At 55.1% G+C, this 70,633-nt stretch overlaps 1 protein-coding gene and 1 pseudogene across 1 annotated transcript; both read right to left on the reverse strand.

Moving 5' to 3' along the window:
- Nucleotides 1-30,976: 30,976 nt before the first annotated feature.
- On the reverse strand, nt 30,977-39,416 carry LOC149522224 (uncharacterized; annotated as a pseudogene).
- A 303-nt stretch (nt 39,417-39,719) lies between these two features.
- Nucleotides 39,720-41,810, reverse strand: LOC149522225 (uncharacterized). Its single transcript, XM_089771510.1, has one exon. The coding sequence runs from the start codon at nt 41,808-41,810 to the stop codon at nt 39,720-39,722; it is 2,091 nt and encodes a 696-aa protein (XP_089627636.1).
- Between the last annotated feature and the right edge of the window lie 28,823 nt (nt 41,811-70,633).

Consider the following 70,633-nt stretch of genomic DNA (forward strand, 5'->3'; position numbering starts at 1 on the left):
GCAAGGTACTGACACTGGCCATTGGGCCACACTGGTTTGACTAAAGGGGAAAGAAACTGACCTTGGCCATTGGGCCAAACTTCCCATAGAAAAGGGGAAATGTACTGACTCTGGCCATTGGGCCACACTGCCCTTAGAAAAGGGGCAATGTACTGACTCTGGCCATTGGGCCACACTGCCCTGAGAAAAGGGGCAATGTACTGACTCTGGCCATTGGGCCACACTGCCCTGAGAAAAGGGGCAATGTACTGACTCTGTCCATTGGGCCACACTGCCCTGAGAAAAGGGGAAATGTACTGACTCTGGCCATTGGGCCACACTGCCCTGAGAAAAGGGGAAATGTACTGACACTGGCCATTGGGCCACACTGCCCTTAGAAAAGGGGCAATTACTGACTCTGGCCATTGGGCCAAACTGCCCTGAGAAAGGGGCCAGTACAGACTCTACCCACTATGCCGCTCTGCCCTAAGGCAAGCTCTGCCAGAGGGAAGCTGGGAGCCTGCAGGCTTTGTGGCGGGAGAAGCTGCCGTCCCCTTGGAACCAGGTGCAGGCTGCACCCAGCAACCCGATGGAGACGATTCCAGCCCAGAGACGGGGAGTGTCACGGCGCAGACTGAAGACTGAACAACCCGCCCAGTAACCAGGACCAGGCGAGGTCACAGACGGGACCAGGGCAGCGGAGGAGGAAACCGGCCGGCCAGGGCAGAGAGGGACCTGCTGAACCTCGGGGATCTGCTGAAGCTGTAACAGACGGAGGGGCCTCCCGTCGCGCCGCTTCCCCGAGACCCGAGCTCGGGCTGCCGGTGCCCTTCAGCCAGGACGCCGGGCACAGAAGCCCCAGCAACCGCGGCGCCTCGCAGCCCTGCCCTGGGCGTCGAAGGCCTGGCCAGGCCCTTCCCAGGGAGACTCCCATCCAGTGCAGATCCCTACAGCGGGGGTGGGGAACCTCAGGCGCGGGGGCCGGATGCAGCCCCGGTTGGCGGGGATCCGGCCCCTGAAGGTCGGGGCTCCCCCCTGCATTGGGGGCCCACGCTGGGGAGGGGAGGGGGGCTGTTTCTCACTTGTGTGCAGCCCCCCATAGATTTTTCTGTGGGTCAGTGGCCCCGACCCAGCAAAGGTTCCCCACCCCTGCTCTGTGGGGGGTAAAGGTCCCTGGGAACCTGACTAGGGCCCCACCCATTTCACAGCCAGGAGACGTGCAACGGGGGGAGAGGAGGGGATGGGGGAATGGTGAGGGGAGTCTGAGCTCCCCACGTGGTGAGGGACCTGGGGTGTCAGCTGCTCCCTGACCTGGCTGGGATGGGACAGGACTTGTCCTGCCCTAACACGGGCACTCGTGGAGGGGGCAGATCAGAGCCACCCTGAGGGGCAGGGAGAAGTGAGGGTGGAACGGCTCTAGCTCTGCCCCACAGGCTGCTGGGAAGTGAAATTGGCACTCTTGGGATGCCCCCACCCCCAATGCACACAATCCTAGTTTGGGCCAGGACCCAGCCGGTCAGAGAGCCGGGAAATTTCCCACGGAAGCCCCCGGGAGTGTGCCAGGGAGCAGTGTGGACACGGTCTGGCTGTGAAATGGGCGAGGTTGCAGGGGGACGCGATGGGGCCCTAGTTCCGGCGTATTCCCTGGAAGTTGTGGGAAAGGGTCTGCCAGAAACTCCTGGCCCTGTTGGTCTCCAGGGTCATTGGGGAATCCCCTAGTGCAGCCTTTCTCCAGCTGGGGCTCCCCACCCAAAAGGGGGTCCCAGGGCCAGGGGAGGGGGCTCGCGAGCAGGGTCACTGGCCGCCTGGGTTTTCCCAGCCATGACCTCGTCTTCAGGCCGCAAATCTTCCTCTGGGCAGATGTTTGGAAATATTAAAAACTGTCGGATTTCTCCCGGCTTTCCCAGCTGAGTGGCTGGAGAGCAGCGGCTACTGTCTGGCCATCCGGTTTGGGGGCAGCCCCATTGACAGCAGCAGCACAGGAGGAAGGGAGGCCTGGTCCGGTGTTGCCACCCTTTCTTCTGCACTGCTGCTGGCGGGGGGGCTGCCTTTCCATCTGGGTGGCTGCAGAGCAGCGGCCCCTGGCAGGTCACCCAGCTCAAAAGTCAGCGCCACCACCAGCTGCAGCGCAGAGGGAAGGGGGCAGTGCTGCAGGGTGTGGGGCTGCCTTCTGACCCGGGTGGCTGGAGAGCAGTGGCTGTTGGCCAGGGGCCCAGCTTAGACGACGGCGTCCCTGCCAGCAGCAGCACAGAAGCAGGGTGGTTCCGTGTGGTGTCACTCCTACTTCTGCACCACTGCTGGCGGTGGCCCTGTCTTCCGAGCTGGGCGCCCCAGGAGCAGCCACGACTCTCTGGTCACCCGCTCGGCCGTCAGTGCTGCCCCAAGAGCGGTGCAGCAGGAAGTGCAGGAGGGGCGGGATTGCAGCACTTCCTTCAGCACTGTGGCGGGTGTCAGCCCTGCCTCCCAAACCGGGTGACCAGAGAGTGGGTGCCACTGGCCAGGGGCTACCTCAGAGGGCAGCGCCGATACCAGCAGCAGCACAAACTAGGGGTGTCAACGTGTGTAGCTGGCTACACGATTAACCGATACGTCTGGGCTTATTGGTTAATCCTGTCGCCTCCACACACCCCTCCCCCGGCTGCCTCAGGAACAGAAGCAGCAAGAGGGGGGGAAGGTGGGAGCTGGTGTCTGCGGGGATCCAGCTATTAAGCTGCCTCCCCATGAGCACCAGATCCCATGGAGCTGCCTGGCCCGCACCATGGGCTGCTGCCTCTCATAGAGATGCAGCAACACGGAGGGTGAGTGAGTCAGGCAGGAGCTGGTGCACACGGGAAGCAGCTTTTACGACAGCTCCCCATGTGTATCAGCTCCTGTGGAACCACGTCTCACCCATCCCCCTCCACTGCTGCCTCCCTATCAGCGTGGGGGCAGGGCAGACATGAGATGAGATGTTCGGGGAACTATCTTCTAAGCCGGCTCTCCACACAGGCCAGCTCCATGGAGCCCCCTTTCCTCCCTCGCTGTCTCACACAGAGGCGAGGGGGATGGGGGGTTGCTCGAGGGGAGCTGACTTAAAATCTAGTTCTCCGTGAGCACCAGTTCTGCGGAGCTGCCTGCTCCTGCCTCTCACACTCCAGAGGAGGCTGCTGCACAACAGCCTCTGTCCGGGGCGGGCACAAGCTCTCGTCGCACAGAGGCTGCTGTGTGGGATGCCGGTGCAGCCTCTGTCTGCTGTGTGGGATGCCGGTGCAGCCCCTCATTGCTGACTCAGGCCCCAGGGACTATCGAATAATCGTGGAATTGCTACAGTTTGATGCAGTGACATGATTGTTCAGTGACTCCCTGTCTGACATCCCTAGCAAACAGGGAGGGGGGCCCTGGACGGTGCTCCCCTCGTCCTTCTCTGCCATCGCTGGCAACAGCGCCGCCACTCCCGCCGGGCAGCTGGACAGTCCGTGCTGTCTCCAGTAACAGTGCAGAAGGCAGGTGGGCTGCTGCAGCTTTGCCTCCCTGCCTTCCGCGCCGCTGCTGCTGGGTAAGGATGTTAAATAACGATTCATGGACAAGTTGAGGAGTCGATGGAATTTCCATTGGCTACTCGACTAGTCGATGGGCACTTTCTGCACTTTGAACTGGACAAGGGCCCCAGCAGGGCCTCCTGTGCACTTCAAAACGGGAACTCCGTGTGCAGCCCGGGGCCAGCAGGAAGTTCCACTGACTCGGCTTTACGAGGGGCCTTCCGCTTTGAAAGACTCAGGGTCCTGGAGGCTCTTGTACATTTCTGAGTGGAAGCACCTGCATGGAGCCTGGAGTCAGTGGGGGACTCAGACCACTGGGAACCCCGAGGTCCATGCGGCGCTGCTCCTTTGGAGAACCCCCTTTTCACACCTTTTCCCATGAGCAGGCAGCGCCAGCAGCACCAGCAGCGCAGAAGGGAGGGCGGCCTGGTGTGGCGGTGCCTCCCTTCCCTCTGCACTGCTGCGGGTCGAGGCTCTGCCTACTAATGGGGAGGCTGAGGAAGTTACAAGGGGCCAGGTGCCCAACCTGGATGGCAACCCCACCGCCAGCAGCAACGCAGGAGGGAGGGGAGCTGGTCTGATATCGCCACCCTCCCTGCTGTGCCGCTGCTGGCCGTGCCTCTCATTGCTCAGCTGGGCAGCTAGAGAGCGCAGGCACCATGTGCACAAGGCCGCCTGCCCCCAGCCAACGCACATAAGGTCTGCGGCTGCTGCCCTCCCTTTTGTGCCACTGCTGGGGGCAGCCCTGCCTGCCACACTGAGGGTACGTCTAGACTACAGGCTTCTGTCCTCATCCCACGAGGAATAATGGGGCTGCCGACAAAGGGCTTTGATGTCGGCAGGGGAGCGTCCAGACTAGCGCGCTGAGCCGACAAACAGCTGATCAGTTGTTTGTCAGCTCAGCGCGGTAGCCATGTAAATTTAAATGAAGCCGCGATTATTTAAATCACGGCTTCATTTCCCTTTGCCGATCTGTCTGATCTACATGCTTCCATCGACGGAGGCATGTAGTCTAGACACAGCCATACTGTCGAGAAAGCTTCTGTTGACAAAGAGTGTCTAGACTAAATCTAGTTCTGTCGACAGAGCAAGCCGCTTTGTTAACATGACAGTGTAGACGCAAAGGACAGTGGAGATGCAATAGCGCCTTCTGGTGACAGAACTCTCTCGACAAAAGGCGTTATTCCTCGTAGATGAAGTTTACAGCCCTCGACAAAACTGCTGAGTTCTGTCGACGTTGTTTCGACAGAATTCAGCGGCAGTGTAGATGAAGTCCACTTTTGTTGACAAAACCCTGTAGTCTAGACACACCGGCTACGTCTACATTGGCACCCTTTTCCGGAAATGCTTAAAACGGAACAGTTTTCCATTATAAGTATTTCCGGAAAAAGAGCGTCTACATTGGCAGGATGCTTTTCCGGAAAAGCCCTTTTTCCGGAAAAGTGTCCGTGGCCAATGTAGATGCGCTTTTCCGGAAAAAAAGCCCTGATCGTCATTTTTTCGATCAGGGCTTTTTTGCGGAAAAGACTACTGTGCTGTCTACTCTGGCCCTTTTCCGGAACAGTTTTTCCAGAAAAAGGACTTTTGCCCGAGTGGGAGCAGCATAGTTTTTCCGGAAACACAATGACGATTTCACATTAGATCGTCATTGCTTTTCCGGAAAAGTAAGCGGCCAGTGTAGACAGCTCGCAGCTTATTCCGGAAAAGCGGCTGCTTTTCCGGAATAAGTGGCCCAGTGTAGACACAGCCACCCTGAGTGACCTGCGAGTGGGCCACGCTGGCAGGACACCCAGCTGCAAAGTCACCGCCAGCAGCAGCACAGGAGGAGGGGAGGCCTGGTCTGGTATCTCAGCCCTTCCTTCTGTGCCGCTGCAGGCGGTGGCGCTGCCTTTGGACCTGGGCGGCAGCAGAGCAGCGGCTGCTGTTGTGGGGCCCAGATCGGAGGGGGCCCCACTGAGCAGCGAGTGAGGGGTGGTCACTGACGGGTCCCCCAGCTCAGAAGTCAACGCCGCCCCAGCAGCAGCGCAGAGGCAGGGTGGCCTGGCATGTTGTTGGCCCCGTTCCTTCCGCACTGCTGCTGGCAGGGCTGCCTTCTCCGCTGGGGACCACAGAGCAGGGGCCACAGGGGAGGTGCCCAGCTCGGAGGGCAGCTCCGCTCCCAGCAGCAGCGCAGAAGGAAGGGTGTGTGGCCTGCCATTGCATCCTTCCCTCTGCCCCCTGCTGGGGGCATCGCTCCCTTCCAAGCTGGGTGCCCAGAGCGAGCGGGATCCCAGCTGTGGGGTCAGTGCCAGCAGCAGCAGCAGCGCAGGAGAAGTGGAGGCAGCGATGCCGTTGCCACCCTTCCGTCTGCGCCGCTGCTGGCCAGGTTGGGGGCAGAGAGCAGCTGCCCCTCCAGCCGTCCAGCTGGGGAGGCCAGGAGAGATCAGGGACATTTCTTCTTATTTCCAAACTCCGCCGGGATGGGGACCTGGGGACTGAACACGAGGCCACGGCTGGGAAAGCCCAAACGTCCGGTGCCCCCGTGAGCGACCCTCCTGCCCTCGCCTTGCCGCCCCCTTCTGGGCAGGGACCCCCAGGGGGAGAAACGCTGCACTAGGGGATTCCTCTACGACCCCGAGGGCCACCACGGCCAGGAGTTCCCGGCAGCTCCTTTCCCACCACTTCCACGGAGGAGGCGGCAGGTTCTCAGGGGAGGTTTCCCCAACTCGGAGATCTGCCTGGATGGAGAGTGGAGGAGCAAAGGGAGGGCCTGGCCAGGAACGCCCAGGGCCAGGGCAGGGCTCACACGGCAGCACCCACGGCAGGGAGTGGCCAGAGACTCCTGGGAACCGACGGGTGTGAAAAGAAACCTGCTGCTCAGCCAGGCCCAAAACTCTGTGTCTGCCGGCCACTGGGGCCAGCCCAGATGTATCCAGCCTCCCGCTGACTCTGGAGTCCCTGCTGCCTTCTCCTGCATTGCCGGGAAGAGGAGAAGTGATTCGTGGTGTCCGAGAGATGCTCCCTCGATGCCAAAATCTCCACCCACCTCAGGAGCCAAGTAAAAGAATGTGAGACTGGTTTAAAATAAAGAGATTGAAGAGAAATAACCCGATCATTGATTGTACGAGCTTCGCTTTCTTGCCCTTAAGCACATGCTCGGGTTGGTCTCAGCCATTCTCTGCAAACCAGAGGACTTGAAAAACTTTTCTTGTGACAGCTGAGGGGGAGGCTACACCCCAGGGCCTGTGGGGACAGAGCGGTGCATGCAGCCTACAGGCACAGAAGGGGAGTTTCTGTTGCCATGACAACAGTCTCTCCCCAGGAAAAGCCCTTCCAGACTCCTGGCTGGAGCAGTCATGCCTAGCAGGCAGATCAGGGGCTGTGGGTCAGAGCTGGGGTCAGGAGTCCCAGAGCAGCCCAGAGGCCGGTCTGATGGGCTCAGATTTGAAGGGCCAAAGGAATCATCATGCTCATCTGATCTGAGCTCCTGCACCTTGCAGACCCCAGAACCTTCCCCACCCCTCCGGTCCCAGCCCCACTTGCCCTGGCTGTTACTGACGCCCTCACGTCTCGGCTCAGCAATGGCAAGGGATGGAGAATCCCCCATTGCACGACTTGGTCTCTGCAGAGGGGGGCAGCCGCATCCACCCAACCCCCACAGGCTCTGCCCGTCTGACCCCTTGACAAGCCCTTCCCCCCCCAACACGGGGTCAGTCAGAGCAGGTGTGTTCTGGCCAGAGCCCCCAGCCACACGGCGGGGAAAGAATTGTCTGGAGCAGCTCAGCACTGGGGAGCCCCCGTTTCCCTCTGCGGAGCGCGGGGCAGCCGGTCCAATTCCTCCCACCCATGTCAGTCCAAGGGCCGCCGATGGGAGCTGGCAGCACAAACGCTCCCATTCCCGCCCCGTCGCCTGAGCCCCCGTGTCCCTGGGCCCAAGCCCTGGGCCCTGCTGGCCGAGGAGCAGGGACTCCGACAGCCACACGCTGAGCCCCCAGGAGCAATCCCCGCCCTGGGCCCCTTCCTACCAGCCCTGGCGTCTCTCCCCTCACGCGGCCTGTGGGCACGGCCCGTCCGAGGGCCTCCCTGGCCGTGGCTGCTGCTGGAGGCTCCTGCCCCCTCGGCTCCCTTGGGCCCGGAGCTCCCTGCGCATCCTCCTCCTCCTGCAGTCGGCCCGGCCTGAGCGGCTCCAGAGGCTTTTCTACTCCGCTCCCTCGGGGGGCAGTCCCAGCAGGACTGGGGGGCTGATTCGCAGGGCAGGGTTGATGCACCCCCCAGCCCCCGGTCATCTGAAGCAGGGGGCTGTGCCCGCCAAAGCTCATGATCCCAGCGACATGTTTTATTGGTCTGTAAAGTGCTCCCAGGGGATTTGTTGTGTGACCAGAGCGAGGGCTGAGGAGGAAGGTCCGGCCTGGGGCTCACAGCCGGTTGTGCTGGGGGTGTGTGAGGCAGAGGATACAGGCCAGGCAGAGGCCTAAGAGGGTCTGTCCATGGCCAGAGAGGGGATCCCAAGGAGCGACTGTCTCGAGTTGCAGCTGGGGAGATCTGGGGTGGGAATTAGGGGAAACGATTTCACTGAGGCTGGTGAAACGCTGGAGCGGGAGGCCTGGAGGCTAGAAGAGGGATGTGAGGGGTGCACTGGGCACTGGAACTAGGACGTGGTTTCTCCTGGGCGTATGTGTTGCTTTTGCTCACACTCAGCTGAACGGCAACATTTCCTCCATCATCATCGTCATCATCAGACTAGTGAACACAACAGCCCCGACCTGCTCCCGGGGGGATGCTCAAAGGAAGCACCAGAAACCAGCCATGGTCAGTCTTCTCACACCTGTTGTGTCTCCCCTGCTCTGGCCCAACCCAGTCCAGGACCGGCCCTGCTGTGGCTGGGGAGGGAGGCCTGTCCTGGGGCCCATGAGCAGGGGAGCCCCAGACACTGACCCAGCCCTTGTGGCTGCCGACTCTGCCTGGGAGCAGGGCCCAAAGGGGACACCGGCCGTCGTGCCCGGGGCCGTGCACCCGTCAGACAGTGGCCGGCTGGGGCAGGGCTCTGGAGGCTGCTGGTCCCCAAACACGGGAAAGGCTCCCCTGCCAGTGCTGGGCCTGGGTGGCCCATTGCCCCTGTTCCGGTCCCCTCCCCCACAGGAGCCCAAATCCCCCCTCTCCTCCATTGCTCCCCTCAGAGGCAGGTTTGTAGCCGGGTTGCTCCCGAGGGAGGTGCAGGAGCGAGGACCAAGCCGAGGGGCTGCCGGGGCCTTTTCCATTCTGTGGCAGAGGCTGGTACTTCCTGTGTCCCAAACAAGCTTCACCGCACAGGCCCTGCCTGGTTTGCTGGCCCAGCGCTGCCATCCCTGGTCTGTCCCTGGGGCTGGGGCACAGCTCATGTCCCTGGCTGGAGCCCCGAGCAGGGAGGCCGGGCTGATGCCGCTCTGTGTGGGGTGTGACCCTGCTGCACAGTGCCAGGGTGACATTCAGAGACACCCGCAGCCCCACAGCTCCCAGTGCAAAGGGGGCACAAACCTACAGACACGACACTTGCAAACCAGCCCGTGTGCAGACACCTCGCACGGCCGCTCGGGTCTGGAAGGGGAGGGGGTGGGAGCCAAAGTGACCAGACCCAGCCTGTCTGACCCCTCCCCCGGTTCCAGTGCCACTGGCCTCCCCGTGTCCCCTCTGCGAGCAGCCTGGGATTTACCCAGCCCGGCGGCTCCACCCTGCAGCATGAGGCCCCTTCCCCCGGGGCAGGCAAAGCCCCCTCACTCCAGTCCATGCTGCAGGGGGGGGGGTGGTTTGGGGCCATCTCACCTCCAGCGCCCGTGTGACACTGCTCTGTCCCCGTGAGCAGGGCTGCCGAGAGGGGCTTTACCGGGGGGGCTGGGCTGCGTTTCCCACCCACTCTCCAGGGTCTCCCTCCTCTCTGGCTCCGCAGAAACAGCTGCGGCCCCTCCCTCCGCAGGCCCCGCCCAGAGGCAGAAACCAGACCTGCAGCCTTTTGCCAGGGGAGCAGCTGCAGAGAGGAATGTAAAGTCCTGGGGCAGAAGGGGGGACATTTACCTGGGCGAGCCATGGGAGTGGCTGAGCTGGACCTGAAAGACTGAACTCAGCTCTTGGGTGGAGGACACTCCCCCCGAATCCTTTGGCTAACCGGGGTCCCCGTTCCCATGGCCCTGTGCTGGGATGGAGCAGTCAGAAGGACGAGGCAAGGGGCTGCTTTACTCCATCCCACCTGTCCTCTGCCTCTCCCTCCCGCCCACAGCCCCTAGCGGAGTGACTCACTCGCCCCTTCCCACCGGCCAACGGAAAAGCCGTGCCGGCTCCGCACTGCCCAGGCTGTTCCTGAATTGGCACGTCGGGCGCAGAAGGCAGAGGCCTGCTGAGGACATGAGAACATCCTTCCCACCCCCCCGGACAAGCGTGTCCAGTTTTTTAGCGGGGTCTACCTGGCAACCCTAGCACTCAGGCCCCAGAGTCCGAACCCAGAGGCAGCCACGCAACATGCCTCTGAGGAGTTTTAAACTCCCGGGATGTGACGTCACATCACGCCGGGGCCCCGCCCACCTGCAACGCTGCGCATGGCAGCAGCAGGCGGCGAGGGGGAGCCGCGCACGTTAGGGACGGTCTGGGCCTGAGGGGGCTGCTCTGGGGGCAGGGTGGGAGAATGCGCAGGGGGGCCGGCAGGGGGGGCCGGGCCCACTCCAGGCAGAGCCAAGGGAGAGACCCAGCTCCACATATTGGTGGAGCAGGGCCCCCGGCTCTGAATAGTTACTTGCCGGCACTTCCGGGTTCAGGGGCGCAGGGCCCCCTTAGGTGCACGGGCCGAAATCAACCGAATCGGCCTAAGGCCGGCCCTGGTGCCAGGACAATGGGTATGTGGAATGTGACTGTTTCTCATCAGATGCAAAGGGATGGGTGTGATAGCAGGGACAGATCTACCCCAGAATGAATACAGGGGGGTGAGCAAATGTCCCAGCTCGGAAAAGGGCAACAAAAATGATTTGGGATTTGAAACGGGTCCCATAAGAAGAGAGATGAAAAAGACTGGGGGTATGTCTACACTAGAAAGTTAGTTCGAACTAACGTCCGTTAGTTCGAACTAACTTTCCTAGGCGCTACACTAGCGCTCCGTTAGTTCGAACTTAATTCGAACTAACGGAGCGCTTAGTTCGAACTAGGTAAACCTCATTTTACGAGGACTAACGCCTAGTTCGAACTAGCTAGTTCGAACTAAGGGCTGTGTAGCCCTTTAGTTCGAACTAGTGGGAGGCTAAGGCTTCCCAGGTTTCCCTGGTGGCCACTCTGGCCAACACCAGGGAAACTCTATTGCCCCCCTCCCGGCCCCGGAGCCCTTAAAGGGCCACGGGCTGGCTACTCACTTTGTGCCAGTTGCAAGGCTGCAAGCACCCGTGCCTGCACAGCCTGCACCTGCCACAGGATGAGCCAGCCATCCGAGGGCTCCCAGCCCTCCACTGCTCCCCACGACCAGCCTGGCGGTTCCCGGGAGCCTGCCCGGGGGCGCAAAAGGCGGGCGCCCGCCTGGTCAAGTGCGGAGATCGTGGACCTCATCGAGGTTTGGGGGGAAGCCTCAAATGTCCACGATCTCCGCACTAGCCACCGGAACGCGGCTGTCTACGGACGCATGGCTGCCAGCCTGGCCGCCAGGGGCCACCAGCGCAGCCGGGAGCAGGTGCGCTGCAAGATTAAAGACTTGCGGCAGTCCTACTCCCGGGCCTGCCTGCCAGGGGCTGACCCGGAGGCCTGCCCCCACTTCCATGCCCTGGACCGCATCCTGGGGCCTCATGCCGTCCCTGCCCCCCGGGACATGATTGACCCCAGGGCAGAGGGACCGCTCCTGGAGACGGAGGAGGAGGAGGAGGGCTCTGAGAGCCAGGAGCCTGCCGCCAGCCTGCCCAGGACCCGGGACCCCCGAGGCACCCCACAGAGCCGCTCGCCTGCATCGTCAGAGGCCGGGGAGGTGTCCACCTGTGAGTACCCTCGTGTTCCCCTTATGTGTACGGGGGGCTGGGGCGAGAGGGAGCCCCGGGACCGTGCGCCTGGGCCTTGCCCACCACGGAGCAGCAGCTGGGGATCCTGCAGGGGCCCTGGCCTTGCAGAGGGGAGCTGGGTTTCACACACCTGGGCCCCTGGGGTAATTGACCGCTGGTCTTCTTGCACCACAGCTGCAGCACCGGGGCCTGCAGGGCGCACCACACCGCCTGCAGCAGCCGCCCGCGCCCGGGCAAGCAGGACAGCCAGGAACCAGGAGGACTACCAGAGGCGGCATCTCCGGTTCCTGGACCGACAGCTCCGTCTCCAGGACCACTGGGTCCAGGAGGACCTCAGGCTGCACCAGAGGAGTCTGGAGGCCCTGGAGGAGCAGGGCCGTGCCCTGCGAGGCCACCTCCAGAGCCTGCTGGACCGCTTTCCATTTCCTCCTCCCCCCCCTGCTCCCCCCCCTGCTCCCCCTCTTGCTCCCCCTCTTGCTCCCCCTCTTTCTCCCCCTCTTGCTCCCCCTCTTTCTCCCCCTCTTGCTCCCCCTGCTCCTCCTGCTTCCGCTCCTGCTTCCTCCACACCCCCTGTCCTCTCTGCCCCCCCCCTCCACAACCATTCCCCACCGACGCCCCCGGACCCGCAGTGTGGCGAGACGGGAGAGGCAGCCGGACTCCCACCCCTGAGCTTTCCTTTCCCTTCCTCCCATCCCTCCCCTCCCCTTCCAGCTACCTCGTCCCAGGTTTCCCCCTCCCTTCTCCCACCTTCATTCCTCCCTCCCCCACCCCAGTTCTGTGAAATAAACAGACGTTTTTGTTGGAAAAACAGGTGTCTTTATTGTACAGTAGATAGGGAGGGGAAAGGGGAAGGGGGGGGTAGGGTGGAAGAAGGCCCCGGTGGGGCATGCAGGGAGAGGTCAGTCCTCCTCCTCCTCCACCTGGAAGCTCTCCCGCAGGGCTTCCCGGATCCGGATGGCCCCCCGCTGGGCTTCCCGGACCGCGGCGGTGCGGGGCTGACCGTAGTGTCCAGCCATGCGGTCAGCCTCAGCCATCCAGGCTGGCAGGAAAGCCTCCCCCTTCCGCTCACACAAATTGTGGAGCACACAACATGCCGCCACCACGGGAGGGATGTTGTGCTCGGCCAGGTCCAGACGGGTGAGGAGGCATCGAAAGCGGGCTTTCAGTCGCCCGAAGGCCCCCTCCACCACGATGCGGGCCCTGCTCAGCCTGTTATTGAAGGCCTGGCGGGAGGGATTGAGGTGCCCCGTGTAGGGCTTCATGAGCCACGGCTGCAGTGGGTAGGCGGCATCCCCCACCAGGCAGACGGGCATGTCCACGTCCCCGACCCTGATGTGGCGGTCGGGGAAGAAGGTCCCGTCCTGCAGCCGCTGGCACACGGAGGAGTTCCGGTACACCCGTGCGTCGTGTGCTTTGCCGGACCAGCCCACATTTATGTCCGTGAACTGTCCCCGGTGGTCACACACGGCCTGCAGGATGACGGAGAAGTACCCCTTGCGGTTCACGTACCGGGACGCCTGGTGTTCCGGGGCACGGATGGGGATGTGCGTCCCGTCGATGGCCCCCCCGCAGTTGGGGAAGCCGAGGGCGCCGAATCCCCGGATGACGGCATCCGGGTCGGCGAGGCGGACCACCCTGCGGAGCAGCACCCGGTTGATGGCCTTGACCACCTGCGGAGAGAGACACAGCAAAGCGTCAATCAGTGGGGCGCCCGGGTGGCTGGGAGCGTGCGTGCCCTGGCAGTGCCCCGCGCCCCACTCCCGGAAGCAACCCCCCTGGCGGCGTGTAGTACGGCCGGGACAGCCCGACCCCTCCGGTGCGGGGCGCTTTCGCCTCCTCCCGCCCCCCCCTTTGTCCCTGGGGCGGCCCATCCCCTCCTCGCAGCCCCCCTCCCCCCCGGCTCGGTGGCCGACGAGCGCCGTACCTGCATGAGCACTGCTCCGACAGTGGATCTCCCCACGCCGAACTGGTTCCCGACGGATCGGTAGCTGTCCGGCGTGGAGAGCTTCCAGAGGGCGATGGCCACCCGCTTCTGGAGGGGGATGGCGGGCCTCATGCGAGTGTCCCTTCTTTGCAGGGCAGGGGCGAGCCACTCGCAGAGCTCCAGGAAGGTGTCCCTCCTCATCCTAAAGTTCTGGGTCCACTGTCGGTCGTCCCAGCGCTCCAGGACGATGCGGTCCCACCAGTCGCTGCTGGTGTCCAGACGCCAGATGCGGCGGGGCACGCCGGTGCCGGGGCGCCGCCGCGGCTCCTCCACGGCCCCCAGGGCGGCCAGGCGGAGAGGCAGGGGGCTGACGTTCCCCAGGTGGTGCCAGGCAGCCTCGAGCCATTGCTGGCAGGCTTGCAGCAGCAAGGCCAGAAAGTGCACCAGAAGGTGCAGGGCGAGCCGTGGCTCCATGTTGCCACCTGCGGCGGTCCCCCCCGAAGGGAAGCACCGACACAGACGGGCACAGAGACCGATGCTTTGCTGTCCCTCGGCGAGGTTGGCAAGCAAGCAGGAAAAGCTGAGAACCGGCTGTCCAGGGGGGGTCCCTTTAAGCACGAGCCTCAGATAGCCTCAGACAGCAGCCACACAAAGCAACTGCTGACCTGATGCCTTGCCAGAACCGGTTTCAGCTGCCCTTAAATGCCCCCCTGCGTCCAATCAGTGTGGACGCGCTAGTTCGAACTAGCAAAACGCTAGTTCGAACTAGTTTTTAGTTCTAGATGCGCTAGTTCGAACTAGCTTAGTTCGAATTAACTAATTCGAACTAAGTTAGTTCGAACTAGCGCTGTAGTGTAGACGTACCCTGGGAGTTTTCAGAATAGAAAAGAGGAGACAAAGGAGGGGTAGGATAGAGGTCTGTAAAATCATGCCTAGTGCAGAAAAAGTGAATAAGGAAAAGTTATTTATTTATTCCCATAACCGAAGAACAAGGAGTCACCAAATTAAATTAATAGGTAGCAGGTTAAGACAAACAAAGGAAGTTTTTCTTGACACAGCGCACAGTCACCCTGTGTCTACACGGCCACTTTATTCCCAAATAACTTAGTCCACGTCTACACTGCAGGTATTTTGAAAGTGTCAAAATACTGTTACGCTGGAGGACTTCTTACTCTGACTGCTGTAACCCTCGTTGTACGAGGAATAAGGGAAGGTGGAGGAAGAGAGCTCTGTTTCAAAATAGGTGCCGTGGAGACGCTCCCAATTTTGAAATAAGATATGAAACTGATGTAGCTCATTTTGTGTAGCTTATTTTGAGATAAGTCCTGCTGTGGAGACGCATCCTAACAGGGTTCAACAAAGATCTGGATAAATTCATGGGGGTTAGATCCTTCAGTACTTATTAGCCAGGATGGTGAACCTAGACTCTGCCAGGGGCTGGGAATGGGCGACAGGGGAGGGGTCACTGGACGTTCCCTGTTCTGTTCCCTCCCTCTGGGGCACCTGGCACCAGCCACTGTGGGCCGACAGGACACGGGGCTGGATGGGCCTCTGGTCTGACCCAGTCTGGCTGCTCTGATGTTCCCTGGTGAGCGCCTCCCATAGACTAGCTCAGGCAGCTCCCTGCCAGGACTGCTGGCTTGTCCCAGACACTCCCATCCCCCGTCACTCAGGCTGGGGGCTCACAGCGTCGTGCCAGGGATTTTCTGGGCAGCTACAATTCCAGGCAGCGCCGTTCAGCGTTGCAATAGGCCAGCCCCCGCCTGGAGCTCGCTCCTTGTCTCCAGCTCTGCAGGGGAGAGCAACGTTCCCAGCAGGCAGCAGCTTCAGGAGCTGGGGCCGGCTGCTTTCCTGAGCCCACCTGGCCCCCAGAGCCCCAAGGTGGGGGAGGCGGGAGGGGACTAGTGAGGGGCAGAGCCATTGGGTTGGTCGATTTGTGTGACCTGATCTGAACTCTGCCTGTCCCCAGCCCGGCTGTTAGTTCTGTCCCTGTCCAGCCCCCAGCTCTGCCCTTCAGGGCCTGTCTGCTCCCTAGGGCTGCAGTAGGTTTCTTCTACCTCCCTTAAGTGGAGCTGCAGGGAGGGAGGGGAAGGAGCTTCCAGGGGTCATAGAGGTGAGGAGCCAGGGGCTGGGTACAGGGGAGTCCTCCAGGGTCACACAGACTGGGGTGTGTGAGGCTAGAGGGGCTGCTGTCAGGAAAACAGTCGGAGCTCGGTGTTTGTGCCCCACCCCACCCAGATCCAGGGTCGGATGCTCTGCCCAGGGAGGGAGCCCGGCGGGAAAGTGAAGATCGGGGCTTTCGCAGCAGCATCGATAAATGTCACCAGCCCCCAGTCACAGTCCAGGCAAACCCGGATCCTGCGGGGGGGGCTCAGGGGCAGGGGGGCTGCAGGGTCAGTGAGAGCCCGGAACTGACCCCACCACCACCCCACAGCCCAGATCCCCTCCTTGGGTCCCAGGCTGATCCCTCCCTTCCTGCTCACAGACTGTCTGGCCACCCCCAGAGACCAGATCCCTTCCTTGGGGGGTGGAATGATCTCTCCCTTCCTCTTCACAGACTCTCTGGCTACCCCCACAGCCCAGTATTGCCCATCCCCCACCTCCACCTCCCAGTAATGTCTCCCTGAGGTGAAGCCCTCACGGCCGAGTACACAGGACACACTGTCAAATCTCTCCCGGATGTCGGGCCGTGGCTGCCGTGTGTTTCCCAGTCTCACACGTTTCCCATCCTCCGACAGGACGAGCTGGGGATGCGCCGTGTCTGGATCCAGAGTCACGTTGGCTGGGGGAGAATCAGAGCGTGAGGGGCAGAGCTCGGCCCTGGGGGGGTCGATGGCGACAGGGACAGAATCTGCCCCAGCTGGGCAGTGACTCAGGGACTCTCCTGCCTCCAGGGGCACCCGGCTCTGAGTGGGGAGCAGCCCTGAGGTCTCGGCCCAGCCCAAGGGGCAGCTCACTCCCCGGCAGGGAGGGGCCGTGGCAGAAAAAAGGGATCAGAGGGGCCCTGACACTGGCAATCTGCCCCCCTCTCTCCGGGCCGGGGACAAGCGACTCTGGGCCGGGGACCCCAGATGGAAACTGCCTGGTCAGGGCTGGCTGAATCCAGGACCTGCCTTCTGCTGGGCCCCTCCCCATTGAAATGTCCCCGGGTCCCAGCTGCCTATGGGCAGGGTTTGTGATTCCCCCTGTGACACGTCTCCCCCTCACGGCACGTCTGGGCTCGGCTCCTTTCCCGCCGCACTGGGGCTCTGGGCCGAGCTCCGACCTGCCCTCCACCAGGCTGCTCAGCCTCCGGCCCGGCGCCCAGACCCCGCAGAGCCAGCAGGGAGGGGCAGGGACCGGCCCCAGCTGGGCTGGGCGGGAAGAGGCTGAACAAGACGAGTCCTGCCCTGGGGGTGCCCTGGCGCCGTGCGGAGGTGTGACGTAGTGGGGGTACTTGCTGGGATGTGGTGACCTCTGCTGTCTGGAGCAAGACCCAGCAGGGAAAACCTCACTAGGCAGAGGTAAGGACAAACTTGTTGAACCAGTGGCCAGACACCCCCCATGGAGAGGAACAAAGGAAGGTGAATGCGGCCCTGGCTGGGGGGCAGGGCTGGAAGTGGGTTAGTTGGTTGGTGGCTGTCTGTGAGCATGGAGGAGAGCCTAGGGAGAGGAGCTGGAGTTTTAGGGGCCCAGTCTCCCCCATCTCAAGGGGGCCTGAGGCATCCTAGCCCAGTTCCTGTAACCAGATTACATCTGTGCTGCGCTGTGCTGGAGGAGCAATAAACCACCCTCAATTCCACTGGCTGGTACAGTCTGTTTGTGCCATTTCGGGGTGCAGGAGACGGGGAACCCCCAACGTGCCGTCACAGGAGGGAACGGGGGTGTCTCTGTCCCAGCCATGGCAGGAGGCTGACTCAGGGGTGACAGAAGGAAGAGGGGCCCAGGGAGCTGAGGGGGGTCCCAGCGGGCGCTGGGCGGAGGGAGAGAGAAGCTGAGTTCACGCGGGGGGAGAGGAAAAGGGGAACAGGACCAGATCTCTGCTCTCAGCAGCTCCCCAGCTGCCTGCCATGGGCCCAGGGCTGCCCCTGTCTGTGCCCCGGGCCCTGGTGCTCTGGGGTCTGATCCATCCCTTCCCCTGGCAGAGCAGGGACCCTCCCATGGACTCTTGGGTCCTCTGCCGGGGGCAGGAGAAAGAGCAACGTCCCCGAGTGCCCCAGAGTCCAGGCTGGGCACAGCCCCTCAGTCACTGGGGGGGGGAAGGGAAACTCCCCACTTGGACCCCCCCACCTCTCCCGCGCCAGAGAACAAGGGGAGCCCAAGGCCGAGAGGAGTTTTGGATGTAGGAGGTCTCCAAGCTGGGGGGTCCAGGCTGGGGGGGGCTGAGGGTTTTGGATACCGGGGGGGGGGGTACAAGCTGAGGCAGGGAGTTCAGGTGCTGGAGGGGCTGAGGGCTCTGGGGGAGCCCTGGAGATAAAGGGCTCTGGGCTGGGGGGTTGGACTCTGGGCTGGGGCTCTGGGCTGGCTCAGGAGGAGGCGTTTGGGGGCAGGAGGAGGCCCCTGTGCCGGTGAAAGCTGGGGGAGGGGCAGTTTGTGGCTCTGTTCCCATGGCTGGGGCCTGGCCAGAGGTGCTAAACAGCCTGCCCGGTGCCTGTCCTTTGGCACCGCACTGCGCCTGGCAGCAGGCCTGGCTCTGAGGGGGGCACGAGGCCTGAGGCAGCTCACCTGGTCTATACAGGCTGAGGGGTCCCTCCAGTGCATCCGGCAGAGTGTCTGGGGGAGGAGAGGGGAGATTCAGGTTTGCACGGGGAGCACAGAGCCGGGTTGTCACGTCACAGACACACTCAGGCCTTGTTCACTTCCTGCCTTTTGTCGGTGCCTAGGCCCAGGCCCTGCAGAGACTTTGGCATCAAAGCTGCTTTTGGCACTTTGGTCCCTTGATTAGGGTTACCAGGTAGTCTAAAAAAAATACTGGACACACTTGATGGGGGTGGGGGGAAGGGACCATCCAGGAGGGGAGCAGGGCTGGCTGGGAGGAGGGGGGGGGAAGCAGAGTTGGTGGGAGGGGGGCTTCGGGTGCAGCGGGGCTGGCTGGGAAAGATCGGGGGGGGCAGCCGGCGGGAAGCAGAGCTGGCGGAGGGGGTCAGGGGCAGTGGGGTTGGCCGGGGGAGATTGGGGGATGGGCACCTGGAAGAAAGCAGAGCTGGAGGGGACGGGAAGGGTCGGGGACAGCGGGGCTGGCTGGGGGAGATCGGGGGGGGGGGGCAGCCTTGATTGAAAACTACTGCTCCTCCCACTGTGACGTAGTGGGGGTACCTGGCTGGTTTCTATGCTGCTGGCTCTGGGGTAACCCCCACTGGCTGCCGTGGGTACCACGACCCAGCAAAACAGGATGAGTCACTATGCAAACGAGTATGGCCAGCCACCCCCCATGGAGAGGAACAAAGGAAGGTGGAATGATGCTCTGGCTGGGTGGCAGGGCTGGAGGAGGGTTAGGGAGTTCCTGTCTGGAAAGCAGGGGAGAAGGAACTGGGGAGGGGGCTGGGACTCCCCTATCTCAAGGGGGCACTGAGGCCTCTTAGCCCCAGTTCCTGTAACCAGATTACATCTGTGCTGTGCTGTATCCTGGAGGAGCAATAAACCACCCTCAATTCCACTGGCTGGTGGAGTCTGTTGGTGCCATTTCGGGGTGCAGGAGATGGGGGACCCCCAACGCGCCATCACACCCACCCAGCTGGCTGCTTCAGCTGCAGTTTGAAGAGAACTGGCTCAGCTGCAGCAGCATGTAGCCAGAGGGCAGCTCCTGGACTCACCCCAGCCCGGGGCCCATCCCTTAGCACGGCACTAGGGGGCAGAGGTAACTGTCCCGCCGCCCCTCCTTCCCATACCTCTGGAGTGGGGAGGGGATGGGGGAGAAAGGGCCGTGCAGAGCCACAACTCCGGCAGCTGCTTCCAGGAGCCGCTTGCCGGGTTTCCCCCTCCTCCTTCAGCAGCCGCCATTCGGCCCTTTGGCCAACGGGGAAATTCCCGGTATCTCGCCGGGCCACTCTGTCCCGGCCCTGGGACACCCGCCCTGCAGCCCTCTGGCTGGGAGAGACGCAGGGGCCAAAACGAAGGGATTTTGCTGAATTTGGGCCAGAAGGTTGTGACCATCCATGAGTCTCCTTCTCTCCCTCGGCTTGGCTAGTAGGGGAAGTGCTGAGAACTGGGACCAGGGTCGTTGCTCTCTACACGATTGGAGACTGAACGTGGGTATTTATGCTGGACAATATACGGCCCAGGGGCCAGATCTGGCCCACCAAGCCCCCAAATCCGGTCCAGGGACCCCAATCCCTGGACTCTCAGGCACACGCAGCTGCCGTGGTTTAAAGCTCAGTCCCTGCGGCTCTGGGCTCTGCAGTGGGGGGGGGGGGGGAGGCTTCATGTGATCTCCCCACCCCCAGCACAACCCTCAGCTCCGATTGGCTGGAAACAACCGGCCAATAGGAACTGAGAGATTGGCCTGGGGGTGGGGGTAGCACAAGCCTTAGAGCAGGCATGTCCAAAGTCCGGCCCGCGGGCCAAATGCGGCCCGCGGTCGGATTTAATACGGCCCCCCGCTTCTCCTGGCTCCCCGGTGCTTTTTTTAACTGGCGCGCTCAGCGCGCCGCTTCGGGGGGCCGCCGCCGCGGTCCCAAACCCTGCCCCTGCACTCCGCTTTGGGGCTGAGAGTGCAGGGACAGCCCCCGCTTCCTCCCCCTCTCCTGGCTCCCCGGCGCTCCTCTGACTGGTGCCGCTTCCGGCCGCGCCGCCGCCGTCCATGGCGGCCGCTGCGGTCCTAAAGTCCTCCATGTAGGGCACGTCCGCAGCCCCGCTCCCCCGCTTGGCTACGGGTTCGCCCTGCCCCCGGGCCGCCGTGAGGCCAGCGTGCCCTGCGCTCTCCGCCCGCCTCTGACCCTGCAAGCCCTCTACCTTGGGGCTGAGAGTGCAGGGACGGACTCCGCAGCTGCTGAGATCAGGGACGGACTCCGCAGCTGCTCAAGCTCAGTATCTGTGATTGGCCCTGCGCACTGTCAGCTTCCTGGCGGGCTCAGGCACGTGGAGCTGCGAACATTAGAGACTTCGCCACAAACGGGCTCAGGCACGTGGAGCTCATCATTAGAGACTTCGTCACAAACAGCCACAAAGGCAAGACAATTCTTGTTGGGCAGTGTATTACTGCAGTGTATTACTTGGGCAGTGTATTAAACCTCTGGCACTGCGCTCACATGATCCCTTCCCCTTCTGGTCAATTTAAAAAAATGGCGACTGTAAATAAGAGACGGAAAGTTGACAGTGAGGGCCGCCGCTTCCAGGACAGGTGGAAAGTGGAATATTTCTTCACTGAAATAGAGAATCACTGTGTTTGTCTGATATGCCAAGAGACTGTGGCTGTTTATAAGGAATTTAATGTCAAGAGACACTACCAGTCGAGACATAGCACATACGACAAGCTTACAGGGCACGACCGCAGTGAAAAGTTGAAGCAACTTGAAGCTGTTTTAATGTCACAACAGAAATTTTTCATAAGAGCCCGTGAGTCAAATGAAAATGCCACAAGGGCAAGCTATGAGGTGGCAACATTAATTGCTAAAAATTGCAAATCTTTTGCTGAGGGTGACTTTATCAAAGAATGCGTTATGAAAATGGTTGAGAATATCTGTCCCGAGAAGAAGCAAGAGTTTGCCAACATTTGCCTGGCTCGTAACACTGTAGCACGGAGAATTGAAGAGATTTAATCAGATATTAAGAGACAGTTGACATCCAAAGGAGTGGATTTTGACTTCTTTTCAATAGCCTGTGATGAAAGCACGGACCTATCTGACACAGCTCAGTTGCTGATTTTTATGAGAGGGGTGGACGATGAAATGAATGTGACTGAAGAGCTACTTGACCTCCAGAGCCTTACGGACCAAACAAGAGGAAAATATTTATTTGTTTCTGTTAGTTCCGCCATAGATGACATGAAACTGCCTTGGAACAAAGTTACTGGGATTATTACTGATGGGGCACCTGCCATGGTTGGTGAACGAAGTGGATTATCAACCCTAATCTGTAACAAGGTGATCGAAGAAGGAGGCAAAGCTATTAAACTCCATTGTATCATTCATCAACAAGTTCTCTGTGCTAAACATCTCAAATATGATCATGTTATGAAACCGGTGCTAAAGACTATTAATTTTATTCGCTCTAAAGCCCTGTGCCACCGCCAGTTTAAACAGTTTCTACTGGACATCCAGGCTGAATACGAAGATGTTTTATATCACAACGATGTAAGATGGCTCAGTCGGGGGTCTGCACTGCAGCGTTTCTACTCTCTCAGAAAGGAAATCGGAGAATTCTTGGAAACAAAGGGACAACCAATGCGAGAACTATCTGATCCTATTTGGCTGGCTGATTTGGGGTTTCTAGTTGACATAACAAAGCATCTGAATGTACTGAACACGAGTCTTCAGGGGAAAGATGCAGCGGTGAACCAGCTTTATTCACACCTCAAAGCCTTTGGGACAAAGCTGCAACTTTTCATAAGGCAGTTGTCACAAACACAGCCCAATACCATACATTTTTCAGCGTTGCAGGAAATAATGAACAGTTTTCCACAGGACAATATCAGTGCACAAACGAGCAGGTATGCAGCAGACATTGCATCTCTGGCTGGGGAGTTTAAACAGTGCTTTCAGGACTTTGCAGCTATTGAAAAGGAGATCAGCCTTTTCTCCTCTCCATTCTCTGTTGACCCCGAGGATGCTCCAGATCAGCTGCAGCTCGAGCTCATTGAGCTGCATTGTGACAGCGAGTTACGCAGTTGTCACCAACAGCTCTCTCTTGTGAACTTTTACCGCCAACTGGATAAGAGCCGGTTTCAAGAGATTCGAACATTGGCTAAGAAAATGCTGAGCTTGTTTGGCTCAACATATATGTGTGAGAAGACATTCTCTGCTATGAACTTTAACAAGAACCGCGTGAGGACAAGACTAAGTGACTCTCACCTGCGTGACATTTTGCGCATCAAAACCACTGCCTTTGAACCAGATCTAGCCTATGTACTGCAGTCCAGATCTCAGTTTCACCCTTCACATTAGTGTAGGCAAGTTTTTTTTTCAATTGAGATGAATACATTGTAAAATCTCAGTTAATGTCAGTTGGTCTAAATCAGTTATAAATATATTTGGACACAACATGTATAGTTGGTGTTATGTCGTTTGCCGTTTGCAATAAACTTTGCATAAAATAGTTAATTTGCATTTAATTTTAATGGTTCAAAGAATGTCAGGCAAAATGGTCGGCCCTCACGCATGTTCACTTCGTCAAATCTGGCCCTCTTTGAAAAAAGTTTGGACACCCCTGGTGTAGACGTAGCCTTAGTGTTTGACATAGTATTTTATTTAAAAATGAAGCCTGGCCAACCACCCCCCATCTGCCCACAGCATCATTACACTCCACACTCCCCCTTCCTCCAGACCCCAAATTTGAACCTTTCATACACAAAAAATCCCTCCACAGCCGCCTCTCCTAGTTCATTTCCTCTCTAGCAGTCTCCTCAGGGTGCTACAGCAGCGAGGGCAGCTGAACCTGGAGACGTACTTTACCCCCACTCCCACCAGCAGCTCAGTACAATGCATCCCCATGGCCCCTTCCCTGTGGCTCTGTGGAGAGGAGCTCAAAGGCAGTGATGCGGCACAATAAGCTTTGTTCCATATCAGTGGCGTAGCAAGGGGGTAGGGTGGGCAGTTGCCTGTAGGCACCACACTAGGGGGGCACCAGGCTGGGGTGGGAACTCACATCTCCATGCGGTGAGCCTGGGGCTGGCAGGCCACTTGCTCCTTGCAGACAAGCCACTGAGGCAGGGCTGGGCAGCAGGAGCAGGCACTTCAGAGATCAGGTTACCATATGTCCAGTGCCTGTGGCTCTGGGGAAGGGGTGGGACATTGGTTTAGAGCAGTGGGTCTGGAGGTGCCTGGTTCTGGAGGAGGGCTGGGTGCATTGGGTGGTGGGGGCAGGTTGAGGGTACTTTTTTTTTAAAGAGGTATTTTATAAATAAATGTTGAGAAAACTGGCCTAGGCTAGTCACGGAGCTGATCAAGGAGCTATCTGAGCCTTTAGTTCTCCTCTCTGAAAAGTCAGGGAAGTGGGGAGAGATTCCAGAAGACTGGAGTAGGGAAAATCTAGGGCCCATCTATAAAAAGGGAAATGAGAACAACCTAGAAACTACAGACCAGTCAGTTTAACTTCTTTGCCAGGAAAAATAATGGTGTTTAATGAGGACAAATGCAAAGTGCTCCACTTAGGAAGGAACAATCAGTTTCACACATACCAGAATGGGAAGTGATTGCAGAGATTTAGTGAAGAGGGAGTGGCAGGGTGTAAGGGGGCGCAGTTGTCCTCGGGTACCATGCTAGGGGGGCGCCGGGCTGGGGTGGGACCAGAGTGCACGCTGCTCTGGACCATGTGATGCTTTTGTCACAAGAGGGCGCTGACTCACAGAACACAAGACCCACAGTGAACAAACTGTACCTTTAACAAGTTTTACTGCAAGCAATACAGGAACAAATTTTAAAGGCACTATGGCTACGTCTACACTGGCATGATTTTCCAGAAATACTTTTAATGGAAAAGTTTTCCGTTAAAAGCATTTTCGGAAAAGCGCGTCTAGATTGGCAGGATGCTTTTCCGCAAAAGCATTTTTTGCGGAAAAGCGTCCATGGCCAATCTAGACGCGCTTTTCCGCAAAAAAGCCCTGATCACCATTTTTGCGATCGGGGCTTTTTTGTGGAAAACAGATCTCTGGTGTCTACACTGCCCTTTTACGTAAAAGCTTTTTGGAAAAAGACTTTTGCCCGAACGGGATCAGCACAGTATTTCCGCAAAAGCACTGACAATCTTACATGAGATCGTCAGTGCTTTTGCAGAAATTCAAGCAGCCGGTGTAGACAACTGGCAAGTTTTTCCGCAAAAGCAGCTGATTTTGCGGAAAAACTTGCCAGTCTAGACACAGCCTATATGTATATTTAGTACTTAAATAATTAAAACAGTGAAAGTCATTAATAGGCTTGCAAGCAACAATTAAATTGAATACTTAATCTAAATCTAATTCTTAACCTAAATTGAATTAAGAATTCGGCTGCTAAATTAACACACACTCCCACTCACATACACTCTCAGCCTTTGGGGCTGGCCAGACCCAGGTAATGTTGGTTAATTTGGTTGAGGTGGAAGTCCGATGTGCACGTCATCCCAATATGCTGAATCAATGGACTCCAATTCGTGAGTCAAAATGGTGTGGTATATATCCGCTTGGCAGGGGCCAGTCCAGTGGGATGCCATCCACTGGCTGCTCACAGTCCAGGTGGGCTGATGTCCATTAGTGACACCCCCTTTTCCTTACTGGTGTGTCTACAACCGATCCAGAAACACCTAGTTTTTTTATCACCCAATTTTCTTGCCTCACCACGAGTGAGAAACAACGGTCTGTCCTTGGTTAGATTCTTCCCTTGTTACTTTCTCATATTGGGAAATGCTGCCTCAACACACACAGTCTCTTATCTTACTCGGTCCTTTTTCTAAAACTTGTAAACAAGTCCATAATCCTCCAGGGCTCTTCCCTGGACCTCAGCATGGCCTCTCTTCCTGTTGATTCACTCACGCTAACCATTCATACTACCCATGATTTGTGATATTTGAGTGGAGACCCAGGAGCTGGCCACGTGCTGCCTCCCTCTACACACTGAACCGAGGCAGCCAAGGTGGGTGGCAGAAGTGGCGACTTTAAAGGTAAGATTTCCTATCCTTACCCTGTCCCATTCCTCTGGTGCCTGGCTCTGCAAGGGATGGGAAGATTTGATTGGGGGGGGTGCTCTTGGCACTGGGGGTGCCTGGCTCTGGGATGGGGATTGTGCATTGAGATGGGGAGTGTTGGGGGGTCTGGCTCTGGGGGAGGGTGATTGTGTTGTACTGAAAAGGACTGCATAGGCTCTTTTTGGGGGGGGAGAGGAGGCAAAATGCCAGCTTTACTGTTAATACACACATATAGCAGTCAACACCATATGCATGTGATATAGCAAATACACCCTGTCTTCTTATTACCAATAGTTGCTCCCCCTACTCCGGTGCAGGAGGGTTGGAGCCGCATCAATGCTCCCATGTTGACTGCAAGATGCCTTAGATGTTGTGAAAGTAGAAAGAATTATACTGTAATGCTACGTCTACATTGGCATCCCTTTCCGGAAAAGGGATGCTAATGAGACGAGTCGGAATAAGAAATCCTCTGGAAAAGGGCTTATTTTCCGGAGAATCGCGTCTAGACTGGCGCTTTTCTCCGGCTTATCCCCAAGCCAGAAAAAAGTGGCAGCCATGTAAATGCAAATGCTGCAGGGGATATTTAAATTTAAATTTAAATTTGCAATTCTGACTCGTCTCATTAGCATCCCTTTTCCGGAAAGGGATGCCAATGTAGACGTAGCCTAAGAGAAAGATGAATTATGCTGTAATAATTGAATAAGTTGAAGGAATACTGTTTGTCTCTGAACAGGAAGAAGAAAAGTATGTTAATGCTGATTGTAGGTGTGCAGATTCCAGAGTGCTAGCCAGAGTTAATAGGAAAAGGAACATTAGGTGTTAGGGAGAAAGCAATTGAGATAACCAAGGAGATATGGACAGGAGATTGCTGTGTGCTTGATGTGGAAATGAAGATACTTGACTAGCCTCACACTAATTATGTGAAGTTTTGCCCCTCTTTTAATCCTGTTAATTTTGACTTTCTTTTGACTGTATAAATCAAGGGGTTTGAACCTTGTATGGCACTCACATTTTCTGGGTGAATTTAGCAAAGCGGCTTTGCTAATATACAGAGCGGTCTGACAAATCTGTGAGTCCTGTCTGACTTTGACACCGTCATTGCAAAATATACAGTGAGACCGAGACTTTTTGTGGGGTTCTCATGCCTCCATCCACAGTTTGGGGGTCTCTGGATGTCCCTGTCCCTGCCCCTCCCAATGTAGGATAATTTAGCCCACCCTAATATGTCATGGTGTAGGCCTGTTTACCCCACCTGCACCTCTGAGGCCTTTGTAGATTCCATGAACTATGAATGTCATGCGGGGATTGTGGGCTAACCTGAGATGGACTGGCCATGGATGGTCAGTGGACTCAGTTGTCTGTTGCTATGTGCATGGCCAAGCCATGCCCGGCTGGGGGTGAGACATAAAGGACAAACCTAGATAGTTGTAGAAGTGGGAGAAATGTATCTTGTGAGGGCCCTCAGTTCCAGAGACTTTTTCTGCTCCATGATGCTGATGATAAGCCCCTGGTATAATGGAGTGATGGACATTCTCGCTGTGCAGTATTACTGGAAAATCCATATTCTCATTGGTTTAGTAATCCACAAACATCCTGGTGTAGTTAGGAGGATTTACTGCTGTGGTGTTCTCCCAGGTCTCTGTCTCCGTTGATGATGAGAGCCAGAAAGCTGCTTGGGTGTGCGCTCAGTGATATGGCCCAATGACCACAGCAGATCCCGAGAGGGCTCCCAAAGGCCACAAACCAGATAAGGAGCAAAGGTGCCAGGTCAGATTTATTATTCAGCAAAGTATGGTCACAGCTGTCAGTAGATGCAACTGAACCACTATGCACATGTACTTGCCACAATGGAATGACTCAATCAGTGGGAAATTTCCACTCCCCCCTCCACCCCGGTCATACAAAGACTGTTCCCCCAAGACACCACTTTATACACAGGTTCAAACAAATCACACCTCACTGCTGACATGTCAGGTAGCCACCCTCTGATGCTGCTTAGATACCTCCCATCTCCTTGCACCTTGTGGTGTGATTAGATCATCTCTATCCATTATACTGTCATATTGGACCCTTTCCCGAGACTGGGCCAGTATCTGTGAGGAGTGCGTATCAAGGACTTTTTTAATGAGCTGGTGGTATCATGTGCTTTCTACTCATGACCACAACCAGTCACTGTTCTTCTCCTGGGCCTATTACTGATTCAGGGTATGTCTACACTAACCCGCTAGTTCGAACTAGCGGGGTAATGTAGGCATACCGCACTTGCAAATGAAGCCCGGGATTTGAATTTCCCGGGCTTCATTTGCATAAGCGGGCAGCCGCCATTTTTAAAACCCCGCTGCTTCGAACCCCGTGCAGCGCAGATACACGGGGCATGAACTAGGTAGTTCGAACTAGGCTTCCTAGTTCGAACTACCGTTACTCCTCGTGAAATGAGGAGTAACGGTAGTTCGAACTAGGAAGCCTAGTTCGAACTACCTAGTTCATGCCCCGTGTAGCCGCGCTGCATGGGGTTCGAACCAGCGGGGTTTTAAAAATGGCGGCTCCCCGCTTATGCAAATGAAGCCCGGGAAATTCAAATCCCGGGCTTCATTTGCAAGTGCGGTATGCCTACATTACCCTCCTAGTTCGAACTAGGAGGGTAGTGTAGACATACCCTCAGTGTTTTGCATTCTCAGCCCTGTTCATGACAAGTTCTGTAAACAGGGCCCTGCCGCTTGCTCAGACCTTAGCTTTGCTTAATTGTTATGTCTACACTGCGCTGGTTTTGCGCAAGTAATATGCAAATGAAGCTAAGAGTGTAATATTACTGAGCCTTATTTGCATACCTAATGAAACACCATTTTTGCAAAAAGGGCTTTTGTGCAAGAAGGAGCTGTCAACAATACCCATTCTTGCACCAAAAAAACCCTCTTGCACAAAGCCGTTCTTCCTGAAAATAAGCGGTGGAACGGCTTTGTGCAAAAGGAATTTTTTTTTTTGAGCAAGAAGAGGTAGTGTACACAGCTCCTTCTCATGCAAAAGACCCTTCTGCAAAAATGTCGGCTCATTAGGTATGCAAACGAGGCTCAGCAATATTCCACACTCAACCTCATTTGCATATTACTTGCGCAAAAGCAGAGCAGTGTAGACATAGCCTATGTTAGCCATGGTTTGTTCATTGTTAGCTAGACCTCAGGCCTCAGACCAGGCTTGTGCTCCATGGGCTTATGTTTCAGTCCTTCACCTTACAACACCTGGTGTACTCTCCGGCCAATTGGAACCTGGCCTATTATTAGAAGCTTGATTTAGTGTATCCTGTCACATTGCTGAATTGGAGGGAAGCAGCCAGATCGCTGCTGCACCCCTAGGTGGGGGTGTTGGCCCCAGAAATTGGTATGAAAGGGAGCCAGGTGGGGTATTGAATGGGAGCTTATTGTTTGTTAATCTTATGTACGCTATTTATGTGAGTATATAATGTCTATGTGTGTAGGTAGGAATCTGTAGTCTGTGTGGAAGCTGAATATTTCTGTGAATGTGGTTGAGCATTGCTATGGACAGGCTGAGTAGCAAAGCCCTGTGGAACAATGACTCTCAATAGGCTATGGACACACCCAAAGAATGGGATTTGTCACCTGAGGGCAGCCAGCAGGGAACATAGAGATTGGCCTCTGACCAGGTGACTTGCTACATACTAGAAGAGGCCAGGAAGGAGTATAAAGAGGCCATGTGGTCGATGCCATTTTGTTCTCAGCTCAGCACTTCATCCCAGAGGCAGCACTGCAGGGATTGAAGAGCCCGGAAGACCTGTGAACCCATCCTGATCGTAGGATGTGCAATAAGGACTTTTAACCAGCAGCTGCAACATCTCTGCTAGAGCCTGCATCGAGAACTGGGAGATTCGGTGCATGTAACGTACTGTACTTTAATAACCTTACTCTCAGGCTTTTCTTTCTTGTAATAATAAACCTTTAGATATAGATTCTAAAGGATTGGCCCAGCGTGATTTGTGGGTAAGATCCAGAGGGTAAATTGACCAGAGATCTGTGGCTGGTTTCTTGGAACCGGACAGAACTTGTTCGGGGTAGGTGGGATTGGGTGCTAGGACCCCCCACCCGTGTATAGGCCCGGGGCCATCTGGGGCACGGATATTGCTGGGGTGTCGGAGGGGTTTTGCTCGGGAGGCTTCAGGCAGGTTGCTGAAGCGCTCTGTGAGACTGGTTTTTGGCCTGTGTGGAAAGGTCGCCAGTCGGGGGCTGTAAGGAGCCCCGGATTTGAGCAATTCGCCCTGAGCGGATGCACTCAGCTGTGCCCAGACACGGCCCGGTCCGTCACATATCCGTATAAGCTAACAAGGAGTCCTGTGGCACCTTAGAAACTAGAAGATTTATAAAGTCATGCGCTTTCGTGGGGAAAATACATCTGGGCAGATGAGATGGAGTGGAAATTGCACAGGAAGTTTATGGTTAATTGTATGATCGGCGTTAAGGAGGTAGATTAGTCAGGGTGGATGTATTTCATTTGCAGCTGGAGATGAGAGTATCAAACAGGAGAAATTGCCTTTGTAGTGCGTTAATCAGTAATATCTGTGAAAAAATTGAGCACTTACTGGAGTCATAGTGACCTGGGATAGGATTTACTGGTACTTCATTATGAATGCCGTGTGTAAGCACCAGATGGAGATTTTGTGTGAATGCATTTGGATACATTCATGTTATGAATCGGGGTGGGGCCCAAATATTCTTTATGCTCAGGGCCCCCATAAATATGACTCTATATCTGCTCAGAAACAGCCACTGTATCTAACCGCTGTTGTTAGCCTGGCACAATTCTCACGCATGAGTCAGGGGGTTACTCAGGGATGGGGGTGGGAGGGCTGGAAGAGTGTCAATCAGGGGTTTCCAACCATTTTAACCACTCAATCACTTTTTTCGATTTAAGTGCAAGGTTAAGATCTACCTCAAACTCAAATACCCCGGCATGGCTTCCTTCCCGCCCTTCTCTGAGGCCTCCCCCTGCTCCACCCCTATTCCGAGGCTTCACCCTGCTCAATCCATCTTCCTTCCACTGTCAGCAGGCTGGGTTAGGGGGTTGGGTGCAGGCTCTGGTCTTGGGCCAAAGGGTTCAGAGTGTGGAAGGGGCTTCAGGCTTAGCTCAGGGTGGGGGTTAGGATCCAAGGGGGGGTTCAGAATACAAGCTGTAGGCAAGAATTTGGGTGCAGGGGACTTGTGTCTGGGGCAGGAGTTCCGAGATGGGGTTCAGGGCTGGGACGGGGTTCAGGAAGCAGACTCTGGCTGGGCACCACTGAACTGAGATGGCTTCTGGTTGGCGGAGCAGTGGGGTTAAGGCAGCTCATTCCTGCCCTGGCCCTGCACCCCTCCTGAAAGCAGCTGGCATGTGCAGCATGAGCCCCATGGTGCCGTGTGCCGCCCCTCAGCTACAGGCACTGAGCCCGCAGCTTCTACTGGCCACGGTTCCCCATCACTGATCAGAGGGAGCTGCAGGAGCCGTGTCTGCAGGCAAGGACGGCATGTGGAGACTCCCTGCTCTGCCTCTCTCAGGGGCTGCAGGGACATGCTGGCCTCTCCCAGGAGCTGCAGTTACCACGGGGGTGATGAGCCCAGCCACACCAGGTTCAGCATTTGAGAACTCGCTGCTCAATGAATTACATGTAAGTGTCAGAGAGAAATGAAAATGATGCAAAGCAACACCCGTCGAACCCCCAAATACCCCACTTTGCTAGCAGACCAATGAGCTGACTGCAGCTCAGCCACAGACTTGGCCATTTGGCCTTTGAAACGGTGGCCCTAATAGTCGATTGCTGCTGACTCGGCATTGGCCAGGGCTCTGAGGCCTTCGATGCCCAACTTCAACTTCTCAGTGACATCCTGGAGTTGCCCCAGGGCCAGGAATCTCGCGCCAGCCTCACCTCCCCGGCTCGCTAGGGGCAGCACCTGCTGGACGACCTCTCCGAGGATACCAGCGATCTCCTCGTAGATGAGCAGGTCCGTGGTGAGCCTCTTGACCACACAGACCTTCCCCGCCAGCCCCTGCACAAAGGTGGTGCATTTCCGCAGCCCGCTCTGCAGGGCGACGATCTCCTCCTGGAGCCTGGCCAGCACCTGCCTCTCCTCATTGAGCTGAGCCAGAAGCTGCTCATTGGCCGCGATCTCAGCCTCTGTTCTGTGCTCCAGCTCTTCCCACTTGTGGACTTCTGCCGAGTACCTGGACGCTTCTTCTGCGTGTTGATCGACGGCTTTCTGGGCCTCATCCGCGGCTGCCACCGCGGCGTCCATCGCCACCTGCCCGCAGCCGACCAAGGTGGCGCCTGGCGAAAGCGAATATAAACAGTCAGGCCAACTGGGGCAGGGGGAACAAAGGGGCAAGGCCCCCAGCGCCTGGGATGCAAAAGGGTGCAGAGCTCTGGCTGCTATTGCTGCTACAGTAGTGAGCCTGGGGCCCTTTAAGTTGTCATCGGAGCATTGGGCTCTGCACCGTGCTGAGGGCTAGTGAGGGGGCAGCCCCACCTCTTCCCCCTGAGGCCCTGCCCCTGCAGGAGAGAGGAGTTGGGCCCCCCCACTGCTTTGCCCATGGGCCCATGGTATCCCTAAAAGTATTCCCAGGAGTGTTATTGTGAGTATAACGCTTGTGCTTTGAGGCCTCCTCCAAGGTCAGACCCCCCGTCATGCCGGGCCCTGTACAGACCTGCCCCTCCCCAAGAGCAGGGTCCCCCTCACACTAGGGGCTGCTCAGACCCACCCCAGCAGAGACAGGGCCCAAGCACTCGTGTGCAGGGTCCCCTGGCTCAGCGGTTCCCAACCACCCAGCCACGGAGGCTCTTGGAGCTCCAGCAGCCGTGGTGGCTCTGGTGGTGGCAGGAGGAGGCCTCCCTACCCCATCCCTGCTTTGGGAGGTGGGGCACAAAGGGGGAGGGCTGCTCCCTCTGCCCACGTAGCGGTAACGGCCACACTCCCTAGAGGGGGCTGCCTCACTTTGGGGGGCAAAGATGGGGCAGGAGGCTGTTGCCCTGGGCTGGACAGGTCAGAGGTTAAAGGGTCAAAGGGCATGGAGGGGAGGGGAAGGGTGAAAGGTGGTTGGTACTGGGGGCAAGGGGCTGGGTTAGGGCTGGTAACATTTTATTTGCAACGTTTTATTTTTTGCTTACTCAACGTGCAAATATGCAAATGAAATGTTTCGGGTCCACCAAACATTGGTGAATGGGTTTGCCAAGCCCCGGCACAAAGGAAGGGAGCCACTGCCCTAGCTGGAGAGTAATTAGCCTTCCTTGTAAAGGGTACAGCTCCTCCAACAGTATTAGGGAGTCAGGCCTTCACCCAGGACTCACCCCCAGCCACTCACAAACCCAGGGCCCCTCCCCACAGCCTCAGCTGGGGGCCTGCTGCTCTCTTGGCTCTGCACAGCCTCACATGTGGCCTGGAGCTGGTGCCCCCTCCCAACACCTGTGTAGTCTCTGATCCACCCCAGAGGTGGGTTTCCAGGCAGAGCCCCGAGGGGTGCTCCTGTTTCCTCCCCCACAGGAGTGCCCCCTCCATGCCCACCCATCTCCTCCTCCATCTACCCATCAATTCCCACACCCCCCTCCATGCCTACCTATCTCCTCCTCCATCTACCCATCAATTCCCACCCCCTCATGCCTACCCACCTCCTCCTCCCACAATTACCATACACCCCCTCCATCTCCACCCAGCCCATCTATCTATCTATCTATCTATCTACATCAACCCCTTCTTTCTAGCTGCATCCACCCCCTCTATCTATCCACATCCACCCTCTCTCTTTCTCTCTCTCGCCACACACTTTGAGCCTCCTATAACCCATATCTTGGAGGCCACAGTGGGCCCCCCATGGGTACGGAATGTAGCCTGCACCCAGCTGGCTGGTGGACAGGGTCCCCTGCTACCACATGCAAACCTCTGGGCCTCAGCTGTGAAGTGAGGTGTCTCTGGAGGAGAGGGAGTTTTGGTCTCAGTGTCTGACTGTCCTTAGCAGCCCTGGGGAAACCCAGCTGAGAACCTGCCCATGTCTCTCTATAAATAGGTTTTCCCTGGCGGGTGACAGAGTGATGTGGTGCAGCGCTTCATACCCAGGGAGCGGGGGAGAGGCAGGGCTGGTATCGCATGGCCTCCAGCTGAACCTGGCGAAGCCCAACCCCCCAACGGCCAGTGGGGAGAGAGCCAGGCCTGCCGGAGCGTAGCCCAGTTCAGCCCCCTGGAGCCAGGGGTGAGATCCAGGCCAGCTGCTGCCAGGTGTCGGCCCGGCCCAACCCATGGTTGGAAAGGGGGAAGAGCTGGGGCTGCTGCAGCCTTGGCCCTGCCCAGTGACTGTGGGGAGAGCCAGGGCTGCCTCCCCCCAGAGATGGGGGGCTGGTGGGCGTAGCGAGGAGGGGCCCTGTCCCCTGGTATTTCATACAGCACGAAACATCCCGTGAGAGACTCAGAGCCCTGCGCCAAAGGGGAAAGGACATGCACTCATGGCTAATCCCTTACGGCCCCCAACCGCCATTCGTCCTCCCTGGGGCCAGAGGGAGCCAGGGCCCCCTAAAAGGGAAAGGCCCCATCTCCTTCCCAAGCCCCTTTGTGCCAGCCAGTTCCTTCTGGTTCTCCGTGCTCAGTGGAGACTGGGACAGCAGACACGGCTAGAAAGGGGACAGAGGGGCCCTGTCCTCCGGCACCAATGAACAGACGGACTTTGCCATGAGGGGCCGTGGGACTGTCGGGTACAAACTCCACCAGCCACTCACCGATAATGGTCCCTACAATAGGAATAAACATCAGGCCGATGCCAACATCTCGTTGCACTTGGTTGCGTTCTGCTTCCTCGCGTCTCTTCTGCACCTCGGCCTGCATTTCGCTGCAGTGCCTGTTGGCACTTTCCAGCATCTCTCTGGCCTCTCTTTCCAATCTGCGGCAGGACTCCAGTTTGAGTCTTAAGTGTGTGAGGGTCTCTTTCTTCTCATCTTGCTGGTCCTGCAGGCTTTTCTTCTTCCCCACTAGCTCCTCCGTTCTGGCATCGACCTTCTTCAGCTGCCTTCCCAGCTCCTCTTCCGCTGCTGACATCTCTCGGGAAGCTGCCTCAATTCGTTCCCGGATTTTCCCATGTGCATCCGGATCTGCCTCGGCTTCAAGCAGGTGCTGGGTGAAACACACCAGCTCCCTCATCCCTGCCTCTAAGCAGTCCTGGACAACCTGCTTATAGCTCTCGTCCCATCCAGAAAGAGTTGAAAGAGCCATGGGGAGAGGTCACACGATGGTATCCTGCGTGTAAGAACAAAATAACTCTGAGCAGCACAGCCAGCTGTTGGGTCCAGCTGCTAGCTGCACTGTGGGCTGCTACACCTGTGTGAGTACAGCATCACTCCACTGGGAGAGCCGGGCTGCTCTGGTTTTACACTGGGGTCACTGAGATCAGATTCCAGCTTGGCCTCCCTCCCTTGAAGCTGGGTAGCTCTGGATTCACACCCAGGTTGCTAAGGTCAGAATCTGGCCCTGTATTCGATTCCCCCCCAAATGGAAAAATTCTGTGTCCCCCTACCGGACACTCCCATCCCTTGGCTGCATTGCACGGCCGCGTCTGACCTTCCTCTGCCGATCTGAAACCCAAAGTGTGTCAGCTCCCGTAAATAGCGTCACGTCCGTCGTTTCATTGTTTTCCATGGGAAAGGGCCCCCGAGTACCCACAGAGCCACCAAGGGCCCTGACTCCCCTTCGGGTCCCTGATTTAACAAGGAGGCGACACTGGCTCCTAGATGGACCATTGGGCTGACCCAGTCTGGCCTTTCTGATGGTCTTATATAGAGCCGAAATGTACCTGCCCCTGCACTACCCACTAGACCCCACTCTCCTTCCAGACCTGGGAGCCCAGAATGGGCTCTGTCTCTCCCCACAGAGTTAGGATATTACAATTTTAAGGCTAACCAGTGTCCCTTAAGTCAGTGGTTCCCAACCTTTCTTATGCCGTGGACCGGCAAACCCACTCACAAACATTTGGCAGACTGGTAACGTGCAAATTTGCATATTCATTATGCAAAATTAATATGCAAATATGCAAATAAAATATTACCAGTCCCCCAGCCCCAATCCAGCCCCTTGCTCCTAACACGCTTTGACTCCCACCCCTACGCCCTATGCCATTTGACCCTTAACCTCTGACTCCTACAGCCCACGTCAACACCCTCTTGCCCTGGGAACCCACCCCACTCTCACCCAACATCACTCCCCCCCCGCACCCCCCAGAGAGAAGCTGCCCCCTCCTGGAAGCGTGGTGATTACTGCTGCATGGGCAGGGGGAGCCACCCTCCTTTGCACCCCCTTCCCCTCTCCAAATGTGTCTTGCACCCCTATGGGTGGGGGGTGGAGTGCGGAGTCCTGGCCAGACGCCATTACTGAGAGGAAGGAGGAGGGAGGTGGCTCTTCCTGCCGCTGTCTCAGCCCCAGCGCTGCCATCGGCAAAAGCAGTGATGTGGGTTGGGGGAGAGGGAGCCGTGGGCAGGTGCCTCCTGCTCCACCTCCTTCTGCTGCCGCCGGTTAAAGGGCAGGGGAGTGGCTGTTGGCAGGCGCATGCCTCCCCCCTTCTTTGCACCCCTCCCTCCCCAAGCGCCGCCTCCTGCCGCCACCTGAGCCCCCACAGCTGCAGGACCCACCCGGAACAGACAGCTTGAGCTCTGGCTGCCATTGTGGCTGGGCCATGGGCAGTGCCCGGTGGTTGGGAACTGCTGCCTAAAGTGCCTTGCCCCAAGATGTCAGAATCTATTAGTGCCAGAGCTGAGTGGCGCTAAGATTTTCTTCCTTTGATACAGGAATGAGACATGGGCTCCCGTCAGCTCCCTGCTCAGTCAGTGGCCAGAAACGGAGAGTTTTCCAGTGCCTCGGGAGCTGCTGGGTAGAAGTGATGTGTGTGTGGGGGGGGGGGGAGTGAATGCGGTTCCCCACTTTTGTGCTTGACTTGCACTCCTGCCGTGGCCCTGCACCCCTCCTGAAAGCAGCTGGGATGTTCAGCAATGGCTCCATGGTGCCGTGTGCTGCCCCTCGTCTACAGGCACTGAGCCCACAGCTTCCACTGGCCACAGTTCCCTGTTACTGATCAATGGCAGCTGCAAGAGCAGTGTCTGCAGGCCAGGACAGTACATGGAGACCCCCTGCGCTGCCTCTCTCGGAGGCCACAGGGACATGCCAGCCACGTCCAGGAGCAGCAATTCCCACAGGGATACTTACTCCAGCCACGACAGGTTTGGCATTTTAGAACTCTCAACGCCCCCCCTTCCTCCCCCCCCCCACACCCTCCACAGCAAGCAGGAGGCCCCCAGAGCTCCACCACCAGTCCAGGAAACAAACTGAGAAATTACCAGACAAATAAAATATCTGGTGTTTTCTAATTAGGTAAGGTTTATAATTAGGTGTATCAGTCCTTAGCTGCGAACTGCCTGGCTGGTAGATGTGCTCACGCTGTGTGTGTGTCTGCCAGCCAGGCAGTTCGCAACTACTTATGGGAGGGCATGGGGGGGGGGGGGCAAAATGGAATCCCCGGGGCCGGACTCACTCGTGTGCCCGTGTCTGCACATGCCTGTGTCAGTCCCACTCCCCCCCTTCTCCTCCCAATCTCCCCAGTCCAGCCCTGCTTCTAGCAGCCGGTTTCCCCCTCCTGCCCCCCCACCAATCTCCCCCAGTCAGCCCCGCTCCCCTGACGACCCCCCCCCGACCAGCCCCGCTAAACCCAACCCTACTTCCACCACCTGCCTGCCCTGATCTCCACGGAACAGCCCCTCTGCTCCAAACCTGCTTCCCCCACCCGCCTGCCCTGATCTCCACGGAACAGCCCCTCTGCTCCAAACCTGCTTCCACCACCCGCCTGCCCTGATCTCCATGGGACAGCCCCTCTGCTCCAAACCTGCTTCCACCGCCCGCCTGCCCTGATCTCCATGGGACAGCCCCTCTGCCCCAAACCTGCTTCCCCCACCCGCCTGCCCTGATCTCCACGGAACAGCCCCTCTGCTCCAAACCTGCTTCCACCACCCGCCTGCCCTGATCTCCATGGGACAGCCCCTCTGCTCCAAACCTGCTTCCACCGCCCGCCTGCCCTGATCTCCATGGGACAGCCCCTCTGCCCCAAACCTGCTTCCCCCACCCGCCTGCCCTGATCTCCACGGAACAGCCCCTCTGCTCCAAACCTGCTTCCACCACCCGCCTGCCCTGATCTCCATGGGACAGCCCCTCTGCTCCAAACCTGCTTCCACCGCCCGCCTGCCCTGATCTCCACGGAACAGCCCCTCTGCTCCAAACCTGCTTCCACCACCCGCCTGCCCTGATCTCCACAGGACAGCCCCTCTGCTCCAACCCTGCTTCCACCACCCGCCTGCCCTGATCTCCACGGGACAGACCCTCTGCTCCAACCCTGCTTCCACCGCCCGCCTGCCCTGATCTCCACAGGACAGCCCCTCTGCCCCAAACCTGCTTCCACCGCCCGCCTGCCCTGATCTCCACGGGACAGCCCCTCTGCTCCAAACCTGCTTCCACCGCCCGCCTGCCCTGATCTCCACGGAACAGCCCCTCTGCTCCAAACCTGCTTCCACCACCCGCCTGCCCTGATCTCCATGGGACAGACCCTCTCCTCCAAACCTGCTTCCCCCACCCGCCTGCCCTGATCTCCACGGGACAGCCCTTCTGCTCCAAACCTGCTTCCACTGCCCACCCGCCCTGATCTCCGTGGGACAGCTCCACTACCCCCAACCCTGCTTCCACTGCCCACTTGCCCTGATCTCCACGGGACAGCCCTTCTGCCCCAACCCTGCTTCCACCACCCGCCTGCCCTGATCTCCACGGAACAGCCTCTCAGCTCCAAACCTGCTTCCACCGGCTGCCTGCCCCCCCATCTCTGTAGGGCAGCCCTGCTGCCCCCAACCTTGCTTCCTGGCAGCCAGTTTCCCTCCTCCCCCACACACACCTCCTCCCAGCCTTTCCCACTCTGCTCCCCTCCCGGCAGCCATGCTGAGGCCCAGTATTTTTTTCCCCACGGTCCGGTACCAGGCTACGGCCCATAGTTTGGGAAATGCTGCTCTAAGTAATGAAACAGTCACTATAATAAAAGAAAAACATTGTAATCATGCTTCTGAGCAGTTGCCTAAAAATAAATGTAAAGCTAAGCCCAGCAGAAAAACTGTAACAACCCCGATCGGCAGAACAAGAAGGGAAACTGAGGCACACTACCTATGAATTTAAGAACTGATCGGGGGGCTCATCTGGGATTTCAGCTGGAAGCTCCCAGTTGAAATCATAATATTCTACCTCAGCTCCTCCCTGAAAGATCACACTGCATGCCAGTCCTTTAGAATCTGCAATCTAAAGCTTTATTCACAATGAAAGAGTGAAAGGAATCAAATGACACCCCCAGTTACAAAGTTCTTGGCATCAGCGTGTAGCAGAGCTGCAATAATCTGCTCTTTGTGATTAAGTGTCTAGAATCCATCGTCTGTTAGGCTGGGCCATCCGTTCTTCCAGGCTGCAGTTCAGTGCAGAGACCCTTCAGAGGCGATTCGCCGGGCTGACGAGAAAGAGGCCTTGGGGGTTCTGCCATTTCACAGCCGTACCCATTCGGAGGGAATCCCATTGTTCTTGCTGTGCGAAAGCAGGATGGAGTCTGTCATATGAGCAGGTCACCTGTCCACGCAGGACTCCACCCAATACCAGCACTGCCCCGGCTCACATGCTGGTCTGAACATTCATGGCCAAGCTCGTCAGGTGCAGATTGGCACCACCTGAGCTGCGCCGTCAGTGAAGGGCTGCGATTCTCTTGGTTGTCAGACTTCTCCGAATAGATGGGCCCCGTCTCCTACAGGTGTGTCCCCCCGAAATCAGCACTGAAATACAAGTGCAGAGCCAGTCACAGAGCATCTCGTACAAAACTGCTACGTGCGTGTGAGCAGTGCACACAGAAGTCTCAGCTGGACAGAGCCCTGGCTGGGATGCTTGAGTCGGGGCTGGTCCTGCTTTGGGCAGGGAGCTGGACTTGATGCCTCCTGAGGTCTCTGCCAGCCCTGGATTCTATGATTCTACGCTAAAGTAGGGAATCAGAGGCTTTTCACAGACACTGCACTTGGCCTGCCTTGTACAAGATTCGGTACAAACATGTAACAAGTTTGCCACAAGGATTTACACATTCATGTTACAAGCCAATAGTGTCGCCCTTCCCCAGATCACTCTGTAGATTCTTACCAGAGCCCGCTACTACCTGCATGTTTCACCTGTCACACACAGCACCCCATGGCTGAGATGGGGGTAATGAGACAGCCCTGGCTTACAGACGGGAAGCCACAGCACAGAGCAACACGGTGATTTGCCCAAGTGAGAAAGGACAGCGTGTGGCAGAGTGAAGACTAGAACCCAAATCTGCTGCATTCTCAGGAAGCACCTCTCCCGGGCTCACCTCTTGCAAAGCAAAGGTCGTATATGGAGCGAAGCGAGGTGGGGTTGCAATTACTTGATTATGAAGACTCCCCAAAGTGAGAGCCAGTTGCTAAGAGTCCAGGAATGCATCCAACTACGCAAACTGATCATCTTCCTCTGCGGTCAACTCCTTCATCCCCTGGTGCACCGCTCCCTGGATTGCCTTCTGCTCTTCCACACTCACCGAGGGCAGCACGGCCTTCAGCTCCCTGTCGATCGTCTCCACTCTGGCCTCGACACTCTGATCAAACTCCTCCTTCTTCTTGATCACCAAGTCACAGATGGCTTGGCGGGCCTCTTCACAGCCTTTCTGTAACACCTTCCGCTCAGAGTCGAAGCTCGGGTCGGACGGTTCCAGGGCAATCAGTCGCCCCAGGCTGCTCACGCGATCCATCAAGAAGGTATTGGACACTTCGGTGTAGGTCTCGGAGATCATGTGCACCAGGTGGGCCACATTAGAAGCATTGAACGCCTGGCTGTAGATCATGTCTAGCACAAAGGACTTGGAGGAATAATTTCCAATTTTCTGTACGTCCGAGACAGAGCTCACAAATTCCTTGATGTCCCGACTGAGGCAGGAGTCAATGAGGCTGGAGATCATCTGGAAGAACCTCACCATCTTCTCCCACTGCTCCTTCACCCTCCCCAGGGCCTCCAGCCCTTTGATCAGCATCTCCCTGGCCGTCTTGAAATCGATTTCCTGCACCTGGCATTTCTCCATGGCGCACATGAGCTCCTTCAGCGCATCGTTCTGCTTCTTGAAGTTGTCAAAGCTCCTCTGATACTCCTCCTGGGTCTGCTTCATCATCGCCCGACTCTGTTCTACCTTCAGATGTGCATTTTGCAGGGCACTGGATGCTGCCGTTGAATTTTGTTGACATTTAGCCATGTTCGGTGGCTTGGGGGTGAAGGAAGGAGATTTCATTGAGGATTTACTCTTTGTATCAAACTCTGATGCTCTTTGGTATAAGTGTTGGATCTCTTCAACAAGAGACTTTTCTTCTTCCGTTCCTTTGTTTTCAGACAAGGCCAATTTTTCCAGCTGTTCGCAGATACGGAGACCCAATGTGCAGATTTGCTGTGCTTGAGTTTTTGGATTACACTTGTTTTCCCTGTCTATGCCGCTCATCTGCTCTTGGAAACCATTTTTCAGCCATTTGGTGTTGACTTCCTCAGTTTGTTCATTGACGACTTTCTGCATGTCGAGGCCAGCAGGCTCAACAATTAGCTCTTTGAGGTTTGTTGCGTACGTGAGGAGTATCGACGACTTGCTGAAAATGCTGAATTCTGCCACTTTGCTTTCAGGGTCATTTTGCTCTGGGCCAGCTGCTGCACTGCCTCCCATTTCCCCTGCTTGTGTGTTATCTAGTTTTCTAGTGAGAAAACTTACAGCCCCATTGAAAGCACTGATGACTCCAGTGGTAAGAGTCTCCACAATGTTCATGCCCACTACTTCCCATCCTGTGGGGATGGCTTGCATGGCTCCCTTGTACTGATTAAAGGTCTCATCGACCTGCTGCTTCATCTGGTTGTGATACTGCTCGGCCAGCTTCTGGGCCTCCTTGGCAGCTTTCTCCTTGATCTGAGCCTGCTTCAGGGCGATCTCAATGACCTTCAGGTCATCCTCGTAACCCTTCTTGGCGTTCAAACAGGCCTCCATCAGCTCCTGGATAAGGTGGATGACGGCTGAATACTTGTCCTCCACCGCCTTGGCTAAGTCTTTGCAGTCATCTGCCACAGCCTTCATGTTCTTTAGGTGCGTGGGCAGCATGGCGTTCACCGTCTCCATGTCCTGGAACAGAATTTTAACTATCGTCTTTGTCCGTCCCGGGACGCTCATGGAGAGCAGCCGGATCTTGTCCATGTTGACGTGCGCGGCATTGAAAGCCTCCCAGCCTTGGTTGCTGACTTGACACAAACAGGCCCTGAAGGATTCTGGGTACTTGATGTGCTTGAAGCCGTCTATAGGGGGGTTCTTATTGATAGAGAAATCCTTCTGTGCTGCTGAAATGAACACCAGCTGTCCCAGGATGGCGATGGAGATGGGGGCCGGCATGAGGAACTCCTCCCAGTTGGCGTAGGACTTCATCCTCAGTGCCGTCTCCTCCCGCACGCTCTGGGCTTTGCTGACGTTCAGCTCAGCTGTAACCAGCGCTTGGGACGTCTTCCTGTCTTCATCCGCCATCGTGCAACCAATAACACTGAAAACATTATTAGTTATGATTAAATGAGTCTATTGGAATAGCACGCAATGAAAAGAAAGGCCCCAACATGCTGGGAGTGTGACAAAGAGCTGGGCAGACACATTCCCTTCCCCAAAAGAGTTAACACTAAATCTGTCTCTGCAATGCTATTTTGGGATACCGAAAATATCCCAAAATATAGTAAGGTATCCCAAAATAGCCAGCCCACATCTCAACTGCAAACCTGTTACTTTGAAATAGACCAGGCTCGCTATTCTGACATCCCTGTAAACCTCACTCCATGAGGAGGAAGGGATGTTTCAGAATAGCAGGTTATTTCAAAATTTCTTGCTGTGTAGGCAGTGCCAAAGTACAGAATAAGCTATTTGAAATAAGATCAAAATAAGATACACAATTTGCATAGTGCAAACTGCATCTTATTTAGATCTATGGTAATGTAGAGCTGCATCCTAAGGGTACGTCTAGACTACATGGCTCCATCGACGGAGCCATGTAGATTTGTTTGTTCGGCAAAGAGAAATGAAGCCGCAATTTAAATAATCGCGGCTTCGTTTAAATTTAAATGGCTGCCCTGCTCTGCCGATCAGCTGTTTGTCGGCAGATCGGGGCAGTCTGGACGCTCTCCTGTCGACATGAAAGCCCTTTATCGACCTCCCCGGTAAACCTCATCCTACGAGGCATAACGGGGAGGTCGATAAAGGGCTTTCAGTTCGGCGCGGGAGTGTCCAGACTAGCGTGCTGAGCCAACAAACAGCTGATCAGCCATTTAAATTTAAATGAAGCCACAATTATTTAAATTGCGGCTTCATTTCCCTCTGCCAATCAGCCTAATCTACATGGCTCCATCGACGGAGCCATGTAGTTTAGACACACCCTAAGAGATATGGACTAGTGGATAGAGCAGGGGGCTGGGAGCCAGGTCTCCTGGGCTCTCTCCCCAGCTCTGGGAAGGGAGTGGGGTCATGATAATAGTCTGTAAATATGTGGAGGGCAGCCTAAAAAAGATGGAGAAAAGTTGTTCTGTCTTGCCCCACAGAGAGCAGGATATGAGAGAACAGGTGCAGGTGAAGCTACAGCACAGCCCATGTCCATCAAATCTCGTGCGACACAGCAGGGCAGGGAGCAGTAGCAAAGCACTAAAGGGAGGCCCTAGGCTAATTAAGACATGGCTCCCTGTAGATAGGGGAAGGCGACACCAGGCTGTCTGAAGTCTCTGTCAGGAACCTGAGAAACCCCCCGGCTCCAGGAAGACAGGGTGGAGTGAGGAAGAAGGGAGGAACTGGAGCAGTTGAAAGGTGGGAGAATTGGGGGAGAGCAGACCCTGTGCCCCAGCAGCGAGGACTGAGGGTAACCCTGCCCAAGGTGGAAGAGTGTAAGAAACCTGCAAGGGTAGAGAGAGGCTGGCTCTCAAGAGCAGGGCAAAGTGATTCCCTAGTCCCTCCCGGCCAAGGAAAGTGGGGGACCCAACACATCAACACTGGCCATCTTGTCACACTCGGGAAACTTCCAAAGTGTGAGGATAGCAGAACCATAGCGCGGGCTGCTGAGGGAGGTCGTGGAAACTCCGTCCCTGGAGGCCTTTTGCTCCAGGGGAATCCTGCACCTCCGAGGGGTGCAGGGTTTGTGCAGAATGATTGTTCTGTGCAGAATTTCATTGTTCTCCACAGCACTGGCACCGTGGAGCTGCCACTAGGGATCGCTGGACCCAGCACAGCCCAGCAGTCTCCCCAGTTTGCGGAGGATGTTGCCAGTGGATGGGAGGCAGACCTGAAGGGTTCCTGGCAGCGGTGGATCCCAGCACCCCCTGAAGGAAGGACGCTGCCTGTCCTACAGCGAGCAGAGCCAGCCGAACACAGCCCAGCACTGAACTCCCATCAGGAAACTCCACCCAGCCCATCTGACCAGCTTCAGGCTGTGTCTGCCTATTGGCCGCTGGGGAGAAAGGTTTCAGGTGCCTGAGGTGGGAGTCCGGTGCAGCCCCTCAGATAGTCCCCCTCTGAATCCCACTCACTCTCCCCCTTGCAGAACCGCTATTTGGGAACCTCTGAAAGGCAGCCTAAGGATTGAGGTTAATCAACTAACACCCCCAGCTGTGGCTGGCTGGCATGTGTGACCTCCTCCTCCCCCCCCCCCCCCCCCCGCCCCAGACTGCGGTGCAAAGTAAAGTAGAGAAACAGGTGTTATGTTAACTCTACTCCGGGCGGGTCTGTTGTAATAAGGGATGTAATAATGTAGTTGATTAACCAATAAACAAAAGCTTATCATGAATGCAATAGACAACGCGCATTTCTTCCCTGTCCCCTGCCAGTACATTTTTTAGCAGACTGGCCAGCAGCCCGGCTCAGTCTTGGCTCTCATTGGGTCGGGAACCTACCCCCGCTGCAGCTCTGCAATCAAAGTGCAAAGCTGCCTGCCTGGCTAAGTTCTGGATTTCGCCAGACCTGGGAGCTTACATGCCAGACAAGGGCTGCTGCCGCCCTGAGCTGCTGCCTGTTTCAGAGACAGCACCATGGGGTAATAGGCAGCTGGTCTAGGAGAGGAGCTGTCCCCGAGTTGAGTAACCAATAAGAGTCGAGTAACCAATAAGAATTCACGAGGTTACTCGACGATTCGGTTAACTGATATTTAGCATCCCTCGCCTGGATCGTCACCGCCAGACTTACAGACAGGAGTTTTGAAGTAAATTCCTCAGGGGAATGCGAGGGCTCGCTCAGTCCTGCCACACACGCTGGAAAGCCTCTGCCTGGGGCCGATGGCGGACACAGTGGGGGCTCCAAGCGGCTCCCTGGGGCTCCGGGCTGCACTGTGGGATCTGTGGGGCAAGTGGGAGGGGTGAGATGTTACTTTGTGAGGAGCTGGGTGGGCAGGTGCCGGGGCGAGACCCCTCGGCTTCCCGTTTCTCTTCCCCTCCTCCCTTCCATTGCACTAGCAGGGGGCAGGACATCAGGACTGCTGCTCCCTCTGTGCCACCCAGGCTCCTAAAATGTTCTCTACAGCCTCCCCTCCCCCAGTCTCCTGCCCTGCCACCCTATGTACCCCCCTGCAATGCCTCCCCTCCAGGCCTTCCCCCATCCTCATGCCCTGCCACCCTGTGTACCTTCGTTTGTCCCCGGCTTTCCAATCCATGGCAGGGCCTCTGTGTGGTCCCAAAGCCTAATGTTAGACTTCTTCATTCTCTGCTCCACTCATTGTCTTTCACTCTCCTCCCCAACCATCCCAGGGTGTCTCTGTACCCTCCCCCACCTCTCCCCCACTGCCGGAGACTCTGCGTGCCTCCCACTGGCCCTTCCCCACTGCCAGAGGCTCTGTGTGCCCCCCACCACCTCTTCCCCACTGCCGGAGACTCTGTGTGACCCCCACTGGCCCTTCCCCACTGCCAGAGGCTCTGTGTGCCCCCCCCACTATCCCTACTATGGTGTTGGCTGAAGCCTCTGTCTCTGCCAACCAGAGATTGGGGGGCTCTGTGCGACCCCTGCTTCTGCCCCCATTACTTTCCTGATTGGTGCCCAAAGCCCCTAGGGTCCAGCCCATCCACCTCTCCAATGGTCTTGGAGCATCTACAGCTGATGGGTGGGGGGTCAAACCCAGCATGGCCCCAGAACAACGCCCTCGCCCATCTGAAAGGGCTCCCTGCAGAGCCACTGCCCCAGGCAGAGCCTGACCCTGCAACTAGAGGTCGCTGTGTGGTCAGAAGGGGCAGCCGCTGGGTTCCCGGAGCTGTGTGCCTGGCACACCCAGAAGGAGAAAGCTACTGGGCTGGGGGACTGGTACCAACAGGAGGCTGGGAATCACTGCCAAGAACGGAAGCTGGCGGGAGTCTGCTCTGTGACCCTGGCAGGTCAAGTTGTGGGACTTTGCAAAGTTTTTAGCCACAGAGTCATGAGCTGAGGGGGATGGGATTTCTGAGGGCTCCCCAGGGACTGGACCTACATGGGGGCTAATATTTGCTCTGGGTCAGAACAAGGTCTAGCGCGGAGGAAGTGGGGGGGGGGCGCTGACTCACAGAAAAATCTGCGGGGGGAGAGGGCTGCACAAAAGTGAGAAAAAAATCCAACCCTTCCCTGTGTGGTCCCCCGGTTGAGGAGAAAGTCGCTCCCCATATTCCCCTTCCACGCCGGAGCCTGGGGGCCCAGCCAATAGATTTTGTGTGCTCGAGCCCATGGGGAAATGGGGGAGGGTCTGGAACACCAGCGCAGGCTCCTCAAGGCTGGGGGAGCGGGCAGGTTTCAGCACCGCGGTCCCATGGAGAGCTCCGCTCCGGGACGCGGCCAGCCCAGCCTCGCCCGGTGCAGGAGTCTCCGAGCTCCGCGGGCTGGGTGCGGGGATCCAGAGTGAGTCGGAGCCTAGCGCTGGCGGGGGCTGGGTCCTCACACCCCGGGCCGCCTGACCTGCCGGGGCGGGGGGATTTCCCAGGCCTGCTTCTGCCTGCAAAGTGACCCGCAGCTGCCCCGGGAGAAACCTCACCGCGAACCGCCTGCTCGCTCCGTCCGCCTGCGAGGCGCTGCCTGCTCCAGCCGCCGGGACACCGCGCTGTGAGTGGGGACGGGCGGGCGGCTGCCTTTAAGGGTTTGGGGAAGCGCGGGGGGGTGGCTCCCTCCGCATTCACTTTTGCTGCCCCCCCACACACACACACACCCGGAGGGCCGGATCTACGCGCAGACCAATGAGGCTAGAGCAGCGCCTGCGGGGGAGGGGGGGGGGGACGGGGTGTGTGCAGGGAGGGGCAGGAGGCCCCCCCCTTTAGCAATTCAACTTTGCTGGGGCACAGAGCGGCTGTGCACCTCCCGGGGATCCACAAGTCACCACCGATAAGACGGGGCGCTGGGGCCAGGTGGGGGAAGGGGCTGACTCCAGCCAGCGGGAAAGACAAAGCAGCCCCCTCCCCTGTGTTTGGAGTCCAGGGTCTGGGGTCAAACCGAGCCGGATGCTTCCCTCGCTCAAACCCGGGCAGAGCTGGGTGCAATCGGAAGCTTCCTTGCGCAGCGCCTGCCTATATCTAGGCTGCGGCCGCACAGGCACTTGATGGACAATGCTAACCCCGCATCCATAGGGGACCCTGCATTGTCGCTCCCCTGCCGACAGCACAGAACCCGCCTGCAGGAGGTACCAATAAGAAAGTGCTACCTGTAGCGCATTCCTATAGAGTAGGTGAAGCAAAATGCAGGACAATGTAGCACTTTAAAGACTAACAAGATGGTTTATTAGGTGATGAGCTTTTGTGGGCCAGACCCACTTCCTCAGATCAAATAGTGGAAGAAAGTAGACACAACCATATATACCAAAGGATACAATTAAAAAAATGAACACATATGAAAAGGACAAATCACATTTCAGAACAGAAGGGGGATGCGGGGGGGGGGGGGGGAGGAAGGAAGGTAAGTGTCTGTGAATTGATGATATTAGAGGTAGGGAGAGTGGGATGTTTGTGAGTTAATGGTATTAGAGGTGATAATTGGGGAAACTATCTTGGTAATAGCGACAAGGAGTCCTGTGGCACCTTATAGACTAACTGAAGTGTAGGAGCATAAGCTTTCGTGGGCAAAGACCCACTTCGTCAGACACATGCATCTGACGAAGTGGGTCTTTGCCCACAAAAGCTTATGCTCCTACACTTCAGTTAGTCTATAAGGTGCCACAGGACTCCTCGTCGCTTTTGCAGATTCAGACTAACACGGCTATCCCTCTGATACTATCTTGGTAATGGGTGAGATAGTTCAAATGTTTGTTCAGTCCTTTTTGGAAAGTGTCGAATTTTAACATGAATGACAGTTCAGAGGATTCCCTTTCAAGTGCAGATGTAAAAGGTCTTTGTAGCAGTATGCAGGTGGTTAAGTCATTGAGAGAGTGTCCTTTCTGGTTAAAATGGCAAAAAACTGTTTTTTCTTTGTGATCTTGTCTGATATCTGTTTTGTGGGCATTATAGAGCAGGAGCTTTCCACATTACACCGGCACTGCAGCGCTATTTCAGCGCTCCCATTTATTTTGAGCCATTCCGATGTCCCTGTAACCCTCTTTCCACAAGGAATAAGGGACATTTCCGAACCATGGCTTATTTCAAAATTTGGCACTGTGTAGGCAGCACCAAATGAAGAAATAAGCTATTTTGAAATTCGATCAAAATAAGATACACAATTTGTGTAGCTCAAACTGCACATCTTACATAGCTGCACTCAAACAGCGTTCACACAAGGTGGCTGTGTCTACACTGGCCACTTATTCTGGAAAATCAGCCGCTTTTCCGGAATAACTTGCCAGCTGTCTACACTGGCCCCTTGAATTTCCAGAAAAGCACTGACGATCTACTGTAAAATCATCAGTGCTTTACCGGAAAAACTATGCTGCTCCCGTTCGGGCAAAAGTCCTTTTCCGGAAAACTGTTCTGGAAAAGGGCCAGTGTAGACAGCCCAGATTTCTTTTCCGCAAAAAAGCCCCGATTGCGAAAATGATGATCGGGGCTTTTTTGCGGAAAAGCGCGTCTACATTGGCACAGACGCTTTTCTGCAAAAAGTGCTTTTCCAGAAAAGCATCCTGCCAATGTAGACGTGCTTTTTCTGAAAATGCTTATAAGAGAAAACTTTTCCATTATAAGCATTTCTGGAAAATCATGCCAGTGTAGACGTAGCCGGTATGTCTACGCAGGGATGATATTTCGGAATAACGTCCATTATTCCAAAATAATGTAATGCTGTTATTCCAAATTAAATTTGAAATAATCAGGTTTCTTACTCCTGTAACCCACATTGTACACGGAATATGGAAATCAGTGGAATAGCGCTTTATTTAAAACTAAGTGCCATGTACACAGTGCCAAATTTCAAAATAAGCTATTTTGAAATAAGCTACAGTGCTAGTGTTTCTCAACCAGCGGTACGAATACCCTTAGGGGTACTCAAGAGAAGTCTTGGGGGGGGGGGGGGGCACATCAACACAACTAAAATTTGGAGAAAACTGAATTTTGTTTTAAGTTTTACAGCACTTTATTATTTTTGTCCTTTTTACACCCAAAAATTTCATCACCTGCCGGGCTGCGATGAAGTTGTTTAAACAAATGTGTTGCAACAGTGGTAAAAAAATGGTGTGTCTGAAAACTGTGGGTACTGGGGTTACTTTTTTTTGGAAAAAGGGTTACTTTATAAAAAATGGATGAGAAACAGTGAGCTTCACAATTTGCATAGCTCAAGTTGTGTAGCTTATTCTGAGTTACACTCTGCAGCATAGGCACACCCATGCACCGAATCAACTTTTAGCAGCATTCATGGCCTGATCACAAAGCCTACATCCACACTATCCCATGGCTTTAAAGCAACCCATTATCTAGAAATAGATTTTGAAATAACAGACGTGCTATTCCAGCATCCCTGTAACCCTCATTCCACGAGATTTAAGGTATATTTTGAAATAAGCTATTTCAACTAAACCTTTTCAGTTTGGAAAAGAAATGACTAGCTCAGGGCTACCGAACTTTGGAAGCCCCAGCAGCCACAATGATACTCACATCACATGCTGAGTGCTGCAACTTAAGTGTGGTTTCATGTACATGCAAATATATATGTAAATAGATTCTTTCACACTGACAGGCATGAATACAAAGATTAAGGCAAGACTACGCAATATACAGGTGCCATTTCAGTCAGTTCTGCTGAAATGAATAAAATGCAATATTTACCCAGTTTCCACCCATATGACAGAACTTTCAATGAACAATGGCAGTCCAGGAATTGAACTACTAAATGCATCTCAACAGAAGACTACTTTTTTTTTTTGTTTCCACCTGTGGGCCACAAACAAATGGGCCACAGACTGCAGGTCACTCACGGGCCATGTGTTGAGTAGCCCTGGACTAAAGGATGGGGGGATATATTAGAGATTCAGAAAATCACAAATGAAGTGGAAAAAATAGAATAAAGAAATATTATTTACTCTTTCGCTAACATAACAGAAGATTTAAATTCCATGTATAGAGAGCAAATTTACACCACTTTATTTCTTCAGTCAACCTGTGGAACTTCTTGCCAGGGGATGGTGGAAAGGCCCAGATTGTAACAGGGTTCCAATAAGAAGAAAATAAGTTCAGGGCGGGTAGGTCCATCAATGACTCCTAGCCAGGATGAGGAGTGACAGTGTCTCTAGATTCTGTTTGCCAGGGGCTAAGACTGGGTGACAGGGGATGGATCATGATGATTGCCTCATTTGTTGATGTCTTCTGAAGCACCTGGCATTGGCCACTGTTGGCAGACAGAACACTGGGCTAGATGGACCACTGGTCTGACCCAGTATGGCCATTCTTATTTTCTTATACAGCACCCAAAAGTATCTTCCCCCTTCTGTAACCCACTAGACCCCACTCCCCTCACAGAGCTGAGAGTCCAAGAGCCCTGACAGATCTCATTCTCTATCTCTGCAATTAGTAACAAAGTAAGACCACATATTTAAATTTTCAGGCTAAGCAGTGTCCCTTAAGTGACTTGCTGCAAGCTGTCAGAACATGTTAATATTGAAGTGGAGTGGAGCTAATATTTAGTTAAATTGTCTTTCTTTTATATAGGAATTAGATACAGTGCTCCTGCCAGCTAACTGCTAAGTGATCTATAAAAAAAAAACCCCTAGAATTCTTCAGAGCATTCCTAGCCCTAGAAAGAGGTGATATGTCTGAGTGGGGGGGGCGGAGGGGAGAGCGAGGGCAAATGAAATCAGTACCATCCCCCTCCCGATTTGCTGCTTGGCTTGTAATGTGCATGCTCAGTAAAACTGCTGAAGCTGCTGCCTCATCTGCCCCCCTCCATGCTTTTATTCTTCCACACCCTCAATATGCCCCCCTACCAAAATCTAAAATGGTGCTGCTGTGCATGTGCAAAGCATCCAATCATTGTGCAGTGACAATTTTTATATAAATAACCAATCAAAAAGCACAATGACCCCGCCAATGAAGAAACCTTTTAATAGCTGCATCAACACCTTTTCATTCACAACCAGTATCCATGCAGGGGGTGGGGAATGCCAAGCCTCGTGAGTTGGATCCAGCATGTAGGGGAGAAGAAGTATGGTGCTGAGCGTTGCTGCTTACCGGCCCCCCCTGCTTGGGGGAATGTGTTGCTGGAAACTGCTCATGGGAGGATTTCCCTGCTGCTCCCATTGGCCAGATTTCTGCCAATGGGAATGGTAGGGAGCACAGAGCTAGGTAAGTACCCCACACACTCCTTCATGGCCTCTCCTTCCACTGCATCCCTCTCCCATGCTCCCCTCTCACCCAGTTCTCCCAGCCCTAGTTGGCTCCTGCACGCACACACAGACACACACCCCCCACCCAGCTCTCCCAACCCCAGTCTACTCTTGCACCCTCCCACCCTTCCAGACACCCCACTCTCACCCCTCTCTTGCACCTCCACTCCCAGCCCACTCCAGAACCTACCTCCCACCCAGACCCCCACCCTCACCCCCATCCCTATCCCACTCCCTGGTAGCCCCCTCCTGTTCACTGAACCTCTCATTATGGCTTCGCCTCAGATCTGGGGAGAGGGGGGTGCACCTCATAAAATCTACTAAACCTGGTACTCAGAAAAGGTTAATCTGGCCTGCGGGAAGCCCTGAAGCTTGGTCCTCCCTACCTTGTCTCCCCTCTCTCCGGGCACCAGCGAAGAGAGGGATCTCAGTTGGGGGGCCACATCACTGAGGGTTTTTTCCCCCTGGGGGGTTTAGGGTCTAGTCCATCCCTGACAGGTGTCTGTCTAACCTGCTCTTAAATATCGTCAGTGATGGAGATTCCGCAACCCCCCCAGGCAATTTATTCCAGTGTTTAACCATCCTGACAGGCAGGAAATTTTTCCTAATGTCCAACCTAAATCTCCCTTGCTGCAATTGAAGCCCATTGCTCCTTGTCCTGTCCTCAGAGGCCAAGGAGAACAAATGTTGAACATAAGAACATAAGAACGGCTGTACTGAGTCAGAGCAAAGGTCCATCTAGCCCAGTATCCTGTCTGCCGACAGTGGCCAGCACCAGGTGCCCCGGAGGGGGTGGACCGAAAACAATGATCAAGCGATTTGTCCAAGCTTCAGGGCTTCCCACAGGCCAGATTAACTCTTTTTGGGTCCCAGGGTTAGTCGATTTTGTGAGTCCCCTTCCCCCCGGCACTGAGGTGAAACCAAAATGAGGGGTTCAATTTGTGGGAGGGGGCTACCAGAGAGTGGGATAAGGATGGAGGTCCTAGTCTTGTTAATCTTTCCTCATATGGATGCTGGTCCTTACCCCTAATCATTTATGTTGCCCTTTCTGCACATTTTCCAAATCCAATACATCTTGTTTAGATGGAGTAACCAGATTTGTATGCAGTATTCAAGACATGGGTTTACCATGACTTTACATAGAGGCAATATGATATTTTCTGTCTTATCTAGTCCTTGCCTAACATTTCCTACTATTCTGTTGGCTTTTTAATTTTTAGACTGCACTGCACATCAAGCAGATGTTTCCAGGGAACTAGCCACAAGGGTTCCAATGTCTATTTCTTGAGTGGAAACAGCTATTTTAGATCCCATCATTTTTGTGTGCATAGTTAGGATTATACTTTTCCATGTGCAATACTTTGCACTTAACATTGAATCCCATCTGTTATTGTGTTGCCCAGTTACCTAGGTTTGTAAGATCCTTTCGTAACTCTTTACAATCAGCTTTGGACTTATCTATTTTGAGTAATTTTGTAATATCTGCAAATTTTGCCATCTCACTATGGACCCCCTTTTCAAGAACATTTAAAAGTTTAACAGAATTCATCCAAATGCAGATCCCAGCAGCACAAAGCTCATTGCTACTCCTATCCCCCTTCCTTAGCTTTTAAGTACCTGGAAGTATTTTCAATGATGATCTAAGATCTCAATAACTAGTCTTCTGCAGAAGTGGGTTACACCCACAAAAACTCATGATACCATCTACATGTTTTGTTAGTCTTTAAAGTGCTACCAGACTATTGGTTGTTTTTTAAATTTTTTCCTGTTACAAACTAACTGGGCTACTCCTCTCAGTCTTTTGTTATTCTTAATCACTTGCTTCCTCATTTTTTATAGCAAACTTCCTGCCCAGAAAAGCTGTACCCACTTGAACTATTGCAGTTAAGAGCTGCCTTTGAAGCCAGGGCATGCAGCTTTAAGCAAACCTCAAGTATGAAATTCAGGGGTTCAGACGTGGTATCTGGCATCCATGTGCATGAGGCTGTGTTTTAGCAAATCAAAATGTGTCTGTGGGGTGATAAAAGTAGTGAGTAACTAAGTGCTTCCAGAAATTGTAGTGAAGTAAAAAGTACAATATTTTCTAAAAAACTACTTAAGTAAAAGTCAAAGTGTCACGAGAATAAATTACTTGAGTAAAGTACAAATACTGAAAAATGTACCTGAGTAGCGTAATCAAGAATTTCTACTTAGTTACTTTCCACCTCTGGCTTGGTCCAAGGATGATGCTGTGATTAGAAAAGGTAACTATTCGTTAAAAGTAAAACACATATGTTTAATTCATTTGTCATGTTTTGAAATGTTATGAGGGAAAGCAGGTTTATCCTTGGATTGATTCAAAGAGCCAACTAGATCTGATAGCTCATTAGTTGGCAACACAATTTTTCCTGCAACGTTATTTATTCAATTTATCCTCTCCTACAATCAATATTTCCTACACTATTTTGTCAGAGGAGAGCAAGGCTTGACTCTGATAATTTTGAAAATCAGCTGCTTCTAAGGCTGAACAAGCGTTTTTGTAAATAATCATTACCATGCTACAAAGGCACGCTTGTGAATGTGGCCAAAATAAATACATTTCTGTTATTTAACTCCTGAATTGAATATGGTCACTCTTCAGCTTTATAAATGAAGGCTGCAACTACATTTAAATTCCAGATTTGAAATGTAAATGTATAGGATATGTATGTGTATAATATATAATATATACAAACGCATATATACAAACACACATATATATAGAAAATGTACATATATCTATATCTATATAATAGTGCCCTACGATAACTTGGGTGGTTAACCATAGAAGTCCATAGAAGACTACTTTTTACTTCTGGATACTTAAGTACAATTAAGATACAATACTTTTGTACTTACCCTTCTGGAAAACTACTTAATTAGGTAAAAGTCAGAGTAGCAGTTCTTTTATGTAAGGAACTTTTTTGGGTACTTTTTCCACGACTGAGTATGTTCCTCCCTCCCCACATCCAACTCTGGGAGCACAAAGCCCAGCAGGAGGAGCAGAGCCCAGCACCAGGGCCATGACATGACATCATTACTTCCCAAGAGGAGCTGAGGGTGAGGTCAACACCAGGCACGCTACTGTTTGGGATGGATTATACCCCAAGCACCTCCACATGGAGCTTGTTATCTTGCCCAGTTTTCAGACTGAAGAGAGATAACGAGCGGGGTCCCCCAGGCATCTGTCCTGGGACAAATCCTATTCAATCTATTTATAAGATACGGAGAAAAGGGGTAAAGAGTGAGGTGGCAAAATTTGCAGATGATACCAAACTGCTCAAGATAGTCCAGACCTAAGCAGACTGTGAAGAGCTTCAAAAAGATCTCACCAAAGCAAGTGATTGGGCAACAAAATGGTAAATGAAATTGAATGTTGATAAATGTTAAGTACAGGCAGTCCCCGAGTTACGCGGATCCGACTTATGTCGGATCCGCAGTTACGAACGGGGCCTTCTCCCTGGTCTCCAGCAGACCAGGGAGAGGAAGCAAAGCGGCGGAACACGCGGGAAGCGGGCAGCCCAGACGCGTCTGGGCTGCCCGCTGCCCGCGTGTTCCGCCGCTTTGCTCCCCGTCCCCCTGGTCTGCAGACCAGGGGAACGGGGAGCAAAGCAGAGCAAAGCCGCGGAGCCCGAAGGCAGCAGGACAGCCACGGCGCATCTCGGCTGTCCCACTGCCCCCATGCTCCGTGGCTTTGCTCCGGACGCCTGTGGTACAGCAGCTGGGGTGCTGCCGGTTGGTCCCGTAGTGCCGCTCTGGGCGCTACTGGACCAACCCGGCAGCACCCCAGCTGCTCTGCCCCAGGCGTCCTGATTCAGCCACTGCTGGTCAGTTTCAGCAGCGGCTGAATCAGGACGCCTGGGGCAGAGCAGCTTGGGTGCTGCTGGGTTGGTCCAGCGGCGGCGCTACTGGAGCAACCCAGCAGCACTCCAGCTGCTCTGCCCCAGGCGTCCCCAAGTCAGCCGCTGCTGAAACTGACCAGTGGCTGACTACAGGAAGCCCCTGCCCCGGGCTTCCTGGAATCAGCCACTGATCCGTTTCAGCAGCAGCTGACTTGGGGATGCCTGGGGTTCTTAAGTTGAATCTGTATGTAAGTCAGAACTGGCATCCAGATTCAGCCACTGTTGAAACTGATCAGTTTCAGCAGCGGCTGAATCTGGACGCCAGTTCCGACTTACATACAGATTCAACTTAAGAACAAACCTACAGTCCCTATCTTGTACGTAACCCGGGGACTGCCTGTAATGCACATTGGAGAAAATAATCCCAACTGTATATACAATATAATGATGACTAATTCAGCTACAACTACTCAAGAGAGAGCTCTTGGAGTCATTGTGGATACTCTGAAAACATCCACTCCGTGCGCAGCGGCAGTGAAAAAAGCAAATGGAATGTTAGGAATCATGAAAAAAGGGTTAGAGAATAAGACAGAGAATATCTTATTGCCCTTATATAAGCCCATGGTACTCCCACATCTTGAATTCTGAATACAGATGTGGTCGCCTCGTCTCAAAAAAGACAAATTGACATTGGAAAAGGTTCAGAAAAGGGCAACAAAATGATTTGGGGTTTGGAACGGGTCCCATATGAAGAGAGGTAAAAAAGACTGGGACTTTTCAGCGTAGAAAAGAGGAGACTAAGGGTGGCTATTAGCCAGGATGGCTAGGAATGGTGTCCTTAGCCTGTTTGTCTGGAAATGGGCAACAGAGGAGGGATCACTGGATGGTTCCCTGTTCTGTTCACTCCCTCTGGGGCACCTGGCATTGGCCACTGTGGGCCAACAGGACACTGGGCTGGATGGACCTTTGGTCTGACCCAGCCTGGGTGTTCTTATGTTCTAGATGATCTAGATGGTTCTTGGTCTTGCTGTGAGGGCAGGGGACAGGACTTGTTCACCTCTCAAGATCCCTTCCAATTCTAGTGCTCTGTGATTGTATCTGCATCTCATCTTTCTGACATGTCCCCACTTTGTAAACATGGCGGAGGTAGGGGGGGTGGGAAGGGGAGCTCTCATGAACACCAAGCCCCATGCACTTCCATGGAATCAACCACGACAATCCCCTCTTTGGTGTCACAGAGCGGTGTCAGAACACCCAAGGCCGCGCCCGCACTGGGCACGTGAGCCAAAAGGGGAGCTGGTCTCATCTGGGTTTACAGATGCCATTTCCTCTCCAGACTTGCTGTTACTGAACGTACTGAGACCAGCGTGCCCTTTCAGACAGAGGGAGGCTGGAGCAGGCATCTCGGGGGGGAGGATGTCTGACATTCCCTCCCTAGGCTTGGCTGGCGAGAGAGAAACCTGTTCTCAAACCCACAAAGGGCTCTGCTCCTGCACAGATCCCCCATGGCATTCCTGCTGAAAATTCCCCGCAGTTAACCAGCTGGAAATAAAGCCCAGGAGATGTGACACCCGGGACCTCTCATGGCTAGATCCCATTCCTCTTCCACAGCCAGGAATTTTCTGCCTTCCCTTTTTCCTGCAGTAATAAAAAAGGTAGGAGGGAGAAGAAGTGAGCTGAAAGAGTCATAATGTGGGGAAAGACACACCAAAAAACCCCTAAAATGATCAGAATCACTGGTTTCCTATACATTTTTTGAAAAATATTTTAAAAACCTATGAACCCTGCAATGTCAGTATATTTGTGAAACTGTTTTCCTGTTTTCCAACCATCCCAACGTTAACATGCTCTCTTCTAGAAACATTCCCTCCCCCCAGTGATTATGTTTTATGATTTCTATTGCAGCTCCCCCAGGAACCCCAGGCATGAACCAGGGCCCTCAGGCAGGGGCTGTAGAGACAGAACACCTGTGACAGAGGCAACCAGATTATTGAAGGTAAAGGTGTGTCTGTTTTGTCCCTGGGTCCAGGAACTGACTTCTCTAATTAACGAATTCTGTGGAAGACACTCCTGTTAGTGAGATGACACATTCTTACTGGCTCAGGGTGAGATGAGTCTCTACATGCTGGAAACTGGCCTGTGGGGCAACAAAGGACGGCTCTGTCCACGGGGCATCTGCTGCTGCTGTTTGCAGAACTCCATCCAGTTACTCTGGCTACACTGACTCCACGTGTCAGCCCCACGTGTGTCCCAAAGCCAAGGAGAGGCAACCCCATGAGAAGTTTCCAAGAGTGACTCTCCTAGCAGATGTCGGATGGAGTCTGGTTGGATTTGGGTTGTCGGGGGCCTGGCTGAGGGCATCTTCGTCCTACTCTGCTAAGCAAGGAGACTTCCCCCAAACACCTTCCCAAGGAGGATGGACAGAATCTTCCATCGGGGTCAGAGCCAGGAACCCAGATCTGCAGCTCCCAGCCTAACGCCTTACACACCTGTTCCCTGTCCCTCAGGATGTTTTCTCATATTGGGACAGGGGTGGGGGTGGGAGGTTCATGGTTCTGGCATATAGGGTTAGGGCTTTTTACCAGCTGGGCTCACATGGAGGGGACCACTGTAGGCCCAGTTGCTACACCCACCCCCACTCTCCTGCCAGATCAAGGATAGCATCCAGGAGACCTGCCTCTCTTCCTCCATTGCTGTGATCCATTCGTCCTCACCCCCTAAGACACAGGAGGAAAAGCCCCAGTGCTGGGAGATCTTCTAACACCACTCTGTCTTCCTGGGTTGATGTCCTAGGAGGCCAGGGCCTGAATCTGAGACATTAGTGAGGGATTGTCAGGATCATCTGTCCCTCTGACTGCTACTCTCTGCTACTCATCCACATGGGCACAAATACCTCTGCAAGGTGGGACCTGAGCAGATCAGAAGGGACTTTGGGGTGTAGGCAGAGACAGGTGCATCCTGGAGGTGAATGCCTGGCTGGGAAGATGGTGTTGGCAGGAGAGCTTTGGCTTTCTCGACCATGGGATGCTGTTCCAGGAAGAAGGGCTGCTAAGAAGGGATGGAAGACCATCTATCAAGGAAGGGGAAGAAAGTATCTGGATATAGACTGGCTAACCTAGTGTGGAGGCCTTTAAATTAGGTTCGACTGGGTGGGGTGACAAAAGCCCACAGGAAAAACAAAAACATGGAGCCTTAGGAGATGGGTCAGAAATTGGAGGGCACATGGATGGTAACAGCAGGTTTAAAGGAGGGACAACACAGAACTGGGAGGCAAAATCAAATCAGTATCTTAGTTGTCTCCATACTAATGCAAGATGTATGGGGAATAAGCAGGAAGAACTTGAAATGCTAGAAAATAAAACACAACTATGACATCGTTGGTGTCACAGAGACATAATACACATGACTGGAACATTGGTACAGAAGGAGTACAGTTTCCTCAGGAAAAACAGGCCAGGAAAAAAGGGAGGAGGTGTTGCCTTATATATTAAAAATGAATACACTTGGACTGACGTGGAGATGGGTGTGGGAGATGGATGTGTTGAGAGTCTCTGGGTAAGGTTAAAAGGGGTCAAAAACAAGGATGATGTCAGAGTAGGGTCTGTTACCAATCCCCTAATCCAGAAGAGGAGGTGAATGAAGTATTTTTAACAACAAACAAAACCACCCAAAGTGCAGGACTTGGTGGGGATGGGGGACTTAAGTTATTCAGACATCTGCTGGGAAACTAACACAGTAGGGCACAGATTTTCCAACAAGTTCCTGGAGTGTATTGGAGACCATTTTTATTTGAGAAGATGGAAAACACGACTAGGAGGGAAGCTGCTCTAGTTTGATTTTAACAAATAGGGAGGAACTGGTTGAGAATTTGAAAGTGGAAGGCAGCTTGGGTGAAAGTGACCACGAAACCATAGGCTACATCTACATTGGCACCCCTTTCTGGAAAAGGGATGCTAATGAGATGAGTCAGAATTGCAAATTCCGTGGGGGATTTAAATATTCCCCACGGGATTTGCATTTACATGGCTGTCGCTTTTTTCCAGCTTGGGGATAAGCTGGAGAAAAGCGCCAGTCTAGACGCAATTCTCCAGAAAATAAGCCCTTTTCCAGAGGATCCCTTATTCCTACTTTCAAGTAGGAATAAGGGATCCTCCGGAAAAGGGCTTATTTTCCGGAGAATCTCGTCTAGACTGCCGCTTTTCTCCGGCTTATCTCCAAGCCAGAAAAAAGCGGCAGCCATGTAAATGCAAATCCCGCGGGGGATATTTAAATCCCCCGCGGAATTTGCAATTCCGAAGTCTACATTAGCATCCGTTTTCCGGAAAGGGATGCCAGTGTAGACGTAGCCATAGAATTCATGATTCTAAGGAATGGCAGAAGGGAGAACACAAAATAAAGACAATGAATTACAAGAATGATGACTTTAGCAAGCTCTGGGAGCTGATAGATGGGGCCCCTGGGAAGCAAGACTAAGTGGAAAAACCATTGAAGACAGTGGGCAGTTTTTAAAAGGTACATTGTTAACAGTGCAAGTTCTCGCTATTCCACTGTGTAGAAAAGCTGGGAAATATGACAAGAGGTCACCCTGGCTTAATTAGGAGATCTTGAATGATGTAAAAATTAAAAAGGAGTCATACAAATAGTGAACTCTTGGTCAAATTACAAAGGATGACTATAAACAAATAACACAAGTATGTAGGCTCAAAATTAGAAAGGTGAAGGCACTAAACAAACTCAGTCTAGCTGGAGGCATGAAGGGTAACAAGAAGACGCTTTATAAATACATTAGAAGCAAGAAGAAAACCAAGGACCGGATAGGCCATTGCTCAATGAAGCTAAAAAAACAATAATAGAAAATGTAGAAATGGCAGAGGTGCTTAACGACGTCTTTGTTTTTGTTTTCACCAAGAAGGTTTGTGGTGATGGGATGCATAACATAATAAATGCTGGAGAAAAGGAGTTAGGTTCTGAAGTTAATATAGGAAAAGAATACAATAAAAAACTTAGAAAAGTTAGATGTCATCAAGTTACCAGGGCCTGATGAAATGCCTCCTAGAATACTGATAAAGGAGCTGATAAAGGAGGTATCTGAGCCATTAGCTGTCATCTTTGTAAAATCATGGAAGATGGAAGAGATTCCAGAAGACTGGAAAAGGGCAAATTTAGTGCCTATCTATAAAAAGGGAAATAAGAACAACCCTGGAAACTACAGACCAGTCAGTTTAACTTCTGGGCCAGGAAAGGGAGAAGCAGTGGACATGGTATACCTAGACCTTAGTAAGGCATTTGATACGGTCTCATGTGACCTTATCAATAAACTAGGGAAATACAACCTAGATGGGGATATTATAAGGTGGGTGCATAACTGGCTGGATAAAAGTACTGAGAGAAAATACAGGACTATGTAGCACTTTAAAGACTAACAAGATGGTTTATTAGATGATGAGCTTTCATGGGCCAGACCCACTTCCTCAGATCAAATAGTGGAAGAAAATTGTCACTTCCACTATTTGATCTGAGGAAGTGGGTCTGGCCCACGAAAGCTCATCATCTAATAAACCATCTTGTTAGTCTTTAAAGTGTTACATAGTCCTGTATTTTGTTTCAGCTACACCAGACTAACACGGATACATTTCTATTACAGTACTGAGAGAGTAGTTATTAATGGTTCACAGGCATGCTGAAAGGGCATAACAAGTGGGGTTCTTCAGGGATCAATTTTGGGGTTGGTTCTCTTCAATATCTTCATTAACTAATATCTTCATCTTAACTTCATTAAGTCTCGGCTTCAAAAGCCCTGGCCGGGTTGATTTAGTTGGGATTGGTCCTGCCTAGGACAGGGGGCTGGACTCGATGACCTTCTGAGATCTCTTCCAGCTCTATGGTTCTATGATTCTATGATTCTATAACTATAATAATGGCATACAGAGTACGCTTATAACATCTGTAGATGATACAGTGGTGGGAGGGGTTCCAAGTGCTTTGAAGGATAGGGTTATAATTTAAAATGGTCTGTACAAACTGGAGAAATGGTCGGAGGTAAACAGGATGAAGTTTAGTAAGAACAAATGCAAAGTGCTCCACCTATGGAGGAACAATTATTTCCACACAGAAAATGAGAAGTGACTGTCTAGGCAGGCGTCCAGCAGAAAGGGATCTAGAGGTCAGAGGGGAGGACAAGCTAAATATAAGTCAACAGTGTGACACCATTGCAAAAAACATGATTCTGGGCTGCATGAACAGGAGTGTTGTGAGGAGACACAAGTCACTCTTCCTCTCTACTCTGTGCTGGTCAGGCCTCAGCTGGAGTATTGTGTCCCATTCTGGGGGCCACATTTCAGGAATAGATGTGGGCAAATTGGAGAAGGTCCAGAGAAGAGCAACACAAATGAAGAAAGGTCTAGAAAACATGACCTATGGGGGAAGACTGAAAGAACTGGGCTTGTTTAGTCTAGAAAAGAGGAGACTGAGAGGGGTCATCATGGCAGCTTTCAAATAAAAGGATGTTACAAGGAGGAGGGACCAAAAAAAAATTCTCCTGGACTTCTGAGGACAGCACTGGCAATGGGCTTAAATTGCAGTATGGGAAGTTTATGCTGGACAGTCACGCTCGGGGTGGCTAAGCACTGGAATAAATTACCTTAGCGAGGTGGTGGAATCTCCATCACTGGAGATTTTTTAAGCAGAGGCTAAACAAAGCTCTGTCAGGGAGGGTCTAGATGGTGTTGGGCCCTGCCGTGAGGGCAGGGGACTGGACTTAATGACTTCTCAGGGTCCCTTCCAATTCTAGTGCTTTGGGATTGTCTTGCCCTGTGATGTAGTGTTGGTACCTTGCTGGTTGCTATGCTGGGCGGTGGGCTATGGGTGACCCCCACTGGCGGCTATTTGTAGCACGGCCCAGCAGGACAGGGGATGAGTCACTAGGCAAGGGTCTCATAACCTGTCAGACCAGGTGCCTCTCAGGGAGAGAGACAAAGAGAGGAGGGCGGGGTCAAGTCCCTGGCTGGGGGGCAGGGCTGGAAGAGAGTTTTAGTTTCTGCCTGGGATCATGGAGGAAGCAGCCTAAGCAAGGGGGCTGGGATTTAGGGGCCCAGTCTCCCCCATCTCAAGGGGGGCTGAGGCATCCTAGGCCAGGCCCTGTAACGGGATTACATCTGTGCTGTGCTGTATCCTGGAGAAGCAATAAACTCCCTCTATTCTACTGGTTGATGGAGTCTGTTCATGCCACTACGGGGGTGCAGGAAGCGGGGGAATCCCCGTTTCATGTTTCTGACACGCCACAACTTTGTAAAGACGGTGGGGGAGGAGGGGAGCTCTCATGAACACCAAGCCCTGTGCACTTCCATGGAATCAACCACAAAAATTCCCTGTTTGGTTTCACAGTGCGGTGGCAGAATGCCCAAGGCCTCACCCGCACTGGGCGCGTGAGCCAAAAGGGGAGCTGGTCTCATCCAGGTTTGTAGATGCCGTTTCCTCTCCAGACTTGATGTTACTGAATGTCCTGAGGCCAGCCTGCCCATTCAGAGAGAGGGAGGCTGGAGCAGGCATCTCGGGGGGGGGGGGGGGGGGAGGGAGAGGGGTCTGACACTCCCTCCCTATGCCTGGCTAGTGATAGAGAAAACCTGCTCTCTAACCCACAAAGGGCTCTGCTCCTGTGCAGATCCCTCATAACAATGGCACCTCTACTGAAAATTCCCTGCAGTTAACCAGCCGAGACACAGCTGGATATAAATCCTAGGAGATGGGACACCCAGGGCCTTTCCCAGCTGGATCCCACTCGTCTCCCACAGCCAGGAATAGAGCCCGAGGCTACGTCTAGATTGCGTACCTTTTTCAACACAGGCTTTCTCGACAGATACTGTTGACAAAGCCTCTGTCGAAAAAGAGCATCTCGACTCCAACCAGTTCTGTTGACAAAACAAGTCACTTTTTCGAAAGAGAGTCCAGACGCTCTCTTTCGAAAAAGCACAGTTTGCGTGCAATAGCGCCATTTTTCGACTGAACTCTGTAAAACGAGGTTTACCACCATCAACAAAACTGCTGCATTCTGTTGACTTACTGTCGACAGAATGTGGCGGTAGTGTAGACGCGGGTATAGTTTTGTCAACAAAAGTCCACGTTTGTCGACAAAACCCTGTAGTCTAGACACATCCTAGGTGTCTGCTGCTCTCACCCACTAGCCCCCTCCAGCCCTCTCCAGAGCTGGGCCCATACCCCAGAGCCTTGGTGTCCTCTTGTAGTCACCATGACCCATGAACCTTGCCTAGTGCTTTGGCCAAGGGCAGGGATTGTTGCCTGGGAAACATGTGTGTCAGAGCTTTGCAAACACACCTGAGAGTTCCTTGGAACTCCAGACCCTGCAGATTTCTGTGGAAGAAACCAAACACTGGGATTGTTTTCACACTGGGGTTGCCTGGAAGCCTCAGCCACACCTGCCGGGGGAATGGCACAGGGCTTCCCCTCCTCCCCAAGGCGTCACACGCAACCAGAGGCTCCCAGCGCCGATTGCTCCCACCTCCCAGCCACTCCCCCTTCCCCTCACCAGGCTTCCATTGGGCTCTGTGGCGGCGCATCGGGGATCCCCCAACTCCTGCACTCCCATAGTGGCACAAACAGACTCCACCAGCCAATAGAATAGAGGTGTTTATTGCCTCTCCAGGATACAGCACAGCACAGATGTAATCTGGTTACAGGGCCAGGCCTAGGATGCCTCAGCCCCCCTTGAGATGGGGGAGACTGGGCCTCTAAATCCCAGCCCCCTTGCTTAGGCTGTTTCCTCCATGATTCCAGACAGAAACTAAACTCTTTTCCAGTCCTGCCCCCAGCCAGTGGCTGGACCTCGCCCTTCTTCCTTTGTCTCTCTCCCTGGGAGGCAACTGGTTGGACAGGTTGGGAGCCCCTTGCATAATGACTCATCCCCTGTCGTGCTGGGCCGTGCTACAAATAGCCGCCAATGGAGGGCACCCACAGCCCACCTCCCAGCATAGCAACCAGCAAGATACCAACACTACATCACAGGTGTCCAGCCAGAAAACCAGAAAATACCGACATTGCTCATGTCCGGTATGTTCTGACTGTTTTTACCGGGCAGAGGACCCAAAAAATGGACTGTTGGGTAGAACACTGGACACCTGGCAACCCTTAATGGGAGCCCGGTCGCATCACGCCACAGCCTCTGGGACCGGCCCCATGGGGCAGTGAGTCTGCCTCTCCCCTCCCCCGCCCTGCCCCATGTAGGACCAGCTGCTCCCCAGGAACCAAGGCACCCGCTCTTCTGTAGGGCCAGAGATGCGGCCCACTGGGACCCAGCCCCAGCCAGGGCCGTGGGGCAGCTGGATGCTGTGGGGGAACAGGTGGCATGGGGGGGAGGGGAGGCGGTTGCAGCTCCTGAAATGATAGGCCAGACTGGAGTACCCTAGAGAGGCGCTGCCCAGGGCCAAGCTCCCACTGACCCCCCTGGGTCCCAGGGCCTCGCATCTGACAGGCTCTTACTCTCTTGGGACAGGAGAAGCCCGGCCACAGGGACGCGCCAGCTCCCCCCCCCCTCCCGTGCCTGGCTCCAGGTACCCGCAGCTCGACAAGGCATACTCCAGGGCAGGTGACACGTGTGGGGAGGGAGCCGCCAGCCGGAGTCAGAGCATTGGTCGGAGCTTTTCCTGCTCACGCCGGGACAGGAGCCACGGACACGACCCGGCCCTGGACCGGGCACCAGGGGAGAAGGAGGAGCTGCCCCTCCCCCCCGCAGCCCAGTGAGTCAGGGCCAGCTTATGGACTGTAGCCATTGGGCTGCACTGCCCTTAGAAAAGAGGCAATATACTGACACTGGCCATTGGGCCAAACTGACCTGAGAAAAGGGGCCAGTTACAGACTCCACCCACTAGGCCCCCTTGCCCTAAGGCAAGCTCTGCCAGAGGGAAGCTGTGAGCCCACAGGCTTTGTGGCGGGAGAAGCTGCCGTCCCCTCAGAACCAGGTGTGAGCTGGACCCAGCGGCCTGACCATGACGATTCCAGCCCAGGGACGGAAGACTGAAGAACCCGCCCAGCGGCCAGGAGCAGGCGAGATCACACACAAGACCTGGGCAGCCGAGGAGGAAACCAGCCGGCCAGGGCAGAGAGGCCAGACGGGGGCTGCACCTCGGGACCTGCTGAAGCCTGGAACAGACCAAAGGGGCCTCCGCTAAGCGCTGCTTCCCCGAGACCCGAGCTTGAGCTGTTGGTGCCCTTCAGCCAGGGCATCAGGCGGAGAAGCCACAGCAACCACAGCGCCTTACAGCCCTGCCCTGCGCACTCGTGGCCTGGCCAGGCTGTTCCCAGGGAGTCTCCCATCCAGTGCAGATCCCTATGTCAGGGGTGGGGAACCTCAGGCGCGGGGGCTGGATGCAGCCCCGGCTGGTGGGGATCCGGCCCCTGAAGGTCGGGGCTCCCCCCTGCATTGGGGGCCCATGCTGGGGAGGGGAGGGGGGGCTGTTTCTCACTTTTGGGCAGCCTCCCATGGATTTCTCTGTGGGTCAGTAGCCCAGACCCAGCAAAGGTTCCCCACCCCTGCTCTGTGGGGGGTAAAGGTCCCTGGGAACCCATTTCACAGCCAGGCAACGTACAACGGTTGGGGGAGGGGAGTCTGAACTCCCCATGTGGTGAGGGGCTTGGGACACCAGCTGCTCACCAGACCCCACTGGGATGGGACAAAAGTTGTCCTGCCCCAACACGGGCACTCTCGGAGGGAGCAGATCAGAGCCACCCTGAGGGGCAGGGAGAAGTGAGGGTGGAACGGCTCTAGCCCTTCCCCACAGGCTGCTGGGAAGTGAAATTGGCACTCTTGGGACGCCCCCACCCCCATTGCACACAATCCTAGTTTGGGCCAGGACCCGCCCGGGCAGAGAGCCAGGAAATTTCCCAGGGAAGCCCCCGGGAGTGTGACAGGGAGCAGTGTGGACACGGTCTGGCTGTGAAATGGGCGAGGTTGCAGGGGGACGCGATGGGGCCCTAGTTCCGGCGTATTCCCTGGAAGTTGTGGGAAAGGGTCTGCCAGAAACTCCTGGCCCTGTTGGTCTCCAGGGTCACTGGGGAATCCCCTAGTGCAGCCTTTCTCCAGCTGGGGCTCCCCACCCACAAGGGGGTCCCAGGGCCAGGGGAGGGGGCTCGCGAGCAGGGTCACTGGCCGCCTGGGTTTTCCCAGCCATGACCTCGTCTTCAGGCCGCAAATCTTCCTCTGGGCAGATGTTTGGAAATATTAAAAACTGTCGGATTTCTCCCGGCTTTCCCAGCTGAGTGGCTGGAGAGCAGCGGCTACTGTCTGGCCATCCGGTTTGGGGGCAGCCCCATTGACAGCAGCAGCACAGGAGGAAGGGAGGCCTGGTCCGGTGTTGCCACCCTTCCTTCTGCACTGCTGCTGGCGGGGGGGTTGCCTTTCCATCTGGGTGGCTGCAGAGCAGCGGCCCCTGGCAGGTCACCCAGATCAGAAGTCAGCGCCAGCACCAGCCGCAGCACAGAGGGAAGGGGGCATGATAAGGTCTTGCCTCTTCCCCTTCTGCACTGCTGCAGGGTGTGGGGCTGCCTTCTGAGCTGGGTGGCCAGGGAGCAGTGGCTGCTGGCCAGGGGTTCAGCTAAAATGACGGCGTCCCTGCCAGCAGCAGCACAGAACAAGGGTGGCTCCATGTGGTGTGTCACTCCTACTTCTGCACCACTGCTGGCGGTGGCCCTGTCTTCCGAGCTGGGCGCCCCAGGAGCAGCCACAACTCTCTGGTCACCCGCTCGGCCATCAGTGCTGCTCCCAACAGCGGTGCAGCAGGAAGTGCAAGAGGGGGTGGGATGCAGCACTTCCTTCAGCACCGTGGCGGGTGTCAGCCCTGCCTCCCACATGGGGTGACCAGAGAGTGGGTGCCACTGGCCAATGGCTACTTCAGAGGGCGTGTCATGTTACTGAATTTGAGGGAAGCAGCCAGATCACTTCTGCACCCATGGGTGGGGGTGTTGTCTCCAAAAATGGTATAAAAGGGGGCCATGTGGGGTGTTGAATAGAAGCTCACTGTCTGCTAATCCTATGTACACCAGTCATGTGATTGTATAATGTCTGTGTGTGTAGTTAGGAATCTGTAATCTGTGTGGATACTGTATATTTCTCTGCATGTTGTTGAGCAGTGGGCAGAGCCCGAGCTATGGACATGCTAATTAGCGAGGTCCTGTGGGACAATGGCACTCAATGGGCCAAGGACACACCTAAAGAATGAGGGCTGACACCTGAGGGCTGCCAGCAGGGAACACAGCGATAGGCCGCTGGCCAGGTGACCTGCTGCAGCCAAGAGGAGACCAGGAACGATGTATAAAAAGGCCATGTGGTAGACTCCATCTTGGTACTCAGCTCAGAACTTCATCCCAGAGGCAGCAATGCTGATGAAGCCCTACACGGGGCACCTCAATCCCTCCCACCAGACCTTCAATGCCAGGCTGACCTGGGCCCGCATCGTGGTGGAGGGGGCCTTCGGGTGACTGAAAGCCTGCTTTCGATGCCTCCTCACCCGTCTGGATCTGGCCGAGCACAACATCCCTCCCGTGCGTGATGGCAGCATGTTGTGTGCTCCACAATTTATGTGAGCGAAAGGTGGAGGCTTTCCTGCCAGCCTGGATGGCTGAGGCTGACCGCATGGCTGGCCACTACGGTCAGCCCCGCACCGCCGCCGTCCGGGAAGCTCAGCGGGGGGCCGTCCGGATCCGGGAAGCCCTGCGAGTGAGCTTCCTGGTGGAGGAGGACTGACCTCTCCTTGCATGCCCCACTGGGGCCTTCTTCCACCCTACCCCCTTCCCCTTTCCCCTCCCTACCTACTGTCAAATAAAGACACCTGTTTTTCAAACAAAAATGTCTTTTTATTTAACATAACTGGGGTGGGGGGTGGGAGGAAGAAGGGTGGGAGTGGGGAGGGGGAAACCTGGGACGAGGGAGCAGGAAGGGGAGGGAAGGGAGGAAGGGAAAGGAAAGCTCAGGGGTGGGAGTCCGGCTGCCTCTCCCGTCTCGCCACACTGTGGGTCCGGGGGCGTTGATGGGGAATGGTTGTGGAGGGTGGGGCAGGAGGGACAGGGGGTGTGGAAGAAGCAGGAGGGGGAGCAGGGGGAGGAGGAGGAGCAGGAGGAGCAGGGGGAGCAGGAGGGAGAGCAGGGGGAGCAGGAGCAGGAGCAGGAGGAAATGGGAAGTGGTCCAGCAGGCTCTGGAGGTGGCCTCGCAGGGCACGGCCCTGCTCCTCCAGGGCCTCCAAACTCCTCCGGTGCAGCCTCATGTCCTCCTGGACCCAGTGCTCCTGGAGACGGATCTGTTGCTCCAGGAACCGGAGGTGCCGCCTCTGGTAGTCCTCCTGGTTCCTGGCTGTCCTGTTTGCCCGGGCGCGGGCGGCTGCTGCAGGCGGTGTGGTGCACCCTGCAGGCCCAGGTGCTGCGGCTGTGGTGAAACAAGACCAGCGGTCAATTACCCCAGGGGCCCAGGTGTGTGAAACCCAGCTCCCCTCTGCAAGGCCAGGGCCCCTGCAGGATCCCCAGCTGCTACTCCGTGGTGGGCAAGGCCCAGGCGCACGGTCCCGGGGCTCCCTCTCGCCCCAGCCCCCCGTACACATAAGGGGAACACGATGATACTCACAGGTGGACGCCTTCCCGGCCTCGGACGACACAGGCGAGCGGCTCTGTGGGGTGCCTCGGGGGTCCCAGGTCATGGGCAGGCTGCCGGCAGGCTCCTGGCTCTCAGAGCCCTCCTCCTCCTCCTCCTCCTCCGTCTCCTGGAGCGGTCCCTCTGCTCCGGGGTCTATCACGTCCCGGGGGGTAGGGACGGCATGAGCCCCCAGGAGGTGGTCCAGGGCGTGGAAGTGGGGGCAGGCCTCCGGGTCAGCCCCTGGCTGGCAAGCCCGGGAGTAGGACTGCCGCAAGTCCTTTATTTTCTAGCGCACCTGCTCCCGGCTGCGATGGTGGCCCCTGGCGGCCAGGCTGGCAGCCATGCGGACATAGCCTGCCGCGTTCCTGTGGCTAGTGCGGAGATCGTGGACATTGGAGGCTTCCCCCCAAACCTCGATGAGGTCCACGATCTCCGCACTTGACCAGGCGGGCGCCCGTCTTTTGTGCCCCCAGGCAGGCTCCTGGGAGCCGCCAGGCTGGTCCTGGGGAGCAGTGGAGGGCTGGGAGCCCTCGGATGGCTGGCTCATGTTGTGACAGGTGCAGGGTCTGCTGGCACGGGTGCTTGCAGCCTTGCAACTGGCACAAAGTGTGTAGCCAGCCCGTGGCCCTTTAAGGGCTCCGGGGCCGGGAGGGGGGCAATAGAGTTTCCCTGGTGTTGGCCAGAGTGGCCACCAGGGAAACCTGGGAAGCCTTAGCCTCCCACTAGTTCGAATTAAGGGTCTAGAAAGCCCTTAATTCGAACTAGCTAGTTCGAACTAGGCTTAATCCTCATAAAATGAGGTTTACCTAGTTCGAACTAAGCGCTCCGTTAGTTCGAATTAAGTTCGAACTAACGGAGCGCTAGTGTAGCGTCTAGGAAAGTTAGTTCGAACTAACGTCTAACTTTGTAGTGTAGACATACCCGAAGTGTTTTCAAAGTGTTTGAAATTCTCGGTCCTTGTTACAGTAGGGAGCTGGGGTCACATACTCAGAGACTGCATGTGCCGGGGCGGGGAGAGATCACAGGGGAGGGAGCTGGAGGAGAGGAGGGACACGGCGAGCATCAGGGACCTCCAGAGAGGTCAGGGCGCATAGGGGTGTGGGGAAGGAGAAGAGAGGAGGGACACAGCCAGGCAGGTGCAGGGTGGAAATCTGGCCTGGCAACCACCCGCGCTGACCTAGCTCTGGCGATTGCAGGTGTTTGCAAACAACCCTCAGTGCCCCTCCCCCGTTCCCACCCCTGGTTCTTTCTTTACCTGCCTGCTGTGGGCCGTGTGCATGAGACTGTGGCTGGGGCTAGGAGCTCTCTCTGGCTGGCTCCTTCGTAGGGTGCCCAGCCCCACTGGGCCCCAATAACTCCCTGGGGCCCGGAGAGGCTGGTGCTATAGACACCAGTGCATTCTACTCACTACCAATTATTGCCATTGCCATTAACATCAGCATGGACACATGCTGGGCACAAGGTTCCCCCACTGAATCTGCAGAGATAAATCCTGAAGAGGAATCTGCAGAACTGGGACTCTCCCTGTGGCTCAGGAGAGGTGGGTGGGGACAAGGCTGGGCACAGGCTGGCTGGCCCTTTCAAGGGAGTAGCTCTCAGCAGGGTCCCTGTCAGCCAGGCGTTTGGGCAGTCAGCCAGGAGAGATACCAGTGGTGCCCAGCTGATTAGCAGCGTGCCCAGTCGCCCACAGCTGGCAGCACTGAACAAAATTTATTCCACACCAATATGGCCTATTTTAGAAGGAACATTGGTTGTCAGCCCCGCCTGAGACATAGTCAATTCTCCTCCCCAGGAAGGGACAATGAAGGGCAGGATGAGGGACCCTGGGATCCAACCCGGTGTTGGGTAGGTCAACCAGAGCCCCAGGGAAAGCCAGAGGGAGGAGGCCACTGGAGCAGGCACAGGAGACCCTGGATCTTGCTCAGGATGATAAGGCCAAATTCCAGATTCAAAATCCTGAGAGTCCCTGCTGGGAGAGAAGGGCTGTTACTGGCCACAAAAAATGCCACTGTGGGTCTTTTTTGGGAAACTGAGGCAGGGCTAGCCTATGCCACAAGGGGCACTCGGGCAGCAATGTCCCTGCTGCGGTGCCCTA

This window comes from Pelodiscus sinensis, chromosome 19 (genome assembly GCF_052426305.1).
Source record: "Pelodiscus sinensis isolate ZL-2025 chromosome 19, ASM5242630v1, whole genome shotgun sequence".
NCBI lineage: Eukaryota > Metazoa > Chordata > Testudines > Trionychidae > Pelodiscus > Pelodiscus sinensis.

What these genes read in the sequence shown, in the direction of transcription:
- LOC149522225 (XM_089771510.1), bottom strand. Translation starts at nt 41,810, where the DNA reads ATGGCGGATGAAGACAGGAAGACGTCCCAAGCGCTGGTTACAGCTGAG.